Here is a 72,089-nt window from a genome sequence, read left to right on the forward strand (position 1 = left end):
TAAAGGAGTGCTTGCCACCCTTAGGGAACTGTGCATCCCAGTTCTCCTTCATAGCAACTACTCAGCCTGGAAAATTACTCTGTGCAACTTCTCTTGCTTACATGACAAAGAAAGAGGAATACATTTTATCTCTCTTGCAAGCTGAGAGCCATCTGAGACCCCTTGGGTGCCCTGTGTTGTTGCAGTGTGATGCCATTTCTGTTTCACCTATCCCAACCCCCCAGGTGTGTGTGCCAACCTCTCCTTTCCCCTCCTCCTGTCCCGAGGCTTTAAAGGAGCCGGGACCATGCGGTCTGCATTTTCCTGGGAGCTGTTACAAGATTCAGAGGTCTGTCATCCTGGAATAAAACTCTGGATTAAGAGTCTACAGCAGAATCCTCTCCTGTTTCTCTTCACCATCGCCTGAACCTTTTCCACCAGAGGTAAACTGAGTTCCTACCATGGCTGGATTTGTTCTGAGTGCCCAGCTGCAGCACCCAGCCAGCCAAAGGCATCTCTGAGGTGAAACACCACAGCTGCCGCCTTTGGTCCAGCAGCAAGGGTCAGACGAGGCCAGGCACGTTCCACACAGAAATATTGGGATTAATATTCTATACTGTGCAATGTCACATTCTCCATTTTCCAAAATATCAGTTCTTATCCCACTAAATTTCTGAAATTTTGATGAGAATCCCAATGTACAGTAGGGATATTAGTAAAATTCATATTTTCTTCTCTGGAGCCAGGATATTAAAAAAAAAACAAAACAAAACAAAACAAAACCCAAAATCCATAACCCCAAAACATATCTATAAAATCAATGGTTTGTTCACTAGGGAGAAATCAACTTTTCTCAACTGATGATCAGTGGGTAATTTATTCATGAAAAGACTTGGGCTTCAATGTAACTGCACTGAATCAAGAGTCAAGATCAGTAGTAAATTCAAGTATGATAGCAGCCTGAATTAGAATGCTTCTCTCTTTATCCCTTCCAAACTATTTTTTCTCATGTTTGTTAACTTTCCTTATGGTATATTAAATATTTGTCATTGTGATTGGCTTCAGCGCATGTTCCATTAATCATCGCCAACAAGCACCAATCTTGACCACTGCAGAAGGTTTTTTTTGCTCACTCCTGCAATGCATAGAGAGAAAGGGAGGTTTTGTATTTTTCTAATGCAATGTGTGATAATTTATACTTGAATTAACCTTTCGGCATAACATTGACATTTATCTTGCTGACCTTGATCTGTTTTCTATGTGTCTTCAAAGGTTTAACTACTTTCCCAGGATGCTCCACCTGGGGCTGTGGTGCAGGATAGCATGTTTATTTCATGTGGATAAATCAGAATCAGATGGGTGAACTGCTGAGATTCATTCATGCATTTTTCAGCAGGTCTGCAAAGGCTACACAGTCAATGTAAAGGAAAAGGAGTTAGTGAAGATTGGGCAATTATACAATTTGATCAGCTGTTTGGAATGATCAAACTCATTTGAAAAACTGATATGAAAGGAAAGAGGTTTCATGAGCTATTTCAGAGAGACTAGAAGGCCACTGATAACAAGAAAGGCAAATAATGGGAAGGCAAGACAAAACTAAGGAGACTGATCCCATACATCTTGGAAGACCTCTTGACAAAGCCTCATACAATTCTGATAGTGAGGATTATAAAAAAGGGGAAGGTGTATAGTTTTTGTCCTCTGTCTCTTTGTTCTGGCTATAATTGTAAAAACAGTAGTAGAATCGTTGAGACCCTTGGCTTTTGTGGGCTTCAATTACTCTGTATCCTTGGAGAGTTTATTGTAAATCATAGTAATTACATGCCTGGACTTCTGGAAAATGAGTGCCCTCAGGATATATGTCTGGAAGAGAGGCATTAGTCCTAGGACCTTGGCAGTCAGGTTAGACATTCCTAGTCCTCAAGACTGATGTTAAACAGAGCTCCTTCGAGACATCATATTTAAAAGTCCAAAGACAGACTCAGTAATTGGACTTTATTGAGGCTCAAAAATTCACATATCCAGTGGGAGAGGGGGCCAAACAACAGCCTCCTGAATGATCAACAGAGGTTGATCAATGAGGGATGGACAAAAAATGCAGCTGGATATCTTAAAAAAAAACCAAAACCAAAAAACCACAACAAAATAAACATTATTTTAGAATGAAAAGCAGAGGCAAAGCCCAAGAAAAAATAACAAAGCCCTTAAGTTTTGGGCAGACACCAAAGACCCTTGTTTCATTTTTGGGTTGTCTTCATTTTCTTTACAGTAAAATCAGCCTGTTGTTACTCCGTTTCAGCCACAGATATTTTAGAAGTAATTGCATCACATAAATCTCTTCCTGGCATCTGTTTTTGCTGCCCTCTTTCTCTGTCCTCAGAACCATAGAAAACACTTTGATCAATTAAAATGTAAAATAAATAAACAAAAACCCCATATTTGTATTTCTGGTCATCAGTTAGTAAAAACTTATATTTTCATTATCCAATAGTATCTTTTATGACACTACACTTTTTCCTACTATGTAGCTGTCATTTATGAGTGTCAATTTTGGTGACAATATAAAGTGATGGAGAGCAGTCAAGCTGAGAGATCACTGATAAGTGTAAAGGATAAAAAAGAGTGTTTACAATAAGGCACTGGTTTCGTGACCTTTGCAACTGGTTACATTTCTCCTTTGTGCCAGTCTGGCTGTCTCTCAGTTTGTGGTAATGTGCCGGGACTGCAAGGCCTGGGTAGGAGCAATCAGGTCTAGTCATGGCCTCAGGGCTTGGAAGGTAAACCACATCAGAATATAGATTAAGCTAAAATTGAAATTGACCACAGAAAGAAAAAAATATAGTCAAAAAAAAGCAGTACTTTTAAAGTACTGATTATGTTCTCATATCTTTGTCTTTCTGTTTATACGACTTTAAAATTTGTCTTCTGAATAACTGCTGCTGCAACAGATTATACTTATACATTCAGCAAGCAAATACATAGTTGAAACAGATTTCTGAGCACTTAAGAGTCTCCAAGGAACAGGCTTTTGTGTCCTGAATAAAATAAATACAGTAAGCAAAGTTATCATGAAGACATGCTAAATTTCACAAGCTCAATAGTCTATGAAGTACCTAATTTTCTGATTTTTTTTATGCTTAAAAAAGGTAAACAAAAAATAACTTTGTCAAGCAGATTTTCCTGCATGTCTTACAAGAAGACTTTTTCCTGTTTTTTTTTTCCTGAATTAATAAGCTCATCAAATTCAGTGACACAGCCATTTCCTTTGTATGTTTGCTTGTGACTCTTTCCTAAAAGAAAGCTCTGCAAGGTACATAAATGAGAAATTTAAAAAACCCTCAAAACATGAACAAGTTTCCTAACTTCTGGAAAGGTTTGGGACTACTTTAAGTTTGTCACTTTTGCTGGCCCAGATGATAATTCCTTCAAACACTTTTAATGTGAAATAAAGAATCAGTGGACCAATTTCATTTAGCATGAGGAATTTTCAAGGTAAATAACAGAGTTATTTGCACAAGCTAAGCAAATATTAGAATGCATAAGAAGAAACAAACCCAAGGGATGCAAAGTTAATGTCACAAACCATTACAAATCTGGAGGGACTAATGAGGGAGAATCTACAAGATCTATTTAAAGCTAAAAATACTTTGAATGTACTTTTATTGGACCTTAATCTTTCAGAAACATTCAGGAAAGTATCATCAAGCTATTGCAGAGAAGAGCAAAAAGTTACAAATGTCATTGGAGTGATTGAAAAAAAATTGCTAGTTCCAACTCTTAGTTATTAAGAGAGCACCTGTGACCCAGACCACCAAAATCTCCATTTTCACTAAGCCACTAAAAGCTGCACTTCAGAGTTGTGTTCATCTTGAAAGAGTAGGTGACCACGGCAGATACATAAATAAGAAAGACACTGTGAGTATTTAGAGCTTTTATGCCATCATTGTTATTGTCCTTCTGGAATAATTATATGTTACATTCCCCTTGACATTTGCAGTCTGGGTTTTGGATAAGCTCTAAAAGGGCTCTTAACCACAGAACCCTTTTGTGACTTGACCATGCCTATTTTGAGACTTTGGAGGTGGTTTTCAGCATCCCCTTCAAAAGGATGATTTGAGGGACCAAAGGCTGCACTTTAGAGAGCACAGTATTTTATGCTGGAGGTGTAAATTCAGGGTTTTGCAAATTCTGCATGGGTATTTGTATCCACATGAGACAAAAAACAGAACAATGCACAGCAAACACACTCAGTGCAGGCTCTGCATTGGGATAGAGCTCATGGACACAGTAGCCATCCTATTGCTTGCTCTCAACACTGAAACATTTTTTATTTGAGCTGAAAAAATGGATTTGATTCCTTACTCTAGAAGCTCAAGGGGAGAGAGCTTAGGGCTGAGACTGCAGTCAAAGGTATTGGGCTGAGACCTAAAAAAATTAATGTTGCAGCCCTCACAGAATTTATTCTCAGACAGGGGTCTCAGAGCAAGGTTAGATTACCCAGAGGGAAGGTGTCAACACAACCCACCCTGGAGGAGAAGTTTTGCTTTTGTCATATTCTCACAGAGTTTGGATTGAATTGTATTAGAACAGAGTAGAATGAGCATGTACTTCTCTACTTTCCTGGATTCAACTTCCTTTGTAGGAGAACTCAGATTCTGGTCTTATAGGCATCCTCTGTGTTTTGATGAATGAATTTACGCACTTTCTTTATCTTGACCTATGGTCAATAAAGGAAAAGAGATCTTAAGCTGATTTTAGTGGTGGACTTAATTTTAATGTGCAAAGGTGGAGGTTATGGCTGTACAAACTATGCATGGCAAATAGTTGATATTTGGGGTCCTGGAAAACCAAGCTGTTACCACAACTGAGGGAGCAGTTGGTATATGTACCCTGGCAGCAGCTCTGGGAGAAGTGAGAGAAGCCCCTTCCAAGAGCAAAGTCATTACCTTCACTTCATCCCCAAATCTGCAGACTCCAATTGCTGATATGTTTCCTGGGTACAGAGAGCTTGCCATTCCTCAGATGGCATCCCCTACCCTTTTGTGAAGCCTCAGACTACCTCTGAAATACTTTTTTTTTTTTTAATTTTTTTGCTATTTAAATGATTGACCTAGAACATCAACTTGACTCATTTTGAGTAGAACTGAAATAAACTATTCCAGAGCTTCTACGTGGATCCTCAGCTTGAGGGATATTCTATGTGCTGTTCTTTCCAGGGTCAGAGAATCAAATGGTAATTTAGGTTGAGAAGGACCTGCAGAAGTCATCTAGTTGGATTTCCAGCTCGAAATAGCATTGGCATTCAAGTTAGGTCTAGTTGCTATAGGCCTTCTCCAACAAAATGTTGATTCTCTCCAAGATGGAATCTAAGCCAGGTGGAAGGAAAGTGGTTTTTTTTTCTGCCTTGGGTTTAGAGCCTCAGTCTGTATGCTAACTTGCAAATACCTGAAAGGAAACAAGAAAAAAAATCCATTTCAGTCAATTGCTTTCTACCCCTGTTTTAGGTTGAGACAGCCTTGAAGAGCAAAGAATGAAAATGTGAGGTGGGAAAGCTAATCTTAGGATCCCCATCAGCATTTTCCTTTAGTTTAGCCTCCATTGTGAAAGGTGGGATTTCAGCCACAGCTGGCATTTCCCAGTGCTTTACTTTCAGAAGCTTCCCTCTCAGTGTATGAGATTTGTGGACCACCATTTCCCAGAATCAACCTCTCCTGAATGTTAAGGGTCCTGGGTACTTAATTCAGGGATCAGGAGTCTGCTCAGTGGCATTGCCATGCCAGTCTGCAGAGATGCTGATATCTAACCCTTGGCTATGACAGATTATCATCTTCAGTTCTTAGCTATCTCTTTGAAATTATATCCAAGTTTCAACAGGACTTCAAACAGTATTACATTGCTACCATTGTTTTATTATTTCAGAGATGTCAACAAGAACTTTAAATGCTATGAGGATATATTTTACTGCCTATTAGTGGATAGTTTGCATGTCTACCAAAGCTCAAGCAAACTAGCAGGCATTAGAATGATTATTTTATGCTAATCTATTCCTTTAACTTTAAAGTAATTAGCTGACTTGAGCAGCAAAACAACTCTTTCCTACAAGAGCCAGTAAATGGGCTGTCGGTAAGTGCAAAAGCTGATTACTTTGATATAAAGAGGGACATTATTTTTTGCACCTCTGGAAAACTGCCTAACTCAAAAGCCTCATAATCTGATTTTCAGAAATCCTATTTAACACATTATTATTTTCTCTTTAACAGGCAGTGCATAAAGAGATATCACTCTTCTCTGATGTTACCCCTTCATTTTCATATTAGAATCCACCATCCCTACTTATGGTAATTTGTGTCATAGTCACCAAAATGTTGTATTAAATCTAATCTTTTTACATTAATTTTCTTTTAACAATTAAAATAAAATGGCATGCAGTTTACATTTGTACAATTATACTGACTCATACCTGTGTCAGATTTTAAAGTCCTTGATGCATGGAAAAACTGATTCTTCCAACAACTCATACCTCAATAAGATTTCAGTAAGTTTAATCTTTGACCTGAAGGGATGCATGCCAAAAAATAAAAGAGAGAAGGAAACTGATTAACAGTTCATTTTGGCAAATGAACTAGAGAAGTGTGTTGTAACCAAGACATGAAGGACAGACAAGGTGGAAAAAACCACACATTAAAAATAGAGATTGATGTGAAATTCAAAGGAGCAACTTTTTCCAACTGAAGAAATTTTATTTGATTAGAAATCCATCTTGAAAACTAGATTACTCCAATGTATTCAATACATTTGTATACTCTGATATACCCAGTGGATAACCCCCACAACCTCTTTACCCAGCTGTAGTTTTAATGTAATAAGCAAATGCATTTCCCCAACTTAAATTTGGTACTAATATACAGTCTAAAAAAAATTAATTCTATCAAGTCCCCCATTACATTCACTATCAAAGTCCTTTGCTAAAAGTGTTCTGTATAGAACTCACAGTGTCTAATGGACATCATCCTGTCTGGTTTGCCATTGTCAGAGGTTTCATGTAATCCCACACATAAATGTGGCAAGCATCACCTTGAGAAGAGTAGATACTCTGGAGCAGGGAGGCTTGTCTGAAGGTTATTTTGTAATCTTCAGCTTCTTTCCAAATCTGCTTTTGGTATTTGTAATGCCAATATTGTTCTTGGGGCACACTCATTTTCTCTCCTGTGTGTTTAACTTGCTGCAGGATTTTTGTCAAAGTAAGCAAGCATTGCCTTTCCAGGCAGGTAGCTGTGAATCTCTTCCTTTTGCCTGGCTAATTAAGCAGCCACTCACGAGGAACTTTGTCTACACTACCAGGGCCTGACTGACAGCAGGCTATACCAGCTTGGGCACTCTGTTAGACACCATCCACTGCAGAGGGAGAGACAGACAGACACACAGAGGGATAGACTCTACCTGCCAAGCTTGGAGAGTGAGCAGAAGACCTCTGGTTTTTACCTCTACTCACATGACCAAAGGTACATCTTGTACACCTTCCTGCACATTCCATCCAAATTTTTATCCTTATTTCAGAATAAATTTTCAAATTGATACCTGCTTTATTTTTACACCCACTTGTGAAAAAAATGTGAGCCTGTGCCCACAAAAAAGAAAGCAATTTCTCCTCAAAGAAAAGAACCAAACATACACAGTGATGTTCTGAAACAAGTTCTGGGTTTGCACACAAAAATTGAGTCTTAAAAGTAAGAATTTATAGTTGATAATGTTTGTTAGTGTTCCCAGCTTCCTTGTGTTGTTAAAATAATTTCATGACCCTGTAGAACCTTTTGTTCCACAGACTGAAAATTTGGTGAGAATATTACATGTACCAGAAAGGTACATATAGTACATAATATTCTTCTTCTACATGTAATATTCTTCTAAGAGCTGAAAATCAGAATTATCTGAGAACATAATCATTAAAGAGTGGAATTCTAAAGAGGTTCCTGAGAAAACAAAAATAAAATAAAATACTTGCATAGAGGTTCTCCTCTAGGTGTTATGACTTCTGAGATATGCTGACTAATAGTGTGGCTGGCACAGAGGACTTAAACTTTCCTTCAGTCACAATGTCTTTTTATTGCTCTTCTGTCACTCCCTAGCCAGGCAGTTTCTGTTCTATGAGTACTTACTGAGTATCTGTCATCAACCTTTATTGCGGCCTAAATATTGACTAAAAAGAGGAATACAACCGTTATTAAATTATAGTGCTCTTTTTAACTCCACATTTTAAACTTCAATATATTTCTTTGCTTGGTTGTTTTTTTAAATTATTTTTTAATCTTCTTCCCTTCTCATGCTAGGGGCAAAGGTAGAATTTTAATTATCACTAGTACAAAGTGGGCTGGGAAATGACTAATTTCATCATAGCAAATATTTCACAGTTTATCTTCCTTTTGTTGAATGGAAGAGTAGAAGATTAAACTCCTGTGTTGTGAAAGTAAGAAAATGTCCAAAGGGTGAAGAGTCTGAGCAAACATACGCTTACTGATTTGAACAAGTGGAATTCCCATGGCTGTACTCAGTAGAACCATGTCCTTTAATCAGCAGAGTAAAAGGATGGCTACTCCCTTTCACATCCTGCTTCCCATAGCAGCTCTTCACTTAAGGAGCCTCGGCATTCCTTGTTCACATCAATCGCCTGTTAGAAAGAACTCAATTCTCCACAAATTAAAATAATGCATGAAGACAACTTCAAGAGTTGATTGAGAAAAATAAGTGGAAAGCTTATCAAAGTAATATTTAAAATGAAAAAAACCCTACGTCTCCAGCTCTGAAACTTTAATCTTTCAGAAAGAAAGGTGGGTAATCTTTCTTAGTCTTGAAGAGGTATGAAGGTTTGATAGCAGCCAGGCCTGGAGCCAGGTTCTTCAGTGAGCTGATTTCAGAACAAAAAGCAAGCACTTCTCTTCCTCCCACTACTTTTTTGCTACCTACAGGTATTTAGTGCCGCCTCCATTTGCTGTCTATTGAGTGACATTAATCTAGGCATTCCAGTTCTTTAATATTAATATCTTTTTAATTGAATCTGCCCATATGCCAATTATTTATCAATTCTTTATATTTTCTTCTGAGCTTCTTTTAACTTTTAATTTTTTTCAGTTGCAGGGATTTTTTGTGGGAGGCTTAAAGTAATTATACTTCTATTCACCAGATATATTCCTAATTAACAAGAATTCCTTTTCTAAGGTCTGTGAATGACATGTTGCTGAGTACAACAGCTTTCACATTTAATAAGAAAAAGGAGGCACTAAAGTTTAACTTTTTTTAAGTGGTAATTTTTGTGTATTATGTTATCACAGCAGGATTTATTTTCATTTTCCATCCATCTCCTGTAACTATAACATCTGAACTTGCATATCACAAGGTAATAATTTTATTTCTGTGATTTAAGTTCAAATATATGCTATGGGCATATATTTGTACCATGGAAAACTTTATATTTATCAATATATCTATATAGATAGATAGATAGATAGATATGTAAATAAATGTACACTGCCAAATTTTATGCTCAAAATTTAAAAAAAAAAATGCAGTTTTACATACAGTGTTCTGAAGTTGTGTGGGTTTTTTTAGTTCTCAGGGTATTGTTTTACTTTGATGCTTAAATTGGATTTTAAAAGATGAAGTCAGTTACTTAGACTTAAAGTAATTAAAGAGGAAGGATTGTGAAACTCACCTGAAATATTTACCTTTTCTCCTATCTGAACTTGTCTGTCTTCAGCTCTCTGCTACTGAACTCTTTATTTCCTAGATTTTCTTTCTCTTCTGTACACATCTGCAAACTTTGAGATCAGTCTTCTCTAAGCAATTCCAGATGTCTCTACCTTCAGGTAATGCATTTCAATGCAATTGTCATTCTTGTCATTAAGATTTGAACACCCAATGGTTTTTCCACCACTTTTCTTGAATTTGGAATGCAGTGTAGAGCTGAACAGAGACTTCTGGATTACTCCAAAAGCAAAATAGCTTCTTCATGTTTCCATAGTAACTACCTATAAATTCGAGATTTAACTGAGTCCTCTTCCTCCTGCCTTGCATTAGGAGCTTATATTCAGATGTCTGTGAACTGTCCCAAAATGTTTTCTTGGTCAGAGTCTGGGAGGGTCCTTGTGTAGCCTATGCTTGGAAAAATTTATGTTGGCATAGGGAATATCAGTGCTAATGAGGGAATATCAGTGTGTGTGAATGAAATATACAAAACTGGGTGATGGGGCTTTTGCCCCAAACAGGTTACACTGTAGAGCAAGATAATCACAAAACAGAATAAAAAGTAACTAAGAAATTACCAAGTGATTTTGGAAACAAAAAAATCTACTCGAAAAGGAGCTATAAAGAAAAATGTGAGCTTGAAAAGGAGCTATAAAGGAAGGCTGGATTATTTTTTTTTAGCAATGGAGAGATCCCTTGCAGTGGCCACAGCATTGGCAAACCTTGGTGGTGCCAGAAGTGGCTCCACCACCATTTCAAGCTGTCTAGGCCAGGCAGGGCTTCCACCCTGCCAGACACCGGAGCATCATTCCAACCAATTGATCAACAGTGCAGGTGATAAAATGAGGGGCCCACACCCAGGGGGTGTCCATATGAACTACTGGGGTGCTTTAGTGCACAGTAGGTAGTAGCTGGCATTAGTGCATAGTAGGGAGCATCTCCACAAAGAAAAAGAAAGAGCATCCACATGTCCAAGAAGAAATGTTGGTTTTAATTTTTAAAAAGGTCTGGTTGCTTGCCCCTTCTATTATTAATTTTCTTTTCAGTATGTCAGCTGTCAAACATTTGGAGATAAAAGTTTGTTTACATTCCAGGGAAACAAAACCAAACAAAATCTACTGTAGAAAATATGACAATTTAATATTGGTTTTCTTCTACACCATTCTGAAATAGACTACCACTAGTCGAGAAATCTGTGATGTATTAGCTCATCTAAAGTTAATAAGTGTCACTGTAACTGCATACCTAATCACACTACAAGGGCTTCTCCTCTCCACGATGTGAACTCTGTTTCCTCTGCCTTTAATGATTTCTTTTGTTCTTCCTTGGGTGCCTGGACAGCATAGTCACAGTGACTTCTCACCCTTTTCTCACCAAACAGCTGTAAATGCAGATGTTCTGCAAAGCCTGCCATGTGAACCAATCTTGGGGAAGATTCTTGACTCCTGTAAATTGCCTGAGTACCACTTCAGTGTATAAGACTTGGCTGATTCACACCATCTGGCCCCTTGAGCCACTCTGTGTTTATTTGCATAATTGAACATATTGTTTCAGGCTCATGCTGTTTAACTGTAAGATTTCCTGGCCAGAGGCTGTCATAACAGCATACTGTACAGTCCCAAGTAAATTTAAAGAGCTATATAAATAGTGATAAAATAGATCCATTTTCTTTTACCACTTTCCAAGCCTACCTCCAAAGAGCAGAGCTTTCTCTACATGAGTTAGGTAAGACTCCTGGAGTCTGAATTGGACAAATTCCTGTGACAGCTAACAGCACAGGCTTTCTCAGAGTGGACACCTTACTTAGACTCTGTAGACAAGAATTTATACTGTAGGACCAACACTGAGATTATTTTGTTATTTTGTTATACTGCATACTTCGTTGCTATCTTTTTCTATTCAGCTGGGTTAGATCTCTATTGTACTGGATTATGTCACCCTTCACCTTATGTCTTTACTTTTTCTAAAGGGCTTCAGAAGGATTCCACTACTCAACAGAAAATTAAAGAGTGTAGCCCATTACCATTAGGTGATAGAGTGAAGAATTCCTGTTTAAGACCTAGATAAGAATAGCATCCTATTCCTTCTGCGATTTTATACCAGATGAGCAAAAGGAAAAGTACCAAGAATTGAATTTTAGGTTCTTACTTGGTTTATAGTTTCTTAGCTTTCTTAAACAGGGATGAATGAGCACTATTAGTCTGTGCAAAGAGAAAAAATATAAAATGTGGGAGATCACTTATCTTTTTACTGTAGAAAATGTCTGTGTTGTTTATCTCATTTGTTCTAGGAGAACTGAAAGTACTAAATGAATATGCCACTGTCTAACTCTCTCTTACATGGTCACAAAAAATACCCCACTTTCTCCCTTCATCATAGCATCTCATCAGGCTGTGAGAGTGATTGGAGGAGCAAATAGGGCTGGAGGAAACCTCATGCTCCTTATTCTCCCTACATATTGTATGCCCATGTGCATTCCTAGCAGGTTGTCCATGTGCACCATTAAAATCCACAGATCCCTTAGTCCCTTAAACATTGGACCAAAGAAGAAGTATTTTTTTTGTCTTCTAAGTGTGTGCATAGACCTACCAGATGTTGCTGTGCAAACTCTGCTCAGAACAGCGCTTTTCCATTTCAGTGTCTTGATAGACTTCTCATTTGCTCCTTCCTAACAGAAATATTTCATTTTCTGTATATAACTTGTGTTAACACTCTGGGTTCTTTTCGATTTAATTTAATTTTAATTTTTAATGATTATATTTTGTTGGGTTTTTTTTTAATTTTGCTTCTGCTATTGATTTTTTTTTTTTTTTGCCATGGCTTGCTGTGAGGCATTCTGAATCCTGAATTCTCGCATTCTTGTTTCTGTGATGTCTGGGACAACAGAGGTTGTCATTATAAAAGCAATTTCACATTGCACAACGTGACTCAGACTGATCAGATGGAGTCAGGAGAATCAGCAAATATTTCCCCAATCTATATTTCTAGAAGTTTTTAAAGTACCTTTCGTATCGAAGGCATGATAAAAATATAGAGCATCTAGGCATGAATGTGGTGTGATATTAAGATCTATACAAATTAAGAATGCTATTGCTTGCCACTTAAATTTTGCAGAAATCAGTTCTATTCTGTTAATATTTTCTAAGATATTGCAGTAATATTTATTATACTGGGGTATTCTATATCTATAATGTTATGGTATTTAAAACTAAAGTTGTGATTTTCCAGTAATATGTATTCACCTGTACATATCTATTTCAAGTATCTCTCTTCAAGAATGGCAAGATAAGAAAAATAAAAGCAATAAAAAAGTATTTTGGATTGCATTTAAAATAAAACAGAAATAAATCACAAAGTGAAATTGTCCTGATTTTTTTTTAAAATTATGACAATAATTTCCTAGTTTTTTACAAGCCCTACAAATCACCAGAGATTAAAATGGGGATTCAGGGCAGAGGGTAAGTTTAGATTTTTTGTTTAATTTTTTTTTGGTGTGTTTTGGTTTGGTTTGGTTGGAGTCTTTTTTATTTTTGGTGGTGTTACATTTTTTTAGGGTAGCAAATTCTATTAATCCAATACATTTATCAAATATAGGAGATGTTAATTAAATATTTGGGTTGATTTGGTTGCATTTTTTGTAACAGTTGTTTTAACCAGCATTTGATAACTGCCTATATAACTCCTTCTGGATACAGTCTGAGGGCCAAGTTGATGCTCCTTTTGCTGTGGAAAGGAGACATTAAAATGCAGGTCCTGTAGAGCTCAAAAATAGCCATGCAGAGCCACACAATTTGGTGCTCAAAATCCAGCAGCTGTCTTTCCTGTAGCTAGCGGAGAGGAGACAGGGAATTCCTAAAGTCTCTTGCCACTCCAAGGTCAGACTGCTATAAAGCACACTGGATATAGTGCCTAACTGGCACAACAAATAAAAAGGATTTGTCCTCTTCAGCATTTTTGCTAGAATCTGGAGCACAATAAAGCAAATACCCTGGCTGTTCCCATTTGCTGGGCTTTGGTTCTTACTGCATGGATGACTCAGAGCAGACAAACTGAATTTCATTTGGGCAAGACAAGCCAGAAGGTGCATTCCCAAATTACATCTAAAGCACACCAGCTGCTGAGAACACTCAGTGCATGGGACCAGGCTGGATACAGTTCAAAGCAAAGCATCCTGAAAGAAATACAGTATGAACATAAGGCCCCCAACAAAATGTGGTGATTTCTGCAGATATGTTCCTAATTCTTCTAAATGAAGGCAGAAACAATTAGAGATCATCTGGACCTCCCCTGTAGTTTCATAGAAAGACTTTTATCCTCTGATTTACTTTGTTGTTCAGAAATATGCAATACAGCTGAGGAAATATTGCCAGGCAGTCATATATTCTTTCTAGATTTCTCTCTCTCTTTTTTTTTTTTTTTGACACTAGGAAAACCCTGGCTACAAGGCAAGATGTCCAGATTATACTCATAAGTCTGCAAAACTTTTTGGGCGAGTAGTTACCATGTTTGACAGCAGCAAAGCTTTTCATCTATAAACGGATTATAATACTTAGCTTATAAGGATTCTGGGAATATGAATAAATAAATGTTGAAACTACTTTAATGACAGGTATAGTAAGCCCACACAAAATTAAAATTTAATTTTTCTATTTATCTTTCCTCATGTGTATTTAGGCATACTTGAAGAGGCAAATTTCTATTTGCAAAACTGTTAGAAGAAATCAGATACTTCAGGTGACAAGAATGACAAAGAGAAGAATCACTTCTGTCAGATTATTGCATAGAATATCTTGAATATCTTGAAGCCCAAAGAATAAGAGATGCAATGGAATTTGTGAATATAGAATTAAATTTAAAAAAAATAAAACTATGAATACTGCTTGGTATTTCACATAACAGTTGTCTCTACCTTCGAGAACAGATCTTGGGTTCTGATATTGCAGAGCATGGAAGCGCCTACCTCTGTCTTACCAAGTGCTGGAATGGTGCAGGATTTCAGGCATAGCTTCTATTTTGTCTTAACTATCATGAGTGGGACTATTCCAGCACAAGGGGCCAAACACTTCCCAGACCTGCAACATGTGAGAGACCTCATGGACAAGTGGAAAAGCTCCAGTTCTGCCGGGGAGGCAAGAAGCAGGGCTGCTGAAGAAGCAGGTTGGCAGGGTTTGCACAATGCTGTGTCAAAGGTTACAGCACTCAGAGCTTGGCTGAGGGCAGATATGTCCACAAACAATTACTGTGTGGGCTGTTGGTCCTGCTGCAGGCCACGTTCTTGAAAGTGAGGCACAGTGGAGTCGAAAAAATACATGTCAAAAATTTCATGAGATCTAGTCCGTGGATGCTTAAATAAATGTATCATCATGAAAACAAAAAGTAAAGAATTAGCTGAATACCAGTGTTAAAAAGTCAGTGGTTACTTGTTGAAACACAATTGTGTTTCAATTGGTATTTTTTGGTGTTTTTTTAATTTATATTTTAGGGTGTTGAGTATCTGATCTTTTGAAAAGAGTATGTATCAGTTGTGTGATAACACTTCTGAAGGTTTCAACTTTAAGAAGTTCTTCAGAAATTTCTTTTGGTTGTTTTTTTTTCAGTTTCTGAACAAGTTGAACTGGTGTTTTTAATGTGATACCTTTGAACAACACACTTATAAATAAGTTTACTGTCAACCTCTTTTTTCTCCTTTGGTGAGGCTGGGGTTCTTTTGTAAGCAGTGAGTGTTGTAATGTGCTGGAGGCTATGTTATGATATAACATTTGTGTAAATCAGCAGACACATGGAAAGACTCAAGACTAGCTCCAGCTCTGGGGAAACTTGGATATACAATACAGAGTCTTTTGAATTGGAAACTACAATTTTAAAGTCCTGTCATTAAGAAGTCCTCACTAATGCTGGACAGAATCAAAAACCTTCTCTATTTTGGGGGTAAGAGGTTTTTTAACCTCTCATTTTGTAACTCTGAAGACAGAGTATTATCAGTATTTGAGGTGGAAAAAAGGCAGTGGGTCACTGCTATCCCTGCCCTGCTCTGACACACTCTTGAAAAGTGGCAAGAGGAGAACTATCACTGATATCCAAGATTGCCTGGACATGCAATAGGCTGGACATGCAGCATCCTCAAAATTGTTTCCTGAAAAAGCTTCCTGCTTTTTTTTTACTAAAGTTCAAGTAAATCTAACCAGCAATTTTTACCCCAAAAATTCCACTGAGAGGTTATCCAAATCAGCATGTAATGAATTATTATAAAACTGAATCACAGATTTTAACTGATACAAATAACAAACATCAGTCATCATCATAGATAATTTTTAACTTCTGTCACAAAACTTTCTCGTGATTGCAAGTTCTGCTTCACAATAGGTGTAGTGTCCTGACTTGCTGGTATCTGGCACACTGTGGAAATCTACTGCTTTTGCTGAGTTTGACATGCAACATGAGCTGAACACATAGACTGCTGGAAGACTGTAGTATTTTATTCTGATAACTGTACTATTTTTTAAGTAACAGTTTTCACAGAATTACAACTGAAGCATACCTTTGATTTAAAAAGTTGTAAAATTTACTTTCCTTACAACATGAATTAATAAAGTTATGCTGTTCTCTGTTGTGACTTGTTAGACAACTTTACTGCCTTGGAAAAGTGATATATTCCTGCAATAAAATCCATCCATCTTAGAGTGCTAAAAGTCAGTAGGTTGGAAACTACAGCACACCATTCTGGCCTGCGTGTAGATTTTTGCTTCCTCGTTTTCTTTGAACAGCAAAGAGGTAAAAGAACCTGAATTACATTAAAAGTATTTTAGTTGCAACAATTTTTGATGATGTTGGACTAATAACAAAGGAAGTTTGTGTTCATTTAAGCCTTAAAACATTTCTAGACTCATGAAACATTGTATAAAGTCTGTTAAAATGGAGGAAGCACTGCAGTCACTTTTCGGTCAGCCTTACCGAAGAATAATTTCTAAATTACCCAAACTAGGATGGACTGAAATATCCCCTTCATTGTCTTCTATGATAAGAATGTGTTGATTATAGTTTCATGAAAATAAAGATAACCTAAATGCTTAGTAAGACCCAAAGGATATGTTTTTTAATTGTTGAATAAGATGAAAATGATGTGAAAAAGAAAATAATTTTGGTCTTGCACTTTCTTTATATCATAATGTTATTGAAAAGAAATGAAGAGTTTCTATTTTCTCAGACAAACTTTGTAATTTATTAGACCCTTTTACTAAATGCATTATCAAAATTAAAACATTAGACACCCCAGGCACACTTAATATAATTCTTTAATATTTAATCTTGTCATGTAATACTGTTAAACTATTTAAGGCTGAAATTTCATCAGATCTTTAACTGGATTATCTAACTATTGGTTTAGAGATTAATAAGGGTTCCTTCCCCACCATTTTCATCCCAAGAAAAAATGTTGGCAATGTCAATGATTCACTAGGTGTCACTCTTATCTCTATGAAACTCCTGAGAGAAGATGATTCCAGCATGGCAGAAGAAAACATTCACTTCTGGAAATGCTATCTCAGCTGGAATATAAGGCCATAGCCCTGATAACTTGTAGTCATTTAGAAGTCCTCACCCTTTTTCAGATGAGCTGGACCATTGCTAATCACAGCAAATTGCAACTTGCCATAATTGCATTCTTGCTTGTTTAAATATTTTTCTAAATTTAAAATCAAATATGATTCACATTTCTTTCTAAAACCAGTATTGGCATACACACTCAGCTGCATTATTCTTTACCTAAGGGCACCGTTTTTATTGGTTAAAAGCTTATCTCAAGAGACACTGTACCTCACTTAATAAAGCATTAAAATATACAAATGAAAATGAGAGTTGGTAGGTAATAAATACTGCAGAAGAGAACACAAGCACAAGATATATGCCCTGGAATATGGCTGTTGTTAGAACTGAGAAATTATGGTGTGCTACTTTTTACCTCTCCAAATTCCCACAGGGGGAGGTGGTCTTTATAAGAATAGTAGGTCCATTCCAAGGGACATCATTCACCACTGAGGTGACCCAGCTCAGCCTTCCACCTTTCAAAACAAAAAATAAAACAAACAAATAAACAAAAGTTTATTTGGCCTCGCTGTGTTCTGCCAGAGCTCTTCCTCTTTGCATGGATACACTGAGAATATTTCCCTACCTTAGTTTTCAGAACCATTTTAAGGCAGGTGAAGAAATGTATGTTCCAGTCTCTAATATCCCTTTAAATGTTAAGCAAGACTGAGAAAGACCCATCCAGAAATTTATTCATCTGTTGGTTACAAAATACTGGACTTGGGCTCCAGTATCCACATGTGGGGTTAACATTTCACAGCGGTAAATGTCATAAAGGACTGATCAACTCTGCTCCTATTCTGTGAATTCAGCCTCTTGTCTTGTTTATTTGGCCAATATTGGAAGGACTAGAAAATGAAACATTTTTTACCATAATTTTCAAGAAAATAAAAGTCCAAAGCAAACATTATTTATGGTCCATTTATCTCACTGCCCATATTTTTAAAGCAAGATAAAGACAGGTTAGACTTGACACTGAGGTTGTTTAGTCTCTTGTTCATGAGGCTTCAGACAAACTATCCAGATTTATATTTGTCCCTTTTTGAATTGTGACATGCACTGGAAGAGTTTTGGACTGAGAAAAGAGATTTCTATTAGGTTTTTACAGTTTTAACATATTACTTTTTCAAATAATGCATTGTGTTCCATTAATGTGATAGGAAACAGATTTGTAGAAGAAAGTAGTCTACATAATAGTCAAGGTAAGACAGTATTGCCAAAAACCAGACTTTGTTTGTAGAAATCTTCAAATAATGTCTGCATTATTGATTCTTTTGAGATAATATCCACAGAACCATACAAAGATTTATGTTTCTGCTTCCTGTTTGCTGCAAATGTGTAGCAAGACAAAAACACTCTCCTCAAATGCTTTAAATCTAAACCAGCTTAAATAGAGAAAGGAATGGACAGGTAAAGATTTAGAATGGTGAAGGCTACATGTCAATTGAAATCTAGTTACCCTTATTTATTCTTTTAGTATGGGCCTACATGTCAACAAATAAAAATGTAAAGATCAAGTTATTTTGCTGCTCAAATAAATATGAACATTACCATGAATATTCTATTCATCCTTTCTCTTTCACATTGTTTAATGTCACTCCACTGTTTTCTTATAACAAAAAATACTTCCAGATGTCCAAATTTTTCTCTAGAAACAAGTATCTCATCAGTAAGCCAGGAAAAATATTGCAGGTGTTTTTATGTATCCACTTGTTAGAATGGATGTGGAAAAAAGCTTTTACATTTTAGTTTTGTAGTAACTGGTTAATAGGATAGAAAGAGAGGTTAAATCTCACTAGATGTGCAAGAAGGAGGAGTTAGGAAAGCTTTATTACTATGGTACTATATAAACTGAAAACCTTGGATTTGGGAATATGCAAGGTGGTCAGTGATGTATATGCTAAGGAATGAGGTCTTGCTGGAGGATCGTCATTTAAAAATGAGGTGATATGGGACAGCTGGAGATTCTGTATCAGTCTGAGGTGAATCATATCAGTTTTGTCACCTCTAGAGAGCCACTTCCATAATGAAGTTGAGAATGCCATTATGGAAGTTTTGTTCAGCTGCACTATTATTATATCTGTTTATTTATAAAGATCGCCCCTAAGTTCTAAGCTAAATATCTCTGTAAAGTCTTCATTGCAGATTGGCTAGGTATTCATTTCTGGAACATGGTATATGAAGAAATCCAAATTTGTTCAAATAAGCTTTTGACTTTTTGAAAGTCTATTGTAAACCTAGTATAAAAGAACTTCTAAAATAGCTCAGTTAGTGTGATATTTTTCTGTAAGATTCTGGAATCAGGAAAAATGGCAATAATGACATACCCAGTTGCTGCCTTCTTCATACTGAACATTTACAAGGGGATTCTGCTTAATTACTTCAGCTCCTCGATTTGCTTATAGATCATGCTTTCAGTTTAGTAGTATTTAAACCATTTATAAATAAACTTGTACATCTCTTATGCTGCTCATTTATTGTGCTTTATTTACAGCCAAGAGTCTCTTGGGTGTTGGAGAATATCTACAGCATAGTTTTCCTGCAGCACTTGAAAAACTGTGTAATGTCTTAGCTCAATATTCATATATGCTAAATACTTTGGCTCACTTAGGAAAAAACTGTTGGATTTGAACTTCACTTTCATTGTCTGTTTGTGACAGAAATCTTGGTAACAGAAAAAAACACCCCAGTGTAACATAACCAGAGCATTCATTTAAAATATTATCTGAATACTACCAGGAATATCTTCACTATTTGCCTATCTTGACTGAAGATTCAGTAATGTTTATTCTTATGAAAAATATGCAGATTTCTGTGTGCATCTTGACTAATTGAACAGTTTTGTTGTGCAATTTCTGTTCTGACAAAACCCTTGTGCTGTGACTCATCAGTGTCTCAACCAACTCATGCATTGTGCTCTGATACACTGTGGTCTGACATAGTGGTGCTTTTCTTCCATCACAGAGAAAACAGTACACTATGTCACTTTTCATGGCAGTAAACCTTTAATGCTTGAACCTGTATCCTTCTTGCTTTACAATGAAGAGCACAGTTTGAATTTAGTAGAAGAAAGCTGTTGTGTTTTTGTTCTCAGAATCCCTAGCTCTGCCAAGAATAGCTTGATGCCATTTTAAGTCATAGAGTGTTTTCATTCTTTCTGCCTTGCACAGAATGCAGCTCTGCTTTGTCATTAACAATGAGGAAGAAAATATGCCACTGAGATACAGAGTTGCTGTAAATTTAATATATTATTCATGTATATTTTCGTGCAAAAGTTGATTAAAATATAACTACTGATGCAAGTCCTTAACTTCCATTTTGCACATAAAGTAAGTGTTAAGATTAAGAGGAATTTCTTCTGGCATGTCCAGGAACTCACTAGTTTAAATAGGTTGGCAAACAATAAACTACATTCCTGCCACCTTTGCTCTTAGTGCTGGTGTAGCCAACAATTTTTTTCTTTTTCTCAAGCATAACTAGTTAAAAGTTTCTGCTTTATCTTATGCTAAAAAAAAAAACTTACTGTGAAAAAAAAATGTACAAAACCAACATGCAGTTGCTGTAACTGCAATAAGAAAAGTTCATAGTGATCTGTAAAGCAATATAATGTGGGTAAGGAGGCAGAGTTATCTTCTCAAGAAACAAACTAATATTAGTCATGTTTTTTTCATTAGAATAATCTTTTGCAAATAAATTTCACTGGGTACTGAAAGCCCTATTATTGCACAAATGAGTGATTTCAAATTTTCTGTTTTGTTCCTGCTCTGTTGTCTTCTCAGATTAATTAGCTCTCTTCCTAAGAGTCTGGACTGGATGTGACTCTGAAAACTTGGCCTAGGATTATAGAAGAGTAGACCAGATTTATGAGATTGGACTTAGAGTAGAAGGCTGAATTTTCTGCATGAAAATTTGTCTGTATCAGATGTACACAGAAAAAAGGTAAGATTTACTTCAGTCTAGACTGTGATGGATGGTATAACTGTTTTATTTGTTAGCTGATAGGCTACAGCCTGAATAGAGTATACAACCATTTAAAGTACAGAGACTGACAGCAGAGCAGAAGTCAGTCTATTTGCCTTGTCTAAATGAGGAAAAAAACACGAAACAAGCCTGGCAGGAAGAGAAAAGCAGAAAGAGCAGAGACTTAAATCTTGAGATGAAAGAAGGAAATATTGTAAAGGAACCAAAATGAACGGTGTACAATTTGATTTGGAGGAAAACTGCTGGAAAGTCAATGGCTTGGAAAGCAAGGCCAGAGGAAAGTGGGACTGGTGAAAATGGCATTAGTTTCAGTTTTTCTACTTCTGAAGCACTCACTTCAGAAACAAAATTTGAAGTCTCAGCTCTAAACTTTGGCTGACTTGAAGTCCCATAATGAAAACTCCTGACAATACCTATACAGCACTTGAATGATTCAGCACAAAGTTTATTCTGGTTATTGGCCCAGAAAGCATAGAGAAATGTGAGAATAATGGATTCAAGGCTCCATTACATCGGAGTAATAATTTATAAAGTGCCATAAATATTAAATTTGGCAGAAAATAGAGAATAATCAAAAAGTTTATTTACTCTATTATACATTATATCAGATTTCAAGTAAGAAAGACTGAAATCTACTCATTCCTTTTTCACTTTGTAATGCTGTAAGATTATGCATGTGCATTTGAGACAGAATGCTTATACCCTGAAGCGAGAATTTTTGTGCATGAGACAGTTCTTTACTAAGTAACTGCATAGAGAGTGGATACTTTGAACAAGATTGGTACAGGCAGACAGACATGTAGCAGGTTTAGCAGAAAATTGTAACCTGGAGGAGCTTCAGCCTCACACAGGGAGCCGGCACCACAGAGCAGCAGAATGGCAGCATCTTCTCATTGTAGCTCCTGATTCCCCTGTAAACACAAGGGCTTATTATTTCTTCTTTGAAAGAGACAATTACAGCGTGATACCCCACTTTTAAAGGGTTGCAAGGCCCTAAAATGGGTGTCAATGCACAGACAAGCATCCATGGAATGAAATAGAACAGGAGAAACAAAACAGAGGAAAGAAAATGGTACCCTTAAGTTTTAAAAATGAAAAATACAAAGCCTAAGAAAAGCAAACAAACCAACAAACAAAAACCCACAAACCTTAAACTAGGTCTATTTTATCTTTACTTTCTAACTAATTTATTGGGCATAAGTAACAGTTGATTTTTCTTAATTTAATTTAGTTAATAATTTTTAAAAAAATTAGTTAATAATTTTTCTTTAGATCCTACATTTCAATACAATTTTATTTGTTTATTCATTATTTATCGCCTAAACATCCAAAATTCTAATTTTTCTTTTCCAAATAAATAAATAAATAAATTGTAATAATTGCAGTGGTGAATTATTCTTAGTTCTCAAGGATGTTCTGCTTTTAAACAACTCATAGCTTGTGAATAGGTCACTGAAGGCTGAACAAAGGAGGCAGGATTCTTATTCAATACTTTGATTTCATATTCCAAATGAGTGTTTTCATTGAGCTGTACTGCCTTTTATCTGTTCAGCTATCTTATCGTGTACTGCCATCACATCAGAGTCTGTTACAATTTTTAGTAGTTTTTGGCAAAATTTATTATTCCTGCCATTGATGAAATCTTATTGTTTTTATTCCAAGTTTAAAAAAGAATTCCAAAAGAGTAATTTTTTCAGAACTTTTAGAAACCGTTGAAAAATCATGATGGCATTTGCATTGGTATTCTTAACAAAAAATACTTTTATTTCTACATTGTTGTATTTGAGTTTGTTGAGAAGATAGGAAAAATATTTTGCTTAGTACAACCTAACACTAATTTTCCTTTTTTGTACTCTGACTTATTGCCTGAGAGCAACTTTATACATTTGGGAAACATTATAATGCTGAGCTGACCCCAGATGATGTGTAAATATCTATTTGCTTTTGCAATTTTATGTCATTGTCTACTTCAATGTCTGTTTAAGTTAATTAACTGTTCTCCCTGCATTTAATAGTAAATGTTCAGGCAATTTTCAGTGCTGAGTGTTCCAAGAAACCAGTGCTTTTGGATTTTTTTAACTGAAGAGGGAAAAACAACCCCCACAACAAAAAAAACTTTGGAAAAAAACATGACTCTGACTAGTATATGTAATATCTTTTATCAAAACAAAGTTATTTAAAGGTAAATATAAACATTTTGGGGAGTCAGGTGTATTTATCAATATAATGACTGCCTGTAATGATTTTAGGTGTTACTGCTTCTTAATACCTTTTCTGAGAGTGTGCCTTATAGAGGAGTCCCTTCTTGAAAAGATGTGGTGTAGAAAATTCAGCAAGTGAATTCTTTTTAATATATTTTTGGAAGTCTGACATTACCTATTGCTGCATTTCTATAGGATTGCTATGTTTATGCTAAGAATCTCTGCAAAAAACACTTTTATTTTTCTCTTTCTTTCTTTCTTTCTTTCTTTCTTTCTTTCTTTCTTTCTTTCTTTCTTTCTTTCTTTCTTTCTTTCCTTTCTTTCTTTTCTTTCTTTTCTTTCTTTATTTCTCTTTTCTTTCTTTTCTTTCTTTCTTTCCTTTTCTCTTGGTTATAGTGATTCTGACCAGATAGAAATAGAGGTTCATATATTATTTCATTCACACCAAATTTTTTATTTACCTTTTTTAAATTTTCCTCCACATATTCCCTCATTATAGGGGCATACATATGCTCACAACCTTGTGTGGTAATTTCACTGAAGTCAGTAGGACTACTTATATGTTTAGATTAAATGAAAGCATAGGATCCTGTATTAGAGATAACTTTCACTGATGTCATTCGCAGGCAGAAGTTTTGGTAATCAATGATAACTCTTCAGCTTCCTGAAGGGTGACTGTGGTGAGCTGGGGGTCGGTCTCTATCTCCAGGCAACAACAGACAGAACAAGAGGACACAGTCTCAAGCTGTGCCAAGGGAGATACAGGCTGGAATTAAGGAGGAAGTTCTTCACAGAAAGAGTGGTCAAATACTGGAATCATCTACCCAGGTAGGTGATGGAGTCACCATCCCTCGATGTGTTTAAAAAAAGACTGGATGTGGCACTTGGTGCCATGATCTAGCTGAGGTGTTAGAACATGGGTTGGACTCGATGATCTTAAAGGTCTCTTCCAACCTAGAAATTCTGTGATTCTGTGATTCTGTGATAACTGAAGACTAAGGAAATAATGATCCCTCTGGGTATCTACACAGCCAGTTGAAGTAAAGAGCTACTCTTATTCCGACCAAGAAAATCTTGATGGTTCCAGTAAAGCTTTTACTGGATGCACATGATGTGAGCAGAGGGGACAAAGTTCTTAGTGATTCAAAGCCAGAGGCAACACCTCAGTGCCTGCTTTTACTGAGACGCTTTTCTGGAAGTTTCCCTTCAGAATTATTATTTCAATATTTTGCCATAACCAAACAAGATCTTTAAGTAAATAGATTTGGTTTCTTTTCCTGTAGCTCCAGATCAATTTTCATTCTCCAAAAATGCTTTCACAGTCTTAGAATTACCTTTCAGCATACAGTCACTAACAACATATTTATAAATGGCAAGAGGCAATTTTTGTTATCTTAAATTTAGTTCTAAGAATCTGCTGTCATTGCACAGGATGCTTGACTTAAGTAGTCACAGTGCACTCCAGTATAAAGCCATGCACAAGTATTCAAACTATGCAGCCATGCACTCTCCTATGCAGCATGAAATGACAAGGGCAAGTATTAAAACTTCTAGAAAGCAGAAAAAGTAATAATCTAATGTAATCTTAGAAGTACAGGAATTTCTGATTCCCCATGAGGATATGTAGTATGTTTTCCTTCTTTTTATAGTTGATGTGTTTTATTTTCGTTTCATTTTTCCTTTCTCTTCTGGTTCTGATTTCTCTCACCATGCTTGGTATGCACATCTGTGCCTCTAGACTTGGACAGCAGTCAGTGATCAGCGGGTGACAGCCTGTCCCACACACTGGTGTGCTTTACAGCCTTGATCTGTTATTACTTACTTTTCCCATTTTGGGCCTCACTTGAGCGATTCTGAGTGTGAGGTCCTGAGATCTACATAATAGTGGGATTTATGGGGTTGAATTAGGATGACATTGTAATTAAAAACAAAACAAACAAACAAACAAACAAAAAAACTAAAACAAAACCAAAACCAAAAAAAGAGCACAAAACCCCAGCACAGCTGACAATGAGCCCTTGAGAAGCAACCCCAAAAAATAATATTTTTGAATCTCTGCCAAACAAAATGTTTCAAAGGAAGGAAGAAAAATTGGTGCTTTTCTCCCCTTTTCTCTCCCTTATTTTTTTTTTTTTTTTTATGAGGAGTTCATAGATGCCTGTGAGCATTTACTCCTATTTTCTCCCTTAAACAACTGAGATGTCCAGTATTCTCCTGAGCCTTGATGCATTAGAATTAGGACTGGCAGGGGATGGTTTCATCACAAAATTTCATGCATCTTATTTTGCTGTTTGTTCTGTCTCTCTGATCTGCCTGTATAACTGGTGTGGGGAAAAGAGCTCTTTGAGAGAATTCTTCAGTGCAGAAACCCAGCAGAATGCCCTGAATTTCTCTTTGGAGAAGTCTGTCTATCCATTGGCTATTTTTGGAGCACAAGAAAACTAGATTATTTCTCATACTGCCTTGTCTTAAAGATGGTGGTGTCTTCATGTGGTATGAATAATATAGTCTATATACACAATATATATTATTATAGATTTCAATTATTCTATAATACAATCATCCTCCAGGTCATGAGATCCCTCATTTGAAGACACAGAACAAATGCCTCAGAGCCTCATTCTCACCTGGGATAAGTAAGCCAAACTCCATAACAGTTGAAGGCCTGAAGTCCAGTACTGCTATAAGGACTGCTTCTTTCTAGCCACAAACCAACCTGTTCATTCAACAAATAGCAGTGGATGTTTTTCACATTGCTGCTTTTTCCAATAAATATTTCAGGGTTCTGAAGTGATTGGCAAGCTTTAGACCATTCTGTGCTTACATTTGATACATACCAGGTGGTGTTAGTAACATCTGTCTTCTCTTTGGGTGGCTACTAAGAGATCTGGTACTTGATGCCACTTGACAACAGGTAAAAAGAGCTACATACAGTAGGAGATAACAAAAAAGCACAAAATATTTGCATTTTGAAACCATTCTACCAGATGGCATTAAAAGATTTGACATGAAAATAACATAAATTTTGTAATAAACCTCCCCATATCTGTTCAACTGACTTTAAGGTTTGGCAATGAATTTCTGTATAAAGAACACAGAAATATTTAAAAAAATGCTTTAGAAACTATTAAGGTCCATGATGTATGAAGCACAGGTGATCTAGAGGCCAACGTCTCCCAGTGCTGACAGGTCAAATGTGGCCTTTATTTCATTTCCATACGTCAGTATGGACAGGGAGCAATTCCATTAAACTTCTTTTTTTTTTTTTTTTTGGCTTCTTTGGCTATTTTATAAATTCTGCCATGACTAAAAGCTGGCAAAGCCAGTGGAAGCTGTGTTCCGCAGATTACTGAATCTTTTCACCTTGCTGGGTCTGTATTTTTTTACTTGCCAGAGAAGTGTAGTGGGAGTTTGCAACAGCAACAAAATTACGAAGAATTTCCTGGGGTCACACAAAACTGGTTTGTTAGCTGAGGAGAGTAAATAAGAAGCCAGGAAAATTATAGATGATGACAAAAATAAAAAGGGGTTCTTGGAAAGCGGCCTGTGGCTGTTCAGCATGAAATGTGCACATCTTTGTAATTGTGTTTAATTACTGTATTCTTATGAGTGTTCATTCTAGCTCAGAGAGCAGAACTGAATTTGAAAGGCATTTGGATATGGAAGCAAATGCAACTGAAAGCCAGAGCACAGGCTACAAACCTACAGGATTGGGGCCTATTATATAAATAGTTTATATATGAAGGCATTTGTTCCTTCACCCAGCAAAACAGTGATGTACATGCTTAATTATGAATATTTTTTACCACATTTGTACCTACCTTAGTGTCTCAGAACAGAAGAAATAAAAGCTAAAGATCATGCATATGTTTAAATGTTTTTACAGGTCAGAGTCAAAGATGATGAGTGTTCTAGACTGAATCTGGGATGCTCCGAATCTAATGTTTGATTTAGCTATGTGCAGTGCCACTGAAGGCAGTTCCAAACACAGAAATACTGAATTACTGCTTTGGCTGCTGCCAATGTGGTACTCCTTCCATGGAAGAGGTAAGAGTGTAAGAAAGAAAGGAAAAAGAAAATAAGAAAAAAATTAAGAAATGTATGGTTTTTGTGGTAGTTGGCAATATGTGATTTTGGGCACTCTAATTATAAGTTGTAAAAAGGAAAGGAGTCCAGATCCCAAGTATAACAATTTGACAACCCCTTTATATGCAGCACTCACATGAAACCATGATAGGTTGATTCTTTGTGAGAATGAGGACCAGCAAAGTTGAACAAGATGCTTCCAGATTGTATTTTCAGTTCAGAGGAGAAATTTTGGATCCTCTCTAAGGTCCTTTGGCAGATTCTTCAGGATGCCTGGAAACTGTTTCAATCTCCAGAGAAAATTATGCACAGATTTCCTGTGCCATTCTTACCAGAGCACCCTACCCATTTATTCCTCATTCTGCCTAGGGACAATCATTCTGGTCATTCTTCACAGAAGTGGAAATCTTGGAGTGAGACACAAGGAAAATAGGCAAATGGCACTTAAAGGAATATGCTTGTACAGAATAGCATCTCTGAGCTGTCCAGGTTCTTAAATATTGAGAAGTCCTTATGGAAATATAGTGGCTGTCCTTCCTATTGGCCTTCTTACACCTGACAGCAACACAACAAGCACAAGCCCCTTCTCAGAAGATTTTCTCTGTGTCCAGTTGGAGCATTCTCTTCAAAAGTTGCTGGGTTAAGTGACGTTTCCTGTGGCAAAGACAGACAAAAAAATATTTTGATAAGCACCCTTGTGCTTCCTCACCATTGCACCTCACAGGTATTAATCCCCTCCATTTTGTTCTTTCTAAACACAATAAAAAGAAGACATTTCAAGCATGTAAGGGAAGGCAAAAACTTTTTATGAAGATATTTTGGGTATCTAATGGCCTCTGTTGATGTGATCTAGACCACTAGATCATACCACTAGGCTAGGGACACCGTGGAGAACATATCTCTATCAGAAGAGAAGGGAATGGAGGTGATGTTTCTTAATTGAAATGGTATTTTTCTTGTTCTCTTTTAGTCACCTAAGAACAGGTGAACATATTTTCTTAAGATTAGTTGTTCTACAAATATGTCCAGCATGAATGGGATACATTTTTTTTCTCTTTGCCTGTCACTAATGGAAAACTGTCTTCAAGAAAAAGTTCATTAAGTTGTAAAAGTACAAGTATTCTATTATAGTTGTGGGCACAGGGTTTGTTTTCTTTAAATCTCTTTGTGATTCTCAGTTTAAAGAGACTTTATTAGGTACATGCTACATCATTTCTGTTTCTCATCTGTGAAAGCATTCAGACACAGCATTTAAAATTAAAGCAGTAAATCTTTTCCTTTGCCCAGTGAATAGTAGCTTCACTGGAACAGAGAGTTTTTTTTTTACATCAGTAATGCTTTGGAGGAAAAGGGGAGGAGAGAATGGAAAAAGTGAAGGAATGGTGGTAGAAGAATATGTGGGTTCACATCAATGTCAACATCCTGAATAAGGAAAGGGTGCATTGGTGCTATGCCACAGACACCATCCCTCAAAACAACTATAAAGAAGCTTTCACACCCATGTTAGAATAAAATTAAAGCAAAAACTGGTATTAGAAGCAGCTCTGTTCCTACAATCAATTCTGTCAGCAAATATATGGCATCATCAGAAACAGGTGGTCCTGAATACTCTGGAGTTCCTTCAGCAAAAGCCTTAGTCATGTGCTTTATTTTTATGCATCTCTTGACAAAAAATCAATTACCCAAACTGTAAATACGTGCTTCAGTGCTTTACTGGGCGAGAGCCAGGCTACTCAGTATCCTTCAGGTCTGAGCCCTGAGTACCTCCATCTTTGAGCTTCTCCTGTGCTATGGATTATCAAGCCACTGAATGAACCACAGGTACTAATGAGCAATAAATACATGCTGTGTTCATGGTAAGCAGTTAAACTGTCAAAGAATCAAGACACAGAGTTTATCACTCGACACCAAAGGTTATTATTAGAATTATATGAAAAAATATAGATTAAATTAGATTATAGATTAAATTGTAGATTAGGATTAAAAAATAATCCTAAATATAAAATATGTCATACTGGGATTGACCAGTTGGTTGTAGGTAGATGTTTCTTTGTTATATGATATATAGAGTTACAGCTGAGAACACTGTAGGCATTAATGGAAGAATTAGGTATTAAACTAGGAGATCAACAGACAGAAGGTTTTGCTTAAAATCTTGGGGACAGAGTCATTTTTTTCTCTGGCATATTTACTACATTTTTTTCTCTGGCATATTCCCATGTCACCTTGATTGTCATAATTTTTAAAAACTACACTGCCAGGCATTTGAATGAGTTTATTTTCCATTTCCCTTAAGGCACAGATTGTTTGGAATGACTAATTTGTTTCTGTTCCCTTTTTTTAAGTAATCCCTTGGCTGCTCTTTGTCAATACTTACTTTGGCAAAGCCTTCCTGATGCTTGTTAGGTTCAGACCTCAAACAGCAATATTTCACCAGTTTTTTTAACTCTCTATATATAAAATTATTCAGTAGTAGATTTAGCATTTCTTTAAGATATCCAGTGTCTCCAACTGGAAGTAATTCACACAAGAATCACATTATTTCCCACTGCTCTCACTAGATTGTTAGTTTTTTAATCTTTGTAACTGTAGCACATTCTTTCTTAGTATGAATTTTATGCAAATTGCAAGTAGGTTTATTCTATTTTTGGTTGCTCTTCTGTGTGTCACTGAACATTGAGAAGTAATTTGCTACTTGAAGTTACATCTGAAGTTATATTTAAAAACATGCAGGGCTTAAATGATGGAATTCTCATTATTATTTCAAATCAGCATACTGCTCATACATATGCGTGACTTTAAACTCCTGTTGATTCTAATTGAAAGACAGCAGAGAAGAGTTTTGTCCTCGAATAGCAGATGCTCTCACCCTAGAAGAGTGACCTTATTTATCTGTTTTGTTTATGAATTGCTTTGCAAGTAAAGATAAGGGAAACAGCACAATTAAACACTTAGTAAACACTTGGAACAGTTCATTCAGGGTCTGTTTCTAAACTGCTACTAACTTAAATATGGTTCCCTCTGACTAGTACCATGTCTCACTCAACTACAAATTAAATGTACTTTTGTTTCAATAATTAAAATCATTAGGAATAGACACTGAAAAGTCTTTAGTGCTCTTGTCCTCATTGGTGGGTTATGTTCACCTACCAAATTTTGTTTAAAGTCCTGACTCTCTGACACTGTTCTGGATAACTCAAGACCGAAGACTGCATTAAATGCAGTAGCATGGGTTACTGCTCTAGTGCTCTAGGCCCAAGCCTGAGATTATAATTTGTGTTTCATTATTCAGCTGCTGCTCTCAGAACACCAGTCTCATGCTTAGCTCTCAACATGCAGCACCATGTGGCTTCTGGAGATATTTCATCAGAGGGATGAAGCTTTCTTTCCTTCTAGTGTTCAAACACCCACAGGCACCACTGATGCTGGGACAGGTGTCACTGCCTTGGAGGAGCAGCCTGGGGAAGGAGAAAGCTCTTTGCAGCCCTTTTCCCTACTGCTGAAAAGTGCCTATGTACAAGTGTGCCTAAGATAAGTGACCCATTTCAGGTTTATCACCATTCTGGAAGTACATACATGAATTTCAGAGACCTAAACAATTAAGGAAAAAAATTTGCTACCCTGTTGTCATCACTGTGATATCTGTACATGCTGGGACATGCACTGTATGTATGAAATTTCCATTATTTTTCTGATATTTTTCCTATGTCACTGATGATAATAATAAAGTTCTACTTTTAAATCTATGTGAATCAGCTCACACAGTGTTAAAAGAATAACCTCAGAAGATAACCCATGACTGAAAATCTAGTTTTCTACTTTGCCAAAAGTTACAGACTTCTTGTTTTGTGGGGCTTTTTCCTAAATATTTATAAACTGAACTTTGCACAGTGCATACTATGGTGGTACCAGTTCATGGAAAATTCCACAGTGTTTGACTCTTGCAAATTTGCCAGGTTGTGGCAAGCTTCTACCAGAAACATGACTCAGACATAGGGGATTTTTCCAACCTCAGAAAGTCAAGCATTTATCCTCACATCAAGCAGTTGTCCTTTATATTTATTTATTAGAAAAAGAACCTTTTAGGCATTTCACTTAAAACAGAATATATAACAATTTTATCAGTTATTTGTATCTGATGAGAAATTTCAGGCAACATATTAGAAGCAATAGAGAGTAGGAATCTGATTATCCAGTCTCTGATTTTTGCACTCATTTAGGTACTTTCACAAGGTGGTTTCTGTGCTGTGTTGCTTAGCATTACAATGCCTAATTTAGAAGCATACCCACTGAGACTGGAATCTGCAGTCGGTGGTGGTAAATCTCAACTCTCCTCCTAAGCTGAGGAAGCACATGGGACTTGTCAGAGGATCACAGCAGTCAGTCTGTCAGGTTGAGAGCTACCAAACTTGGCCAAGAGGAGATGCTGAACATAAGGGTGACTTTTAAATCCTACCATTACTGGATGCCTAAATACTTTAGATGGCAATAAGACAAATATGCCATTGAATTTCACAGAACAAACACCTTTTAGTTCATCAAGACCACTAATTGCTTCTGTCCAGTACAGTTTAGTGTAAAATGTATTTCAAATCCTTGGAAGGTGGAAGCCCTTCCTACAGACAAGTGCTTGAGTCACCAGGCTGCAGGGCTTTGACTCCCCGCTTGCTCAATAGCAAAATTCTGAACTGCCTTCATCAAGATAAGCAGTGAATTACACACTCAGGTCCCCCCCAATACCTTTTTATGAAGGTAATTAGGATGATGGTAGAGAAATTGGGAGCTGGGATTTAAGTCTTTTCAGGCTACTTAATGCTTCTGACTTCCTTGGAGAGCACCTGTACAGCTGCTGAACCCATCTTCAGGGCACCATACCAAAAAATTGCCATCCCATCCTGCTCCTGATCTCTTTTTCCACATCTTCCTCTCCTCCTTAGCCTGTTAGTTCAGTAGTTCATCTGAAAGTTCTCTTCAATGGTCCATTTTAAATATAAGCATCAGATTTTGAGGATTAGCTTTATTCTGAAATGGACAATTTCCCTGGTCCGTTCCACTGTATGATCATGCAAGGAGTGGCATTGGCACAGGTGAAGATCCTGGGCTGCATCAAATGAGAGTGTGGCCAGCAGGTTCTGGGGGATGATCCCACCCCTCCACTCCACTTCAGTGAGACCCACTGAAATTTTGCACCCAACTCTGGGCACCCAGCACAAGAAAGACATGAACTTGTTGGACTGGATCCAAAGGAAGGCTACAAAAATGGTCACAGGGATGGAGCACCAGCCCTGTGAGAAAAGGCTGAAAGAGCTGGAGCTGTGCAGCCTGAAGGAAAAAAGGCTCAAGGGGGGGCCTTATTGTGGCTTTTCAATACTTAAAATAAGCTTAAAAGAAAGATGGGGACAGGCTTTTTAGCAGGGCCTGATAGAACTAGAAGTGTTAAGGTTTAAGCAAAAAAGCATAAGTTCAGACTAGATATAAGGAAGAAATTTTTTATAGTGGGGATGATGAAACACTGACATAGATTGCCGTGAGAAGTGGTTGATGCCTCATCCCTGGAAACATTCAAGGTCAGGTTAGATTGGGCTCTGAGCAACCTGATGCAGTTGAAGATGTTCCTCCTCCTTGCAGGGTCATCATAGATGACCTTTAAAGTTCCCTTAAAGCCCAAACCATCCTATGATTCTATGACTCTCTGAATAATAAATGAGAGGATGTAGTTGATAAATGGTTCTAGGCAGGAGAAAGTAGAAGTTTCTTTAAAACTTCTCTTCAGGTAAAGGATTTGGAAGTAGAAATACATCTGAGAAAGTAATGCAGATTCCTCAACAAAAGTACATACACAATGATATCTGTGATTATCTTGCTGATGAGAGATCTGACTGTACAAAAATTCTACCTACTTCAGCCAAAGTAGGTGTTGGAGAGAGAGCATACTGTTGAAAACAAGCCCAAAATGTAGTCTACTGAATATTCTTTTTTAAGTCAAAATAGCAAATGTCCAATTAGAAACACAATGTCTGAAACTGAAATATATGTATTCACTCTTTCTTCTTTGATTTTTCTATGGACTAAGATGAGACATTGCCTTATACTCCTTCTCTATACTGTAGAAGTCATACAACAATTCTTCAGTGCAACTTCAGCAGGAAATCTAGTGGCAGTTTTACAGATACTGCTGCTTACTTACTGTCTGGCTTATTTTGTCATCAGTTCTCTGTGGTCATTTCACATCAGCTTGAAGATTTTCTCCTTTCAGCTTTTTGCCAGATTTTCTTATTACTTCATATCAATTACCCCTAGCCAGTGCATTACAGAACTGAGTTCATTACCTTAGATAATAATTTCTCTTTCCTCTTCAGGGTAGGTTATAAAGCTCTCCTTTGCAGCTTATATCTTGACACTTTAAAATGCAAGTTGTTAATTTTAAAGAAAACCATTGCTAATGCTTTTATGCTCTTACTTCTAGTGTATTAAAAAAAAAAAAAAAAAAAATTCTATATCTAATTTTATACCTTAGCACAGTGTATATGAAGAAAACTTAGTAATTTTAGACTATGCAGCACATAAATAATGGATAAAGAGTGGATAACTTTTCTAATTTACTCTGGACTCAGAGGCCTGTCAGAAAAGATTTCATATGTAAATGAGAAGGGAAGTGGAATAAGTACCTGCATATAGCAATCTTTTGACAGAACTGCTCTGAATTTTAAAAGCCTTGTTCTTCTTTTAATGTTTAGTACACAGAGACAAATTAGAGGCTGCCTTTACATCCCTGTCTATTTGATATCAATGCAAGTGATAAAAAATAAAAAAGAGAAAAGTCAGCTTGCTTCTTGTGCATATGAAATCATTTTTTATCTAGATGCCACAAAACCTTGAAGCTTACAGTGCTCTCAAACATCAATTATACATTAAAACAAGGGTGTGATTCTTTAAACTGAAAACTGTAAATTGGAGTATAGACTATGGAGGTACAGATACAACTAGGAGTGAATGTTTAAAAATTATCACACACTTTACAACAGGCATAGGGAAATTTTGCACCTGTGGAACAATTTAGATAGAATTTAATAGGAGATTCAAAGAAATAAATTGGTCAAAAAATTACTGTAAGCTAGGGGCCCAGAAGAAGGATCATCTGGAAAATATGTGCCATGGGATTTTAGGAGATTCAGATTAATTTGGACTGTATGTGCAACTATATTCTATAATCAATAAGGATTTAATGGAGAATCTTTTTTCTACTTGCTTAGTGCTTGAGTCCTCTTCTGGATGAAGACCAGTGACCTGTGGTATGAGACCAATGCTCAAAGCCAGCCTGTTCTTCCTTTGATACGCAGTGCTCGTTCTCCAGCAGGGCAGAAATGGCCAGGGAGTCTGATCTCCCAGCTCAACCCAGACTTCCCCATTTACAGCCCCACACAGCAAATTGCACAGTCTGAAAGCAGTGGAAAAGACAACCAAGTAAAACCAGCCCTGACTGGGATCCCAGTTTGCAAGCTCAGCTGCTTCTAAAATGTTTCTAGGATGTACACTACAATGAGTGCCCTCTCCAAACCTATTTGTATAAGAGTTTAGAACAGAATATTTGTGTTCCACCTACTTAAAGGAAGAGGATGTGTAGGTCCTGAATTCAAAGTTCAGATCTAAGGTTAATTTTCAGGCCTACTTATTGGAGATTTGTAAAAGAATATATCTACAGAGGTGTTCGGATGATAGTTCTTTAGTCAATTGATAGCTATTTGTCTAAATTATAAGGGCTTATTCTTCTCTTAAAATTTTCCTGTGAAAATGATGATTAAGAGAGGAAAAAGTTCATGGCTGTAAGAAAAATTAGTGGTATGTAATATAAAGTAATTTTATGTAAGATTAGTTTGTAATGTCAAGAATGTTATATCAAATCTGGCAAATAGATAGCCTTTCTTTGTCAATTAAATAACCTAGACATTTAAAACAAAGTCTAGAATATAATTTTTCTTTAAAATTCCTTTTATTCTTCATTCAGAACTTTTCTTTTTGCAAACCTTGCAATTAAATACTGCAGCAATATTCAGAACAGATTATGCTGCATGTATAAAACTCTTCCTAGCAACATGACTAATTCTTAATTTTGCTACCCATCCTACTGCTTCCTCAGGAGGAAAAAGTCAAAGTATTAATGAAGTTGTCCATGTGGGAGCTTAATGTACACTTGAATGCTTTTATTAAGGCATTTGAAAATTATCTAATTACCAAAATTGGCCCCAGGTTATCATTGCTAGCAGGAAACAGCCCCATGTTTTAGGAAGTGCTACAAAAGTGAAGTCAGCACATGACTTTTATAAACTCTGTGATGTTGCATACATCTCTCCTTGCCTCGCTACGGGGGCAGCAATAGCAAGCACAAGGCACTGGACGTGCAGATTTTTGCCGCGTCCCCATTCCTTGTGAGTTCATAAACAAACAGATAAGGCTTTGCAGCTAGATAATAAGCCATGGAAACTCCTCTGCACACCTCCCAGCATGATGCCTTTTGCAGTGGGTAAGTTTTCAGGGGTGGCAGAAGAGAACAAGATGAGCTTCAAATTGCCAGCTGCTTTCTTCTGGTATCAGCTATGGTGGCTATGCCTTTTTAGTCAATAAGTACACAGGCTCCAGTATAAAGTTTTTTGCCAACATGGGATTCAAAAAAGTCAAGTAATTCTTGTAAATGTTTTTTACTCACTTCATAAACTAAGCTGCACACAGGTGAAAAATCCTTCTGAAATATAAGACTTTCTTGTTGCTGGGAGAAACAATTAGAATTTCTTTTCTATGCCTATTAAATGTATATATTTCACAACTTTGGTGCACCAGAAGCCTAATATTATACAATCCATTTCATGAAACTTAAAATTATTTAATAGCTTTTTTGCTCATTTTTTTCATCTACAATGCAGAAAAGAAGCTAATGAATTATGGAGGGGTTCCCTCTTCAGGAGAAAAATTTCAGCCTTCCACTGAGAGCCAATTTTGGGATACTGATATTATGATCTAAATACGGTTTAAATGCACTTTTTGCAGCAGCCCATTTCGGATGGAAGCCTAAGGGTCTGAAATATTGGCAGCACTATACCCCCTGTGCTTAATGGTATAAAATCCCCATATAAATTTGGTTAAATATAGGTAGTAAAAGACTGGGGGATTTTTTAATTTCCCTTGAGACACAACTGCCTGTTCCTCAGGGCTGTTTCTAGTTTTGTCTGGGATTTGGAAGGAGTTCCACTGTGTAATGGCAGTAACTCTAGTCAAGACATGGCTTGAAAAATATATATTCAGCAGTGTACACGACAGGAGATGAATAAAGAGGTGAAGAAAATTGGCTGTAGATCAAAAATGCATGGTAAATTCATAGCTGAAAATGCTTACCAGCCAGATTGAAAGGTTGCCATGAACATGTTTCCAAGTCAGTCTCCATACCTGCACATTTTCTAAGGTATCATTTACCACTGTTAGGCTTCTTTGACCATCAGCATGGGATTTAGAGAGTCCAGGCAGCTTAGTATGTAAAATGGCAGTGGTCCTAATAGGCCCATCAGGGGCTAGGGATACCTGGGAATCACAGACCATACCAACCCCACTGTGTGGAGTGATGGAGTGCTTGTTTTGCAAACAAGTGATGGACATGCTTGTTTTGCAAACTTGGTGGATGTACTTGGGTGCCATGTCTAATTTAGTCAGAGGTGAGACCAGTTCAACACCAGGAGCACTAGGGCAGAGATTCAGACATGGCAGACCCCATGTACATTGGACTCACTAGTCCAAAGTGGTCACATATTTGTTGGTTTCATGCATTGCACACAAACATCTTGTGCACCAGTCAGAAATATGGGAACTCTGTCTTTTTACGCATCAAATGCTAACGTTCAACCTCTGAGGTGCACAGCCTAAGCCCAGGTTTATAGCAAGAAAGACTGAAGAAGCTTTGGATTTCACAGGCTGAAATCTCCACCTCACTGGCATTTTAAACACAAAAAGGGGCTGGCAGGATGATAAAGCTGCAACAGGGAGAAGAAAAAGAATAGAAACAAATATAAAGCCATTTTAAAAATGGTTCGTCTCATTTACAAACAGAACAGGCTGAAGATGTAGCTGTGACCCAGGATTGTGCTCCAGGTAACCTGAATTTAATTTAGTCAGGAAAGACAGTTTATGTATAGGGAAAATAGCAAAAAAACCCAAACTAACCCAAAAGCTATTAATTTTTAATAACTTAACTTTCATTCACACCGTTGGCTTCAGAGTGCCAGGGGAGGAAGGGGCATTGTTTTATTCTTTCTTTGAAGAGCCCAGGGGTTTTTTTCTGATTTAATGTTATCTCCTGATGAAGACTTAGAAAAATTTCTGCTGGTGTGAGAACTTGCTGTATAGCAGGATCTCCACAAATAAGGGGCAATTTTTTTTTTCCTCTTCTCAACCTTAAATTATTTCCTACAATTTAAATGTTGATATTTAAATTTTACAATTTTACTTTCCCTGATATCTGCACAGGACCTAAGTTCCAATGCTTCCCTGAAACTTCTGAAGGTCTGCAGTGGCATCGTCCCTACTGTATTTTCTTCCATAGTTTGAAAGCAGAGTTCTGTTTTTCAGACAGCCAGACTGAACTTGTACCTGTGTGAATGGGAGATTCCACTAGTCATGTGCTCCTACCAGCACATACAATTTTACACAAGCACTAATCAACCAAATCTTTGGGGAAAACGAAAACAGAACAAAACCCAACACTGCAATTTTTCTAGACATATATCTAAAAACTTGAAGTTCACAAGAAAGCTGCAGATAAATAGATACTATTAAATTGTCAAATCTTGTGGCTGAAGTGAACTGCATTTAAAAATAAAGCATTGAATTTAGGTGTCTTTATGCCACTATTCCATAAAATCTGCAACTGAAAAGATGGACAATTTGGTCTTAAGTCCTTTGAGTGTTGGTGGTCAGGACAGCAGCTCTATCTCCTCAACGTGTTCTGCTTGGCATACTGGCAACCATCTCTATCTACATTATTGTATTCTTTTATATATTCCATTGCAAAAAGGTGTTACTTCCCTCCCACAAGGACAGTGGTACATCAGTGTCATAAAACAAACAAACAAACAACAACAAAACCCCAAAAAACAAAAAAAAAAAAACCAAACAAACAAAAAAAAACAAAAAAAAAAAAAACACCCCACCAAAAGTAAACAACAAAACAACAGAAAAAAACAACCAAAATCAGAGCCAAAGCAAAAAACAAAACATGAAGAAACAGAAAAAATATGCATTCCATTTTGGGAAAAAAAAATACAGAACATTTTTAATCTTCCTTAACATTACAGAAAAAGTAAACAGAGTATAAGAAAATATTGGTTTTTTCTTACAGTGACATCTGGTTTAAAACCACCTTTAAATATCATCTCTGGCACCTGTTCTGTTTCTTTACATGAAAGGCAATAATTTGCCTTACTGTGCATCCAGTAATGGCACTGTTAGCTAGGAAGCACAGATTAGTAATGTGGAATATTCAGATAATTGCTCTGTAAGACATCTGTGATGAGAGAGGCTCAATGGTCCAGGCATTACATCTTGATTCAGGTTGAACTGTCATTTTTATGCTCTGTCTTCACAATTCAGTTTCAAAGTTTTTGGCTTCCAGATGACTATATGTCATAAGTAGCTAAAATAAACTACTGAATGATACAGTCTTCTGGGCATAGAGAGAAAGGAAAAAAAATATTATGTATTTATTTACATAATAAATGAAAATGTGAAGGGTTTCCTGAGGGGCTCAAGTTGTCTGAAATTACACACCTGGGAAAAGTCACAGGGAATCATTTTAAATGTTTCTGAATGCTAAAAAGAAGTTTATTTTTTTAATAGTTTTCTGGTGTGTCTTATTAAATTCTCTGCTAATTTTAAATAAACCTTAATGACCATCTGCAACATGTATTTATTTTTAATAACCTTGAGTAAAATGTTTCCTTTTTGACCCTACTTTCAAAATGCTCCAGACTGTTGAGCTACATTTTTAACTTTCTTTTTATTGGTCATCTTAAAATGAGACTTTGCGGCAGATCTCTCTAATTGTGTGGCCTCAAGTCAGATCATGGAGGCTTTTCTTATGACTTTGTACAATAATTTGTTTATCAGCCTTGTCATAAAGTGATAATTGCCATAATTGCCAGTGACAGTCTGTAAATGTCTGATCAGATTTCACAGGAAGAAGATTGCTTTGAAATATTTTTCTCAGATAATGTACTAAATCCAGCTAGATTAATCTTCCATACTGCAGTAAAAGCATAATTCAGAACAAAGAAAATGTCACTCTGCTTGTGCCCTGTGATTTGTCTGTTAGTTCATGATAGGACAGTAAAATAACATAGGCTTGTATCAAAATTGTTAAGACATGTCAGCATCTCATTGAAAAAGATTATTTAATCGTCATAGAAGAGTTTGCTTGTGCATCCTTTCCTTGAAGTGAAAAAATGTTAACAAAAACGTTGCTAACTTCCTTCTACTTTTGCTATGTTGTCTTCTCTTTGGAAGGAGAGATTCTAAATTGGTATAGATTTAGGCAAACCCTGAAAATTACAATTCTCTTTGGTTATAGCAAAATTAAATATGAAATTTCATATGTTTTATGTTTAACACATAAATATGAAACACATAAAGATATATTTCATTTAAAAAGGAAGTTCATCAAGTATAAGTTTTGAAGTTTTTCTGAATCCTACTGAAACAAGGATGGAGCAAGTGATTTGTTCTCAGACACCATGATGCAAGAAGTGCTACAGGACCTACTGGTCAGGTCAGGTTATGGTGAAGGCATCACAAGAAAGCCTCTCTTAGCAGGTTACATTATCAGTATTCACATACAAAATAATCGCAATTAACTGATGACTCCTTCCTCAAATCAGAATTCAGGAATCTGTTCCTTGTTCAGACTTCAAAGTTTGTTTCAGTGTCTCTCACAGGGCTCTGAAATCTGACGAGAAACTAGAAGTGCATTCAGTGAAGCCCTGTAAGTGTGTTTCCATAGTGGGCTGTGGAATGATAAATTCTAGAAACTGGTCATGGCTATCCCTGGCTTCTTAGCATAAGCTGCTTTAAAACATATTTTACAGCCTTTCTAAGCAGAAAGGAATCACTGAACTCTAGTGGGAAAAGCAAGAGAAGTCATATCTAGTAATATTTAAGCTGTATGTAGCTACAATTTAAATTTAGTAGAAGTTCTTTTCCCCTTAGGGATATCACTTCCTCATTTGGGTTATAAAGAGGCCTGAGGGGATATCCCATTTCAGCAAACAGAATATCAAACAGAAAGCTATAACTCTTAGCTTTTCTTTCCAGCATACTACTTAGTACATTCTTAAGATGGAGCAAAAAGGGAACCTTGCAATTTGTTTTGTGGAAAGAATAAGGTTTTTTCAAGGTGAACTTTATGCTCAAAGTAAAGTTCATTCAATAATTACATCGATTGGTGTTCATCCAGAAAGTATTGATGGAATGACTGAGTCAATCATCCTTTCAGTAAAGTGACGAATAATTGGACTAAAAGATGTTAGTCACTTACTTAAATGTTCTTTTCTGGCTCATAGCATCACATCAGAAAACACAAACTCTCTTGTCAGTTCCTGATTTTGGCTGGAATGGACCAGGAAGATCGTGACTGAAAGAGGGAAGGTTTCCATTTGTGTTTCTGGTATTATCTGTTAGCTAGAGCAGGAACACCACCTTCAAAAGGTTTTTTGTTGCTAGCTTTATTAAATGACTTGGGTTAAAATTTCTGAGATGTTTCTCTGTGACAGGGAGTTTTCAACATCTCATGCACTTCAGAGTGTTTGCTTACTCAGTTTGTTTTACCTTGGCCTATTTTAGTCTTTTTTCAGTTTATTTTTTAGCATGAGTCACTAAATGTTGAAAAATTATTAATGACCTTGGTAAATATTAATTAAAGACAGTTTAATGGCTCTAAGGAAAAGAAGACCTTGGCCAATTTCTTTGAGTCCAGATGAAATTGCAAATGAAGAAGACTGGTGTGTATTGGTGAGGACTGGGAGAATCACATGAGAAATGTGAGTCACAGATAAGGTTGACTGAAATATGATAGAAAACATACAGAACCATTTCAGTAAATCCATTCTATCATTATTTTGTTTCACTAGTGATTCTCAAAGGAAACATTTAAATTATTAACCAGAAGGATCTATCCTAATTTTACTAAAACATTTATTCCAGGTTCGAGTAGGTAAACATGAAAACATGATTCTGAACATGAGATGAGGAGGGGAATAAGGCATTTCTGGGTCCAGAGAAAGGACAGCTGTACCATCAGAGACTTAGAGCAAAAGGAATCTGGCTAGAGAGGAGTGAGAAGTTTTACAGAAGATGAAATGAAACATAATCCAGTCATGAAAATCCAGAAAGCTCTCTGAGACAGAAAGAGTTTTAAATGCCAGCAGAAGGATGACATAACAGTTGAGAAAGTTAGCAAGGAAAGATTCATGTGGGAGAGATTAAGAGAGATTTTAGCCAAGTAGAGCTTCAGCTGACAGCAAATTTATGCAAAATACTTCCAGAAGGCAGACAAGATGGTTTTGGACACAATTCAGCTACTAGTTGATCTCATAGATAGTTCTCATTTGGAGATATTAACATGAAACAATGTCAGACAAGAATTGGTTCAAGGACAGTGGCCCATGACACAGCTGCAGAAAATACAATTGAAGTAAAAAAGACCTTAAAAATCCCCTAAAATAAAAAGGAGAAAAACTGAAAGAAAAGGCAAGACCAGAGTTCAGAAAACTCGCTGTGTTGGTAGCAAACAAGAGATATGACACACAAAGGTATAATGTCAAATGGCAGAGGTCTCCAGACAGTGCATGCTGAAAAGGAAGGACAAAAAAGATGGTACTGTAAAATGCAAACCTGGTAAAACTTAACTAAGACTCCAAAATATTTTAAATCACATCCCTTCCTATGTAGCATAATTGTAAATTCACAAAATGTTTTACAACTTGAATTCAATGAACTAAATGCACACACAATATGAGGTTGTACAATCTCCAGTAGATATTCCAGATTTTCATCTCTTTTTTGAAATATCATGACTACATAACTGTAGGCCAGTCATGCTGAAATAAGTACTCTAGGGAAATACACAAACCCATTTAGTCACATTTGAATCCTTATGCTGATAATCTCATTTTTCTGAACTAGGGTAAAAGGATAAAACTACCACAGATTTAACACGTCCATTCACTGCATTGTCAAAGCAGTTTGGAAATAAACTTTTGACAATGGTGAGAGAGTTTATAAAAATAGGTTTAATGCAAGTTATGTGATGTCATAATGAAGTCATAAAGAGCAAAAGCTACTTGCTGTTGATGATGTTGGAGGATGAATATAGGAATTCTGTGTGTTAGTCCTAAATGTGTATAGGAATAAGATTTTATGTTATGACTCAGTTTGGGTTTGCTTCTTTAGCCAAACACTTGGAGTCAAGCTACATGATGATAAATGGGAAATAAATGAATGCTGTTTGACTGCCAAAATGGTACCTTTGTTTCTCTTTTTAGACTGCTATTTTGTTCTTTCAGTTGTGCTTTCTGTTGCATATATAATGGATTTGTAGAAACAGTTGACAAATAACTGCAGGATTTGATGGGAGCAGCAGGTGCCTATTTTTCTGGTCTGCATAAACCTTTTTCTCAGGAAAACTCCACACTTCGAGAAATAATTAGCACTGCATGTCACAGTAGACCGCAAAACCTGAGCAGAAATTATCTCAGAATTAACAATGGCCTTTTCCTGAGCATGTCTGAAAGCTCAATCAATTTACAATTCTCTTTGTTATAGCAAAAACAGGCAACTGAACCACTGTCTTCCCTTGTGGCCAGGTTACTTCTGCACAAGCAGTTTTCCATTTTCTGTTTCTCCTACCAGGCTTGTTTTCATGTAAAATCTGTTCAAATCTCTAGCAAGAATTTTTTTTCCAAATCTTTCCTCCCTTGGCTGTTGCTGAGTGCCAATCTGTCTTACTCCTTTCATTATTCAGAATAGCTGAATTTCTGTAACCAATACAGAAATGGCCACAGGAACTCATGAAACATTGCCATTATGTCTGAATAAAGACTTGTTTAGGATCTCTTGTAGATGGATGCACTTTGAAACACTCCTTGGTGGTAAACAAAATAGTTGACATAAGAACTGAAGCTACATTTTCAAATTCACTCTTTAGGCTTTCCAAATAAATAAAAATAATATTTTAAAGACACATGCTGTCAACTCAGAAATGTATATATGTACGTGCATGTGTACAGGGAAATGTGTTTTTGTACACATGGGGTAGATATATATGCACTTGGAGGTGAGGAATGAAAGTAATCCCTTGTTACATGCTTTTTCAATTGACTTAATGCAGAAGAAAATATATACATTACTGTTAACAGGGACCAAGATTCACCTCATACAAAGATGAAAAATTCGAAAGAAAATGAAGATTGATGATTAGAACATAACTCATGTTAATCTTTAGAGGCCAACATGATTCTCTTCTTTGGGACATTCACTCTTGGAAGGCTTCCTCTGACATATCAATGCATCAGTTTAATTGTACATTACATGTCTGCTTCTCTTTAGGCTACTGCAATTAATGTGAGTAAAAATTCTTAAACTACAGTTGTACTCAAATACATACAGTTGTCATGAGCTCTGATATTCTTTACTACACACTGTACTTCTCTTACTACTAAATAGAGCAAAGCTTGTTGATGATCCCCTTCTGTGCCACAATGCAAGGGTAAAGTAAACAAAATTTACTTGCTTGTCATGTTGGCTAAGAAGCTGTTAGCCAAATGAACATAACAAAAAATTATGGCACAGATCAGGATAAACTTAAAAGTCTAAAGTATTCCCCTTATGAGACTGTAAAATTTTCTTATACTGACTTACCTGTGATTTCCTAAGTTCTCAGGGGACTTCCTCAATCAGTTTCCTTGTCCTGTATTATTCATCCCATTGTCTCATCATGGGATATTTGTACGTGCATGAACAGCAAACGTGTCATATTTGTCTGTGGTTATCAAACAATCACAAGGCAAAATTCCCATACCCAAACTCCATCTCCTCCTCTTTAAAAAAATAAAGTTGAGCACAAAGTATTAAGGTTGGCAGGCTGATTGTGTGATGTGCTCTATCTCACACTATGAATCATCCATCATCTGTCATCCATCTTGGGGAATTTAATGCTATGCCCTTTACTTTTATATACATCCATAGGTCACCAAATAGAAACTAGACCTAACCTTATAGCAATAAGTGCCCTTCTAAAGGGCACTGGTGATTGGCCAGCACTGAAACCACCACAATGTGTTTATTAAAACAAAAACACAAAGAAAAATCTCCACCAAAACCAGCAAAAAATTCCAGAATTACAGAAGCAGGTGATGCTATGCCAATACAGAATAAGTCTTATACCCTAACATTAAATTCAAATTTATAATATAATTATATATTTTAATATAATTAAAAGATATGTGGATTATCACATATAGTTTCAAAGAGAAAGCCTGTGATGTGAGAAAACATTATAGATGTTTGTTGAACGAAAGGTATGTTTTCACTAGTATGAACCTGACAGGGAGGCACAAAGGACATCATAAACTTCCATTGCTAGGACTCAAAAGCCTGGAAACACTATCTAATCTCACATATCAGGACAATTCAGGGCAGCCTGACTAGAGAAAAATAGGAAATTTTGCATGTCCATATGTGTGTGTGAGAGAGATGACAACTATCTTAACTTTTATAAAGTTCCTTGGAGTACAGACTTCTGGCACCCAGTTACCAACCAAAGGTTTCTCACAAATAAAGCAGCCTAAAAAATCTCTTTTAGTTCCCTACTCTAATTGCTTGGATTCTAGAGTAGAACATCCAGAATAAGGACAAAATAAATAAAAACAACAATTAAGAAATAAGGAGAAGAAAACCTGATGTGTCCTTTAAATATTTTGTTGGAAAAAATCAAATTGGAGTACTAATGAGTAATATATAGAAAGAAATAAACCTCGTACTGGGAGATTGTGATATTGCTCCTTTCAATTTGGGAAAATAATATTCAGCAAAAATTATTTTTAAAACTTGCAGAAATGTAAAGCACAGAATAACTACCTTTTTCTGATACGTGAATTTACCAGCAGCCACAAGCAAGGTAGGCTGGCCTTGTGATAGGTTTTATTGAGGTTTTATTGAGGTTAGTCTTCCAAGAGAGAGCAGGCTGAAATGGTAAATGAAGTAATGGTCATAGAAAGAACATAGCAGAACAGAGGCAAGACATGTCCTGGGAATGAGAGCCAATCAATGCAAAGCTCTTATGAGCTATATTTACAAGCACAGTCATGGTCTAAGCACAGCTGAAGGAAGTGACTGAAGAAAATGTCAAATTTACTCTTTCCATTCATTAAAGACCTGCATCAGTAACAATTCAACACAGTGAACAAAAAGCTGGTACATGAGGGTGGCTACTGGCCACATGGCTGACTATGAACAGAGATTTTTTTGTTTTGAGTAACTCGTATATTTGGATACATTTCATCCCATTAACTAAGTGTATCTGTAACTCTAAGGGTGTCTCATTTCTATCTTTCAAAGCATGTAGATACCTTAGTGTATAATGACATTTTTTATTAGAGGGGAATATATTATCTGATAATAGTTTCCTGTTTCCTATTTTGTTTCTAATGTTTTCTGGTTTAGATGAAAATTTATAACAAAATTGAGCTTGTTTCCAATTGCCATCTTGGAAAATTTCAGCCTGGAAACTTAAGCTTTAAAACTTGTTGGAAAATAATTATATTGCAGATAAAATTTATAAATTATTAATAATTAATATATATTAATGTATCTAAATTTTTAAGGAACTAGAAATAGAATTGTATGCTGTGAGACATCACATTTTAACTGTTAGCAAGAGCTTAATTTTACATGCACTGTCAGTCCATACACAGTTAAAAATGTATGTATAGATAAGACCATTCTTAATTATTAAGATTATGAGAACAAACATTAGAAAGTTGAAGAAAGTGACACTAATTTAAACTGCTTCACAGTAGGTGCCTTAGATCACTGTTTCTGTTAACAGTTAACAGAAATTTGCTCTTTATCACAATTTGTTATTATATGGACCCTTGCTTGTATGTGAGCAGTGGCTCACATTTCAAGCCAAGCTAAAAGAATAAGAAAAAAAAAAAGCTTCCATATTGGGATTCTTTGTCATACCAACATCATGTTGTTGTAGGCTTAAGGGTTTTAATTCAGAAATAATTTTGAGATTAATTCCACTGATTTCTAACATTAAAAAACAATTTTTTTTTCTTATATTTAGTCAGAATATATTACTCACATGATAAAATTGCTGCATTTTTTTTCTTTTGTTGTTACAAATTAATTGGTCCTCCTCCCTCTGTCTTCATTAAAGCCCTGTAGTGCAAGGTTACTTCCACACTAATTTGGAGAATTTTTTTAAAATAAAAAAATAATTTTGAAATTCGTTAAACAAAGAAACTGCCTGATATACCAATTTCCTACATTTCTTACGTAGGAGGTTAAGATATTATAGTTACCTAATGACCTGAAAATCAATAAAAGAGAACCACAGGAAATTAATTAATACAGAAAACAGGGTAGGTGTAAAAAAATCCTAAAGCCTAACATGTGGAAAGCATTTCAGCTGGCAACATAAAAGTTTTTTTAAACTACTTAATAAATATATCATTTTTTTAAAGAAATATTTATTTGACTAAGCCTGAAAATATAATGAGTGGCACAAAGCATTTCATCAATGTTTTTTCCTGCTTTAACACTTCAGATAGGAAGGTTCAGTTTTGGCCTGACGCTGCTATTATCACATCAGGTACATCTGTACATCTCTGATGTAAAGATAAGACATATGCTCAGCTTAAATAAAACTTACTGTGATGGAGAAAACAAGATTGATAGATTTACAGAACAGTTCACTTAACTTAGTTCCTGAAACTATTCAGAAACATGGTTATTCACCTAAGAGGTAATTACTACCCACCAATATGAATTTGTCAAGAGCAGCTAATGTTGGAGCAGTGTAATCCTTTGATGAGATTACTGGCCTGTGAATTCCAGAGGGATGATTGCAGCATCTTGGTCCCAACAGCCCTCTGGACATAGTTCTATCCTGTGTTGCAGTGGGAAAGTCAGGAAGAACAGAAAAGAACAAACTGCTAATAATTCCATGCACAAACCAACATTCTCAGCATAGTTATCAATGGGTTGTTGTCAAATCAGAAGGACAGATCTGGTGGGATATTTGGATGATAAAATAGGGCCCATACTTCTAAAATCTCTGCATAATATTTAGCTGTAAAAGGCTTAAAAGTCTCTGAAGGATCAGATTTTAATTCAAATGACGTGGGTAAACTGGAGAAATGATGATACCAGTAAGGTGATTTTTCTTAGTATCAAATAGAAATATCACATCCAGGAAGAAAATCAAATCCATAAACTCAAATTGAGAACTAACTAGCTGAACAGAATGTTACAGAATCCTAAAGTGGAGAACTACAAAGTCTGGAAATATCTTCCCAACTTAGTTGCTTTTTCCATTAAAGCCAGATGTCACTAGGTTGCTGTTAAGACAGTAATTCTATTCCAAGTTCTTTCTCATATATAAGAACAGTTTCAAACATTTTTCTATTACTTAATGCAAACTCAGGGAAAATCAGTAAGGAAGGAAATTCTTCAATTATCTGAATCAAGGAATGAGATTGTTAAGGTAGGATAAAAGCATTAGGAAGGTAGGATAAAAGCATTAGGAAGGAAATCAGAGCAAGGACCATAAAAAAGTTCAAATATGTGAAATATTAACCAAGAAAACAGTAATTGGTAACATTCCACAGTTTTAGAACACAGTACTAGGGGAAAAAAAAAAAGCAAAAGCAGTTTAAATTTGCTTCAATAGTTAATGTGATAAAATATTAGAAAAGATTTCTAACTGTAAGGATTGTCAAAAGGGATCAAGCTAGTTTGGGAAGATGTTGAATCTCTGTGCTGAATGTTTTTATGATTAACACAGGAGAAAAACATCTGTCAGGGGCTGCTCAGTTATACTTGACCTTGACTCAAAGCAGGGAGGTAGACTAGTTTAATCTATAATCCTGAAATATTAACATCCTTGGGACAGGAGACATGCAGATTTCCAAAAACTGGGGGAAAAAAGCCTATTTTAGTTTTATCTGTGCAGTTCACAGAGAAACCATTTACCAGTCATAATGAAAAAGAACCTCTTTAAAAATACATGAAGGGCAAATGTGTTTTCTTTATCAGCTCCAACAATTTGGTGCACATTATAATTTCTTTCTGCTGCAGCTTCCAGGGTCCCATTGATCTTGTGACGTGGGAGGACTCCTAGGTGGGAGTCTGTTACCCTGAGCAACATGAGAGCCTTAAATCAGTTGTGCTCTGGGAAATTGAAAGTAGGCTACGTGCATTTTTGCATCTCTGCCAATAAACACATTAGTGCTGCAAGTGCAGGAATTTTTACCACATTAATCTGTTAGTTTCCCCTATTAGTAATTCCTTAGTGCTACCTGTCTTCCATCTGCTTGATAAGAAGGGCAAGGGTTCTGTTTGTCATCGACCTCATACTGAACCCTGCTCTGTTGGTCTGCTTTATTGCATACATTCATTTTAAAGCTCATAAATGAGAAATCCAATAATGTGAAACTAGAGAAACCAGCTGGTTTTCATTCCATTTTAGCTGAATAATTATTTTTGAATTCCTAAAACACAAAAAGCTTTCTTATTCTTAAGAATAATTTTAGGATTTATGGAGCACACCTTTATTCATACCTACTGCTAAAATATTTTGTTCCCTCACTCTCTGTGCTAGCACATCCAGCATTAGATCTAGGAGAAATTTCTAGATATGCCTCAGTGTAGTCAATTTGGGATTCTTCTTTCCTAAGTTTGCTATGTAAGCCTGAGGCTTTTAGATTGAACTTGCTCATCTAGATCCTTGCTACGGTCAATGGGTGGAGAAGCACTTTGAACTGGTGAGTCCATCTCAACTGCAGAACTTTAAAGCAGCCTGAAACCCAGGAGTATGTGGTTCTTGGGTAGTATTACACATGCCCATCCTGGATGAATGAAGAGCTAAGTCTTTGGAGAGGTGATAACACAAACCAACTCAACCTAGGTGCTGTGGTAGTCTTTTTCAGGGCAGCTATTACATACTTTCCTAGAGGCAATTTGAAAAATAACTATCCTGCTAGAAAATTTCCTCCTTGAAGACAAAGTTTAGGATTGGGATTTTTTTTCCCTTGCTTTCAGGTTTTTGTGCTGAAGTGATCCCACATAAAGTCAGCCAGGTTTGAAATTGCACCTTGGATTACAAATTCTTAATGAAGTATGTTTTCTTCCCACACAAAAGCTAGAAGATATTGAATTGCCACTCAGCAGCTGGACACGGTATGGCTCCAGGCTGGCTTGCAGGAAATATCAAATGGCATCTAAATAGAAAGCTTCAGCTCAGAAATCACAGTGAGCCTTTCCACCCACTTGTTCAGAACTCTAAATCCTTTCCTGAGGGCAGGCACTGACACACTGAAGCAGGAGGCAGATTTTTCTATACTAGGTCCACATGGTGAGACTTGCCTAGAAATAAAGATTTCACAGCTGAACCCAATATGAGCCTCAGGAATCTTGAGTGCACTGTACCTATCCTTTAAGAAAACAGACTAACCTCCAACTCTCTGTTTAAATGGGATCAACTTCTAGTGTCATTTATATCTTTTTAACAGTAATATTTTTAGCAGGTGCTAAAAAAAGAATTTACTGTGTTATTTTACAATATATTTGATAAATTGCTTTTCAATTTCTTTAACTAATGTTCTAATTTGGAAAGCATACACAGTATGAATTCTAGATAAAATGGACTATAGATCAAAATAAGCAACTTACACTTCTGACTTTCTCCTGCAGGAACCAGGACAATTGCTCAAGTGAGAGTGATGTACAATGGGCAGTAACATAATGTTGAGACAGGAAATTTAAGGCATCATTATCTTAATTTATGAATTACAAATCTCACTTTCCATATCTTCAGTCCTATGAACCTGTTCTTCAGCTGTGAAATTTAAAACAACAAATGAGTATAATCAGGATCCCTGTAAACATGCTGGCTATGTTTCCTACTAAGATAATTAAACATGCTTATTTTCATATCTGATGTTGATAATTTTTCAAACTAATAGAAGTTTCATAATGATGAAATTTCTCTTTCCTAGTGATATCTAGTCCTATTCCTCATGCTATTATGTTCATGCAGAGTTTTGCAGTTAAGTAGACCCCTCCATGAGCCCTAGGACTTGTGGATCCAAGCCAGCTCTGCGCTGAAGGTGATTTCCCAGTGGTTAGGGTAACACTCAGCTAACCAGCCTTGATGGGAGGTGAGGTATATTAGGTTATGCTCACGGCCTGATAATGTCTGTGCACTAGTTTAGAGTGCAGATGGTTTAAGAATGCTTCTGCCTGAATAAGTAATGGTGACATACATTTCAGTCTGCCCAAATGAATTTTGAATGCTTATGAGAAGTTCAAAATATATGTGGCATTTATTGTCCTCTTTCTTTACTCTTTCTCTTCCATAAGACAAAAGAAACAGGGGGAGGGGAAGCAGGCATGTAAATAAGAAATAGATTTTTAGTCCAAATTTTTCCTTGGGACTCCCAAATGGAAAATAATTTTTTCCTCGATTCATCTGAAGTACTATTGTCTTTTCTATCAGCTGTTAAACATACTTTTCCTAATCTCATTTCAACAAATCCAGAACTGTTTTTTCTGCAGTTTTATAGCTCTTTAAGCATCCTACTATCTTCAAATTCATTTTGCACTGTCCATTTAATTCAGATGAAAGAGTCAAGTATGAGAAGACCTATTTCTGCAAAGAGAAGAGATAACCTATACAAAGAGCTCATAGAAGTGGCTCTAGGGTTGGTACCTAGACAGAAACTGATTACAACAGACCCTGCTACATGGAGATATTACACATTTTAATAATACCAGACAGTCTCAGGAGTAAGATTGGTAATGGATTCCATCTGGTTTGGTTGTCTCTGCTCTGTCTCAGAATGACTTTATAATTAGCTTTGAATACATTAAGCCTTGTAATTTCAACCCTGAAATAAGCTAGGTGGCATCATAAAAGTTTAAAGGCTTAGATTTTCATTTTGGGAGATTCATATAGGAGGTCAAGGATTGACTTCAGTTAATCATGCATTCTGATACTTGATTTAAAAGATCAAGTGGATGAACTGGAAATAGCTGAGGAGAGTGGATTAAATTAAAATATGCATAATCATCATTTAGATAAAGTAAACCTTAATGGACTTTATATTACTGAAAAAATCCTGAATTTTACTTACTTTAAATTGCTAATACAGAAAATTTACTAGCAATTCAAAAAGGAGATGTGAGAAGCTGAATTTCTTTATGTCTCTAAAAAGTAAAATAAAGATTGTGAAACTCACTATATCTTTACTAATGGTGTTATTAATAAATTTGACTCATTATGCAGTTCCTCTACATCTTTACACAGACACTTCTGGAATTATTTACTCTACAAATAAATCCTTTCCAGAAATCAAATCCCTATGAATAGTGAAAAGACACTAAATTTTATTATCTGCATCAGGAAAAATAATCTAAATTAATTTGAATTTGTATATTGTTCCTCAGTTGCACAGTTTATATGCATTGTTCCCCTTGTTACCAGTAAAATGTAACAGGATGATTATTTTTAAGCAAAGTCTTTTCTAATTATGGACAAAAGATCAGTCAGCTGAGCACTGACTAAATGCTAGTTGGAAGGCCACAAAAGGTTTAGGAGATAAAATCTCATGGTATAAAACCAAGAAAAACCATTCATGCTTAAGTAAGCCTCAGCAAGAACAGACATTCAAAAACGAATAATGGCAAAGTCTCAACCTCACTTGGTGCCGAAATGGACCAATATGTTAAATTCTAGTTTAAAAAGGTAGTAAGTAATGAAATGGTTGTTAATTTGAACCCCTGGAACATTTTTGAAATGACTTAAATGACTTTCTGATAATAAATCTTAATATAGCTTTAGTGGGCTAAAGTTTTAAAGTTTTTATCCTGCACAGAACATTGAAAATAACGGTCCCTTGTCATCTGGGAATGGAGGCTATCAAGTTTTCATGGTGGTCATGAAGACAAGAGCAATATTAATGTCTTCTCCTGCTATTATCCTTTAACTATTACAAGTTGCGTCTCTGATTTATTCCTGAAGAATTCTATTGGGGTGTAAAGATTACCACTACCCCAGTACCCTGAATATATAATTCTTGAGGTACTATTCTTGTCTCCTAATGCTTTCAGTATACATCTAGATCCTTTCCCTCCTCAGTCCTCCACAGTGCTATACCCCACAGCTGAATTAGCCCAGATCTTTCCAGCAGAGTAGCCTGGGATGGATTTTATTGTTCTTTAGATGGGCCCTTCACACACTCCAAAAATGGGATGGAAAGAAGAAAACTAAAGTTATGAAGCTGCAAGAAAAAAAAAAGACCAAAACCAAAACCAAAACAAACAGACAAAACCACCAAAAAAACCCCAAACTGACCAACCAACCAGACAAACAAACAAAAAAAAAAAGATGGAGGACACACAGTCCTTGATACTCACTTTTCTTAGTTTTCTTGCAATCAAAATAAAGGCTGACTCTCATCAGGAGTTTATTTCACTCTTTAAATTGGTCCTGCTTTATCAGTAGTGTTTATTCATCATTTGTACAATATCAACACAGGGAAGCTAAGAAGTGAGTGTAGGACTATTTTGCTATGTTTAATAGCTGTGCCTAGAGCCAAATCTGACCTTTAATTCTACCCATATACTCTGCAATAATCCTGCTTCAATTAATTGTCATCAATCCTGTCAACTGGATAAAAGGAAATGAACATAATTACTAGCTGTGGGTTAGGGCTGAGCTATTTGACTAGTCAAAGGACACATTTTGAAGACTAGGCATGTTTTGCCAGATAGAATAAGTAGATACTGAACAAAATACAAGGAAAATTTATATAATTTCATTAAATTAATTATAAAAAATTAATAAATCCTACCATACACAAAAAATAAATCACTAGAAAATTATTTTAAAATTCAGTATACAATAATGATATCACAATGTTAGAAATTTCTAATGAATTAATAATAATAACAAATAAAAATGCTGCTAAAGATACCTACATGATTCATGTCTTGTGAATATTATATTGTTAACAGGAAAACATCATCTGTAAATTGTAATGATAGCCTTCAAGTATACAGGACTTACACAGTAGCTTACTTTTAATAATACAGAGGCATACCTGGCTCACACTTTCATAAATTACCTGTTTAGAATGCATGGTTTGACTGCCTTTGACCACTGCACTTCACTTATTAATACTTGAGGTTTTGACTCTACTAAGTATATTCAACTCATCTCTATTGTATTGTTTATGAGTGCAGTAACAGGGAAATCATGCCCACAAAAAATAAAAAGGTCAATTTAAATGATTTAGTCTCAGCATTATTAAGTCTTAAGCTTCTGCTTAATCACAAATACTTGAAGCATACACTAATCATTTCCATGGTTTAAATATGTTACAAAATATTTCCTAGCAGAGTTCACCTCTACTGCATATGGTAAGATGATGGTTTGCCTAATTCTCATTAGTATCTGTGGCTGTAATAAACCAGATTAATTACTCTAGTCTGATGGTTTTTTAAAAAATACTTTTAAAAGTTAGAAATAATTTTTTAAATCTTTTTTATGGAGAACTTAATTTCTTCTTTGCAAACTAAAATGTTACCCTTTTTTTGGGCAATATAAAAAGATACTTGTATTAAAACTCCTGGCTATAAACCTGTTTTGTCATTGGTCTTACTCAACTCGCAGAAGAAAATATTTTCTGTGAAGCTTCGTTGCAGCTCACTCAATCTCAGATCAGCTCTCTGAAGGAGGGAAACTTTAATTCAACTTAACAGAGAAAGCACAGATTCAAAGAATCTGCAGTAAATACTAAAAATATTTTATGCAATGAAAGAATCCACTGTGATCCTGAAAAGCCTTTTATAAGGCTGTCAGATACTCGAGACCTTTGTGCACTGCTGGAATCAACATTTTGGATCATATTTTCTACATACAAAAATATAGAAGTCTAAATCTAAAGAAACAATCCATTTTGAGACATTGTTGACCCAATTCTGACCTAAATTCTATTGCAAATCAATTGTACACAGAATTGCAACGAAACAATTCTTATATTAGCAGCAACCCCTGATTTAGTAGTTGGTTTAAAATATGTCTCACCCACTTCATTTCTGCACAGAAATGGACAATCTCAGTCTTTTTAATTCAAAGACCTGGCTTCAAGGAGGAGGTGGATAGTAGCATATATTAACACTACAATATTTTTATATCAAAGTGCTAAACCTGAATCCATACACTTCACTAAATGTAGAAATTTAAGTCTAGAACTCACCCATTTGGGAAGTGTGTGCTAGCTACATAGGCACAGGATCAAAAGGGAGGGTCAGTTCGGAGGAGACTGTGTAGTTTGGGATATTCTTCAATACTTTTACTGAAATATTCATTTCTGCTTATTAACCCAGCAAAATTCAGTATTTTTGGGAAAAAATATTGAATTGGATGAATTTTGTCTCTATAGCCCAGTGGTAAGAGCACTTGACTGGGTCTAGGACACTACTGTACTTTGATTACTGTACTGTTCCTACACTTGTCAGGAAACTTCACTAGTGAGGTTAAAAATTTTATTTAGTTTGCTAATCCATGAAGTATTAATGTAACCTTTTACTTCAGTTTATGTAATTACATTAATTAAGGCTACATTTATACTGGCCTAGCCACCTAAGTTTTCAACTGAATTATGAAATCAGTAAGTACAGATATTCTTCAGTGTAATGATGGATGTGGTTAATTTTCCTGTGGCAGTCAGACTTAATTTTTTGCTCAGAAATCTGAAGTTTCAGTTCTCTAAATCAGTTAACATATGCCCAATCTTCAACTTTTACTCAATTCATTTTCATTAATGGCTTTGGCCTGTAGATGTTGGAAAGGTGTTGATAACACCTGGGTGTTCTGGGTAGTGATGAGTGGTGCTGCTGGCGCAGCACCAAGGCTGTGTCTCCAACATTCTCCCCTCACCAGCAGGCTGAGGGTGGGCCAGATCTTGTGAGGGGACACAGCCAGGACAGCTGACCCAAGCTGAAGAAAGGGATTTCCACACTTTATGGCATCTGCTCAGCAATAAAAGCTAAGGGAAATGGGAGAGGGAGTGGCATGGGGGATAGTTATTAGGACATTTGTTTTCTGGAGTGACTGCTACACATGCTGAAGCTCTGCTTCTCAGGAAATGGCTTGACACCACCAGTTGATGGGAAGTAGATAATAAATATGTTGTTTTCCTTTGTTTCTCTGTCTGGCCTTTGCTTTTGTTTTATTAAACTGCCCTTTTCCTTGACCCCCAAGGGCTTTTTTCCATCTTCTCCCTCTCCCCATCCTGACAGGGAAGGGAGTGATAGAGCAGCTCGATGGGCACCTGGCATGCAGCCTAGGTCAACTCACTACAATCATTAAAGCAAGTATCTGCTTCCCAGTTCCATACTAATGTTAATCTACTGTAGGAAAAATCTTGTGCTATATTGAGAGAAATAATTTTGCTTTTATTTTTATACTTTTGTTTCTTTGGCATGATAAATCAGACATCATTCATAAGCACTAAAATCAGTTCAAGCCTACAAGCTCACAAATAAAGATGTTTGTGTTTGGGATAAACTTATTTCATTTTGATAAGACAAAATTTGCTATATCCAAATCTTTATTAATTGTAAATCTTAATGATTAAGATAAATTAGAAAATCTGTGAACCAGTCTTAGTATTTTATTGAAATATTTATCTAAATACTTTTTTGTCCAAATTATTAATTTAATTTCTATGAAGTTAATAAATATTCAGTTTGACTGAAGTCACATGAGACAATAATGTACTTGGGAGTGTGAGATCAAGTATATTTTACCTCAACATGTGCTTCTCAAGAGAACTTTTTGTGTACTATAGAGAATATTCTACTCACCAAGAGCTTTGCAAAAGATCTGCAATTCAGAGAAGTTGCATAACCTTGCATAAAATACAAGCAACATATCCTCTAGCTGGAGTGAAAATAGTATCTAGACCTAATCAGACATTTCTAATAGAACTTAGGAATGTTTAGTACTTGAACAATGAACACCACAGAAGTCTCTATTTAAATAAATAATGTAGTGGAAAATTGAGATAAAATCAGGTTCCAGGCTGAAGATCATACTGCATCTGCTAGATAATACCGCATAATATTGAAATAATTGAAGGCATGACATTTGGAGGATCTTTGTTTCTCACAGATTATCCGTTTTGCAGGAGTGCCAACCAATGCTCAAGACTGCAGGAGACAGGAGACAAAATCCAGTTATTTATGCCTTTTGAAGAGCAATGAGCAATACAGAGAGTGAGCTAGTTCAGGAAGTGTAAACATTCTTAGTATGCTAAAATGAAGTGCAATGTGTCTTTCATTATTCTATCTAGAAAAAGACTGGTAGCTGGGAATTCCATTTGACTGACAGGGCAATGAAAACAAGACAAGACAGGAGATGAACTCAAATTACAGAATGAGAAAGTGAAGTGGCTAAGTTTATCTATCTAGATGAAATCATAATGCAATATAAGACCAATGTCTCCATTTGATTTCCCAAAACTTATCCTGTCTCCTTGTTTTTGGAAGGAGATATGAAGTGGCAGGCTATGTTATAAACTTTTGGAAAGATTTTGTAGAGTTTTCTTTTTCCTTTGGAAATTTTTTTCTCTAACCATGTCCTTTACCTTAAAATATTGAGAATGATAGAAGAAAACCTATGTTGTTTATGGAGACATGGGTATCAAAAATACACACATATCCAGAAGCACATAACCAGAGGCTTTAAGTAAGTTTTCATCAAGGGTTTTAATTAAGGATCCATAATGTCATATTGTAAGTAAATTTAGCTAATGGGGAAAATTGAGTTGTCTTCATGAAGGTCTTGAAGGCTGTGATATTCAGATGGGCAGGAGAATGATAGACAAGTACTTATCTTCTTCTCACAAGCTGAAAGTAAATGTCAAGGCAATTTTATTGTGACCTAGAGTAGAAATTACGCAGCCATAAAGATCTCTAATTCTCTGGAAAGTCTAATACATTTTTATGCACTATCTATAAATCTACTTTAGTGAAAGGAGTCCTGAAAGACTTCATGTAAGCTCTTATTGCACTAAGGCTGGCTGAGCAGGTGCCTTGAAAATTCATTGTCCTTCTTGTAATACAAGTTTGAACTATCATAACTAACCTTAGTTACGTGTGTATTGGTTCAGAACCAAAATATTCACCATGCTGCAGGATGAAACAGTGGTTAAGCAAACAAAAAGAGGTAATTTTATTACTAAATATTCACCCAGAAAAAAAAAAAAGACTTATTATAGTCTTAGTCAAAACAAACATCTTGGCTTTCCTATCCATTAATTAGGAACTTATGGCCAGTTCCAAACAGCATATATATACAAGCATTAGTACTGATGGTGAAAGTTTATTGTGTTCTAATGGAATGGTTGATATGTTTGACACCACCAAAATAATGTTATATTAGAAGCCCCACTAATATGGACCTTATTCATCAGAAACCTATACACTTAGAGCATTTTCTTTATAAAACAAATCAGGCTTATTATATTAGAAACAGATGTGACAAAACATTTTAGAAAGTAATTTTCTTCAGTGAGAGCTGTCCTTTAAATCAACCAATCTTAGCAATGTTGAGGATATTTGGATTATTAAATGAGTAAATATTTGCAGGTCTTTTCTGTGTCTCTCACTTCAGCACTTGTGGGGTGCTAACTGGAATTCTTTCATGTGCAGTTTCTTCATGGTTAGATATCTGTGTACCATTAGAATGAGGGATTCTTTATTTTGTGTTTTATTTAATGTATCAGTAATAGAAACCCTGCAGTTCCTCCTGAATTCTAAAACAATGATTCTCAAAAAGCAATCACTGCAGTGGCTAATCTTTTGTCTTATGAGTAAGGTTTCATGGGTGTTTGCAAGAGGGATTCAGTTGTTCTGATTTCTCTTTTTACTAGTGAGTTGAATTTGGTGCTTGTGCAATTACTGGCTGTATCTTCCCAGAGAAACTCACTGAGCTCAGGCACAAGCATTACTTTATTATGAACTTCATCTTTTAAATACTTGCAGGTTGCCTGGCTTGAGTCAAATACCATATTCTCATTTTAGGGGCACGATCAGAGAGACAATGTGGGGGCCACCAAAGGGTGTGGATGAAGACAATCTATTTGCTGGAAGAAGGAAGTCTAACCAGCCTGAATTGAGCTACGTTCCACCATTCAGTTTCAGGGTTAGGGAACATTATTTTGCTATTAGAGATGTGCCACTTGGGTACAAAGGTCAGGAGTGAGCAGCAGTAAGTCTAGGGTAAAATGATAGTATCTACTCTGACAGAAGTTAAAAGGAGAACAAGGGATCCAATCTGCTCTAAGCTGCCTCTGGCCAATGAAAGGACTTCTGCAGAGCAGGGTCAATGGAAAAAGCCAGAGGAATCACTGATCACCAAGAATACTGCACCAAAATCTGCTGTCTCTGCTGAGCTGTGCTGTGCAGAAGAAGAGTTGACATTGCCTGTTTTATGGATATTTCCATGAGAATGGGATCTGGAAAGTCTGTAAACTTTTTATAACCATACTTCAAACTTGCAAGTTCTACATCAATGTGTCTAGCCCTGCAGGTGTTTTGAGGCAGGAAATCACCTTAAGGAGCTGAAAGGCCACCCAGGGATACTTCAGTTCTCATTCTGAACTTGAGGCTCTTGTAGTACCCTTGAAGTCTGCTGCATCTTCCTCAATTTATTTATATTGTCCGTTTTGGAAGGAACTAGAGTAGATTAAAGGCAGCACAAAAGCAGATTTGACTGTTTTAAACTACTGTATTTGCAGTTCCAAGGAGGAACCTGCAGGGCTGTGGTATGCATTAAACAAGTTCTGAGGTGACAGCCTTATCCATTACTGGTAAGTCTGTACTTCTGGAATAAAAAAGGCAGACCTTAGACTGCTTAGACTATATCCAACGTGGTTAAAGGGGGAAAAATCCCCAAACAAAAATATAGAGAATATCATAGGCAGTTAAGACACCCTGGAAAATAGGATGAATGAAATGGAGCTTACAACATAAAGCCTGATTCAAAACCAAGCATTTAATTAACTGAGAAAGTGCATTGAGATCATTAATAACCCACAGCAGTCAGAAAGTACTGCAGCTCTAAATTGCATTAACATTTTCATTAGTTTTGTGACATCCAACATGTATTGAGGAAAGTGTAGAGACTTGGTGCAGGCAACTTATGTGTTGTTTTTTGGACATTCAGATGCTAATTTTTGTATAGTAATTGACTGCAGAATGTTTTGTATTCTTTTCTAAATTAAGGTGCATCACTGTTCATAATAATCTTTTAATGTTACTCTTCATTAGGAGAGTACTAAATAAGTTACTTTTGCCTTCTGAAAGAAAAAATTACTTTTAAAATGTAAATTCTCATCTATAATTTAGTTGTGTCAGGTACTTTCTCTACAAGTATGCATTTAAAGTGTTTTGTATATTTCAGACATGCATAAAGCATGTAATTTTAAGCACAGTAAAATTGGTAAATGTCATATTCAGAATAGCCTAATGTTTTTAGATGCCTTTTTCGTTATTTAGGGCTTTTTTCTGTGAAAGCCTAAAACTGACAGAATTCTTCTGTCTTCACTGTAAAGGATAAACACTTTCATTATTCACTTTGCATTAATAGAAGATTAATTATTAATGATTAAAGATTATATGCAGCTTCATTTCTGTCACTTATTTAATATTCGGTCAAACAGGGTGAATTCAGCTCCACTCAAGAGAAAAGAATAAGTTTTAGATTGAAAAGGAAGAATGAGAATGATTTTTGTCAGACAGTCAGTCTTAGTCAGTCATGTTGGTAATGGTAGCAATTAATCTCCTGTCAATTAATTCTATAAATATACTAATACTCCCAAGATTTTGAGACTCCAGTTAGAATGGGAGATGCATTACTTCTGTCATGTGTACAGTAAACTGTTTCAGAGAGATGGATAATTTCTTGGTTCGAAGTTCAACACTGGAAAATTAGAAATGTCCTGCTACTTTTGCTTTCACTGGCAGATGTGATATTTTTTGTTTCTATCAACAAGTCATTTCATGGTTATTAAAATAGGAATTAATCAGTGTCAAACATCATTTGTCTGTATTTTGAGATTTGGTGACAAAAAGAACATATTGATTTAGTGCAATACTGAAAGTCTTTTATAATAATGACAACTAAATTTAACAAGATATATTATTATTGGGGAAGAAAAGAAATTCCTATGGCATTTTCTCATGTGACTGGTTTAGAGTTTAGTGGACATTCATGTTATAAACTGTGCACTTATGGATCACACCATTTTAACTTCCAATGAGCAAATCCTGAGATGGCAGATCACCTGTATTTGCATGTACCCACACTGGGGCAAGCCCAATAAAAAAAGTGCTGGAACCTCTGAAGGTCAGGAATCAGTGTGAAATGCATTTAGCAGCTCTCCTGCAATGCCAGTTATAGATTCCATATTGCTTCAGCTCCAAGCCTATGTGTAAAAGCTGATCAATGGTGAATCCAGCTTGAGTGATCCTCTTTAATGTCAACAGTGAAAAGCATGAATCATCAAGTCATCCATCACCAGTGGCTATCCATCATCCCAGCCTCAGAATTACTGTGGGAAGATAACAGAGGTGTAATGCCAAAGGGTCTCTCAGTCAAGAATGACAGGACATTTAAGTGTCATCATTTATATTACAGTCATGAAGGAACTCTACAGAAGAGGGTAAAGTGTGTGTGTAGGGGGGGTGAGGGGGGAAGAGCTTTGTTCCAGGTGTATTTGTGTAACAGAAGTATGCCAACAGTTTTCTAGATTGCTCCCCTCTCTATCACTACTCTTCTCTTGCTCTGTACTCAAAGACCTGAGGTTTTAAACAGAAGGTGCTTGAAATTCACATGCTTGTCATTTAGATTCACAATTCATGAGCTGGTTTTTAGCCCAGGACATGGTGTTCCTACAGGTAAAGAATCTCAACTTTTGCCCACAGGAAAGAAAAAGCTTTCTTGATAAAACAACCAAAAGATTTTTTAAGAAAATTACCAATTTTTGTCAGTCTTAAATACTAAAAAAAAAAAAAATACTTGAGGAAAGTTCAGAGTAGCGTATCTTGATCTCTCAAAACTGAGAGTTCATTTTTTTCTCATAAGAAGTAACATTTTAAAGAAATATATATATATTTGTGCTGAGAGTTAAAAGTTTGAATCAAAACACAATGCTTTGAAATTACTAAGCAGTTGTTTAACTTTGACCTGAAATTCATGGTTTACATTTTTGATTTGAGGAATCTTTTTTCCTCTTTTACCATGATATTTTCTCCTCAGATTTGCTCTTTGATCATGAGTTGGAAGCTTGAGCCGCAGTTTTGGAAAACCTTCACTCAACGTTCATGTGATGACAGTTTCTTGAACATGAGTGGTGCTGCTGAGGAAGAGTAAATGAAAGATCTGTATAAATTACTTTTCAGCAACCATGAATCATGTTAGTGTTGGTGCAACTATCCATGGTTTTGGCAATGAAATGCAAGCCTGTGTGTAATAAATCCAGTGAAGACTTTAATCTTTCCTGATGAAATGCCAGTCAGTCGTATCAAATGGGATAGTGGACAGTCATCAAATGAAAACAAATGTGCAGTATGATCTGGAATAAGGTGATCAACTTCATTTTAATCTGTGACATCCATGAGTTAAACACCTCTATGACCTCTCCTGAGTGTAGAAAGGGTACTTCTGCAAACATAGATATCAAACAACAGTACTTACAAAATACAGATTAGGCAGTAAAGTAATTGTCTAGCTGAGTTCTCCTCTACTTATTTGGCTTGATTTCTAATATAATAAAGCATGATTTGCTCCTGTAACCCTCAGAAAGCTATTTGGTTTAATTTTTAATATTAGCAGGAGTTGATACGAAAGCAGATCAGAGCTTCAAGGAAGCTTTTACCTGATTCTGATGGGACGCTGATCAAGGATCTGATAGACCTTTTAACTTCTGTCTTTTTGCATTAACTATATGCTGAAATTTGAAAGGCAAACACTCTGTTGAAGAAAGTACTAGTACACAAATGTTTCTTCTCTCCTACAGAAGGCCAAATTTCTACACAATATGTACATGCATTGAGGTCTCAGAAAACAGGAAAAATAAGCAAGTGAGTAGATAATGAGAAACCTCTGTACTGTTTGAGGACAAATGTGGTGGCCACCTTTAAAAAAGCAAACCTTTGAGCAAAAAGTGCTAATTATTTCCTTTGGAAAACTTACCTGTATAAGTCATATCCATTAAGTTGATCATGTGAAGTGTAAAAGCAGAGTGCTATCAAGGTTTGACACTTTCACAAATTCTTCTTTTTCACTTTTAGAGGGCTTTGCTATTCCACTTAGGACAATAAAATAACTTGATCCATTACAGAATGCTTTATTCTGATCTATTTTGCAAATAGTACCATGAAAGAAATGTGTACAAATTCTAGAGACAAGGGGAAGTTTTTAGTGTTAAACTCAGCTGTGAATGAACCATGGCAGTTTGGGTTTAAATCTGAGTTTTACATTATCTGCAGGAAAACGTCAACAGATCAGTTAAAATAAGTAGAGATGAAAGTTCTGTAGAGTGGTGGCACTTCAAATTATCTTGACTTTCAAGTTTTAAAGAAATTCTTTGCTGAAAAAAATGCTCAAGTTAGGATGTTAGGGACAGATGCGCCCGATCTCACAGGAAGCCTGACAGAACATTAGCATTTTTTATTGCATTTGGACTGTCACAGTGAGATGACAGATCAATATTTCAACTCAGATTTTTTTATCTGGTGCAAGGCGTTCTCAAGTCAGATTTAACACATCACCAAACTATCACTTCAAGGTGACATTTGTGGCCCTGTGACATTTGTGGCCCTGTGAAAGGCCAGTAAATGGTCTGCAAAACATTTAAGTCTTACTCACCATCTCTAAATAGATCTTAAATGAGACCTCTATCTTTGCTAGGTCTCAAATTAGTCCTTGGTTATTGAGAGAAATTTGCTTCCCTGTGTGTGCAGATCACATGCTAGGAGGAAGGACAGCAGTATGAACTGATCTGGCAATCCTTGCCAGACACGTGCTGGACACAGGCTTCTCTTCAGGCAGGACTGTGCTTCAAGGCAGAACACCTATCCTTTCATCATAATACACAGCTTTTGTTCACAACCATGAATACTGTATTTCCAGCTGACCGTGCCACTGGCACACAGGAAAAGGTCAAAGAAGGAAAATTAAATGTTTCCGTTACTTTTGTGGTGATGTTTGTTGTAGGTGCCTGATGCTTTGTTCCCACAGCCTGTGAAGGAACACTTTAAAATCAGGAGGAATTAGTCCAACAATCTGCCCATGCCTGAAATTTCACCTCTTGAAAAGACTTGAGTCAAGCAGCTGGGGCCATGGGAAGCCCAAGCTTAGAACCCAAATCTCAGCAGACACAGCAGCACTGCAGAATGCTCAGTTTATCCTGAGTGTGAAAAAGAAAACAGATGGCAAATGAGGTAAACATAAGGAGGTACCAGAATTAAGAAAAACAGATCATATAAAAGACAACAGAAGAAAAAGGCACACGGGCAAAATAACACTGCCGTCTTAAAGGATAACATATTAAGAGAATTCAGTAAAAGATTCCCCAGGGACAGAGAAATGTCACACCTGAGATGCAATAATCATTCCAGACATGTGGAGACTCAAAAGTGGTCAGAAGTGGTGCAGGAGATCTTAGATGATTTGAAGAAACCCATCATATCCTGGGGCTGCAGGAGGTGCTAGTAGATTATTGTCTTCTAATACTATTTGTCTGCACTAAAAATAAAATGTAATAAGGAAGCAATTTTAAGGTGTGCTTAAAATAATATTTTCAACTCTTACATCCATGTGAAAAAGTAATTACTATTACCAATAATACCTACAAGTACTGGAAGCCAAGTTTACTACAAGAGTAGTTCCTGTAATATTTAGGGTTTGACATGTTATGCATTATTAGTTTCACTATGTTCCCTTTTCCTGTTAAAAAGTTTATTTCCCTTGTTTGCAGTAGATTTTTTTAAAAAGTACACTTATTAATAGTCTTATTTTAGTTTTTTTTTTCACTTTTAGATAATATTGCTAGAAGGATTTATAAAACCCTGAACCTATTTTAGGAACTGCATAATACCTTGTTTCAATTGATTACGTCCATGGACATTAGTGTGAAATCCCCAAAAAAGGACGTCTTATTTCATTCCTGTGGTGAACTACATGTATTTCTGTAATAAGGGAAAACAATGATTGTGTTAACTTTTTTATTACTTTTAATGAATAATTTAATTTTTCTGATAAGCTTTTCTATTGGTATCTACATACATAATTTCATCTCATATGTGACTTTCTATCTTTGTTCAACAACAATTCACATTAAATAAAAAGGATTTTTTATTCTAATGTAAAATATATGCCTACTTTTCTGTGTGCACACTAAAGACTTCTGTTATAAGATAAGGAAAAAAGTAAATTTTAAATGTCATGATCAAAATATTATTGGACTAACATCTTTAGATGAAGTCTCAAGATACACATTAATTTACACAGGAATGAGGAAAATAAATAACCAATTAATTTCAATGAGCAAAAATTTCAACAATGACAAATAAGTCAATCACAAAAGATAAAAATCTATTATAAAAATATTAAAAACTATTTCATATTGGGGAATGAATGGTAAAATATTTACTTTAGATTTCAGATAAACTGGAGCCTGGGACAATTCTACCTGAAGTTTACCAGAACAGGATCTGGAGCAGAATCCTCCAAGCTGTTTAATGCCAGGTAATGACATTAGAAACATCCAACAGTTAGAGGAAAAAATGACAGTCAAAGCAAACCATGAACACTTTGCCAGGTGACTGGAACCACTTTTCTTCTCAAAGGGTGGGAGATGAACTGGAGTTTTACTATTCATTTGCATTGTGACCCCTTTCATTAGCCTAATGAATTAGACTGCTGCAGCCTCATTGCCTTTATTAGGGACATGACCATTATGAACATTATGAAAAGATAGGTCACTTAGTGGTTAAGCAAACATTGAAATTTTCCCCTCTCACTTTAGGGTGTCTTTGCCATTGTTTTCTCGAATTTTCCACAACAGCCAAAAGTAGGACAGAAGTTTGACAAAGCTGTTCTAGCCACTGTACTGTGAAATCTGTGAGGACATTTGTTTGTACATGCCAAACCCCAGATAAGCATGTGCAAGTATGTAATTACATCTTAACCTGGCTGGTTAAATGTCTGCTTTTCCACATAAAAATTTCCAATCTTAAGTTCTGTGAAATTCAGCCAGCAAATAAAATCTTTGATAACTAAAAAGTCTGCATTTGATCATGGTCAACATAGCTTGAAACATATTGTCATATGAGGCTGAGATGTCTTTGAATTTGGTTTTCTCATCTATGTTCATTACCTTTTAGGGCATCACTGTTCAAAATACATTATCTTCCTATGTAGGGAGCTGAATTCACACTTTCTCCAGCATATTATTTGCTATTAAAGTGAAAAGAGAAAAGAAGACAAATGAAAATTTCTCCTCAATTGCATGAAGCTGAATTTTGTATCTACTTGACAGCTAAACATTTTTTATCCTGCCAAGTTCTGTACAGGAGTTTTGGGAAGCTCTCTTCCCATCTTTTCTGAGATAAATGCAGATTTCAGTCAGTTATTCTTGACTCCTTTTCAAGCCACCTGATCTACAGACTCTGAGCAGCCCCTGTTACAGTCACAAAAATCTCTTCCCTAGAAGCAGCACTGACTGAATTGAGGATGGTAACTAAAATAATGTGTTCTTCTCTGTGAGCAATGAAGAAAGAGCACACAAATGTGGGCCATAGACAGGACATTGTACTACACCAAAGTCCTCTTTAGAAAAAGCTCTGTGGTAGTAGGCCAGCCTGGTAAGTCTTCCTCTGAGAGGAATCTCTTAATCTGATCTATATTCACCATATATGCACCCCCCACCTTTTTTATCTTCAGAGGTATTAAATGATGTGGTGATCTCCAGATCCACAGAACAGTAAATGACCTCTTAAAATTGTTTTATCTGGTTAAAGATAGGATATTTTATTTAGAGTTCTTGGTTACTGATAGAGAGTATTTCAGTGGAAGGTCTAATAAAACAGTGGAAGAAGAAGCTGTTCCAAGAAAAATTAATATATTAATTTACCTTTGTTTTCGTCACCTCTATTGATTGATGAATGAGGTTTCTCAGCATGTCTAGTTCAGTTTTCTTACTGCAGTTACTGTGACTTACTGCCTTCCCTGTTTTTCTGCCGAAGTGACTGAGATGTGCATCACATCTTATGGACTGGTAACCTTCAACTCTGGCTCCAAGCTGGACTAGGTGTGCTTTGCTTTACTTTCCCCCACAGTCCAAATGTCTCTTCAGTTCAGATAGCATTACTGCTTTCTTTCCTTCACCCTCTGCCTTTTTTTTTTTTTTCAGAGGAAAACAGTGTGTGCCAGTGGAGAGTACACACTCTGATTTTAGCTTCACAGTGCTGGCTGGAGTGTGTGCCAGGTCAGGGCAGTGGGGACCAGAGTACAGCACACCTACACCACAGTGTTACTGCCAGAGGCACCTATTCTGGTTCCCATAATTATAAACACATTAGTTGCCTTTGTCAAGAGGCCAATTAATGGCTGAATCATCTGTTATTCTGAGAGCAACATGTCATTTTTCACATTCTGCTTGGATAAGTTTCCTATAGAAGCATTAGTGGTAAGTATTGCTAATAAACCCACCTCTTTAATTTGTGTCCCAATGGTCTCCAAGTAAAACAGAAGACAGTGTTGCAAATATAGGAAGAAGAGCTCGCTTAAGCTGACTAAAATCACTGGAGATATGAACCCTCACAGGCAAACTCAGTGCTTGTCAGTTTGCATTACCTTCTGATCTCAGAACACCAGAAATAACACTGATATGCTCTTTCTACAGTCTCAGCCAGCTGAGTTTTCAGCAGCCCATGTATGCCTTGCCATGAGTTTGGACACAGATGAGCAAACTTGTTTGTCCTTCCCCTTGCTGTTGTCACACACAATCAGGTCCTTTGAAAATTCACTTGTCGAAAGCAATCAGCTTCTGCTGCACATATCAAGGTCTGCTACTCAGGGTTATGTGCTGTCTTTAGTTTCCTCATTTGTCTAGAGCAAACTCCAGGTACATTCACCAGTTTTTGTGTTGCCTTTTACACCCCTACACTAGCAAGGAAGGATTGATCCAGGTTTAATGCTAGCACAGTGCTGGCAGGAGTCCCTGCCCACTGATGTTCTACCAGAGGAAAGCACCTGCAGCTGCGCAGAGCCGCCAAATCTGCCTGTGCAGACAGATGCACACACTGGCGACCAGTGCAAACTCAGAAAAAAAAATCCCCCAAGCCTTCAAAAGCTACAGGAGCAAAAGCAGAGAGGTGAAATGCATATTCAAAGTCTCCCAGAATTTTTTTAATTGGCTAAGACCCTTAAAGTCTTCAAGTCCAGCCATTAACCAAGTACTGCCAAGCCCACCACTAAAGCACATTCCATGCATCAAATGCACACATCTCCTGAATACCTCTGGGGATGGTGACTCCACCACTTCTCTGGGCAGCCTGTTCCTGTGCTTAACAACCTTTTTGGTGAAGATTTTTTTTCTTTATATATATATATATATATATACCTAAACTTTCCCTGGATCCTGTTGAGGTTGTTTCCCTTCATCCTGTCATTTCTTACCTGGGGAGGAGACTGACCCCCACCTGGTTACTGTCTCCTTTCAGGAACTTGTGGAGGGTGATAACGTCCCCCTTGAGCTTTCTTTTCCCCAGGTTAAATAACCCAGCTCCATCAGCCACTCCTCATACAACTGTTCTGTAGACCCTTCACTAACTTCTTCTAGGTATCATTTTCAGCAGATTTCCAGTGGTGCTCTGGTAGGGGCTAAACCTGGCTTTGGGCTGAAAGCAGCTCAATCAGCAAAGTAGTCACTTCTCATGCAGTGGAGAAGTGTAGTTTAAAGCAGTTTATGTCAGGCTTCTTGCCCTTTGCCTGACTTTTAGTTGGTCTGTTATCTCTCAGACTTGTAATTAGATATAAATTAAAACCTCTGGAGTAGCATCTTCTCCTCTCTACTCTTCATCTACACAAAAATGGTTGATGCTGAGTTCAGTTTTTGATATATTTTGGCAAGCAAGGCTAAGGTATTTTCCTGGGCATGTAAACATTGATATACCTGGGCCATCAGCAGCTATGCCAGGGCACTGCCTTGCCTGGCACCTGTGTCTGCACTGTGCATCCCCTCAAATTCCCTGGTTTTCTCCCCAGCACCTCTTTACTGGCACAGAGTACTTTCTCTCAGCTTCTCCTGATAATTCTCACAGGAAAACAGTCACTAATATAAATTTTACTGCGAAATATGTGTTCTATAAATAGCCTGGAGTTTGCCTTCTGTGATATTTTTATTTTATAAACTGAAATATGAGGCTCTCTTGACATGTATATCTCAATGGTTACTAGCTAGCTAAGGATTTGGTGGCTAGTGGATCAGAATTGCTAAATGTCATTGATTATCATTAATCATGTCATTTGTTATTAAGACAGAACAAAAACCAAATGTATACAAATATTTTTCCTTGTCATATACTCAAGGAATTGCAAGAGGATTGAGGCCTTTGAAAGCAACCTAGGAAATTTTGTGGTCTATTGTGCATTTTAAAGCTCCAAAGAAATGCAAAACAAAATGAAATGTCTGGCAGCCTGAATTAACAATAGCTGCAAGTTCTGAATAAGCAGAATTAGAAGAAAACAAATAGAAATTCTTCATAGTAGCAAACCTTTTCAGTTTATCCTCTGTAATGTGTTTTTCATTATCTGATATTCATTCTTCTTACTCCTTTGATCAGGCTGTCCCTTCTATCACCACAATTTTGTGAATAATGTCAAATCCCATATTTAATCCATCTTCTCAAATTGTTAGGGGAGTGTGACTGAACTTTTCCACCATGGAAAAAGAATAAAACTAAATTGTTCACTGTTGGTCTTTCAGTCCTGTTAATGGACTAGAGTGAAGGTATTCCTATGGCACTAAGAAATGCTCTAAGGATTCTTTTCAAAAAGAAAACTAAATGCATCTGTCAGGTAATTAATTCATGTACTGTAGGCTATGCTGTCATGCAGACTTTTCAGTCCCTATCTTGACTTTCTGATTTTGCTCATCAGCTCAGCTCCATCTGCTCTAAACAGTTCCCTGGCCCTGTTGATTTGCTCCCAAAAGTGAAGAAGCAATGAGTTACTGGCACCTGAGAAAACAAGGATTGATTGCCGCAAAGGATTCAAACTTGAGAAAATAAGAAGCACCTTTCAATCTATATCAGAGATCCAAGTAGCCCAGTACACTGTCATCAACCCACATTTCCACTTCTGGGTTGGCACCTAAAAAGGGATAGAAGTGGAGCTTGTGTGTATCTCCTCTCCAAAGAATAACGAATGATGAGAAAAAAGAGAAATAGAAGGTTTTTCTTTCTTGTACTAATGTCTTTTGCAGAATCAATATGTGGTATTCCTAAGGTATTTCTGACAGCTTCCATTCCAGAACCTGAGCTACAGTATTTGAGAAGCAGAGGTTGAAAAACATGCTTTTAGGCAAGACAAAGGAATGAAAGTGTATTCCTTGCAGCTTGGTTATCTGCATGCAGATATTAGTTTGTTATAAATTTGATGAGTTCTAAAACTGAAATACTAGCAATGATCTGGGTTTTCCTCGTACACTTAAATAGACAGACAGACAGACAGACGGGCTTCTGATCTTTCCCACACCTCAGTCCAGGAGTCACAACTGACAATAGCTTCACAATGCAAATGATATCTCCTTTGAATTACCACTGTATTATATATTAAAAAAGAAAAAAAAAACAAAAAAAGTATGATTGTACTATTTCTTTACACTGCAGGAATGTTGTGAGTATATGCTGCTTACTTTTTCCTGAGGAATCTCTTAGAAAAAGTGGTGTTTGTGGTGCCCCAGGAGGCAAAATCTGTGCAGGCACAATGGTGCAGGCCCAAGCAGAAGCCAGTGCTCCAGTGCAGTGCACAGAGTCAATGACATCCTGAGTCTGGGCAGGCATTTTCAGCATGGACAGTCGTCATGGAAGGCATGAGCCCTGGACATGCCTCCCACTGCGCAGCAGAGATGTGACATCACTGGCATTGAGTTGCTGGGGGAGAACAAGTCCATTCTTTCACCATTTTTAAGGTCTATAAACTAAAGAGTCCTGAAAATTTGCCTCCCTGTTTCAGTTTAACAGAAAAAAAATCATTCTGTGTAGACATGCATTTCAATTTCAGATACACAGAATTTTTTTTCATCTCACAAATACTATATGCATAATACATGACTATTCAAGGCACTTCTACTAGGAGAGCATAATTTAGAAAAGGTGTCTTATCAGGTGGAGGTACAGTAGTGCATATTTGATGACACTTCTGATTGCTAAAATGGTTTCATCTTCATTTGATGTCAATTTTTGGTGTAGTTTTCATTGTCTTAACTCAATTTTTCATTTACTTGGAAGAAAGATTCTGGATGCAGATTAATTTCTAGGTATGTCCTTTTTACAAGAAAAATATCTAAATTCTTTTGTACTTTTTGGGAAAAAAATAAAAAAGAAAAAATCATACCCAGTCTTCCTTCTTGGTTTCTAAATGCAAAATCATCCATGAGGACATTAGAAAAAGCAGCTGCACCTAATGTGATGTGTTGCAAGCCATCCTTGTATCCTGAGGCCAGGAGCTGCCTTGCTGAATATGCTTGTAACCATATAAACTCCTGGTGCCTTTTTCAATCATACACAGGAGTACTTGGGAGTAGTCATAATGTCCTCAGGATTCATTTAGAAACACCACATAGCAAACCACTCAAGATCTAGCATGACTCAGTGTCTGGGAGGTGTCATTCTAACCTTTTGTTCTCCAGACTGAACCTGAGCAGTGTGTTGCAACAGCTGATTCATTTCATTTAAACATACAGTCATGTTAAGGAAATCTGTTCAAATATGCAGTGTGTAAAGTTTGATTAATTCAAGATGTTTGAATTTAGACACTCTGGTAGCTGTAGTAGCCCTGTAATTAGGATCATACAGGGTCTAATTTGTCTTTGATTAAGTAGGTACTCAATTAAAAAGTCCCAT

The 72,089-nt window shown here is 36.4% G+C and overlaps 1 long non-coding RNA gene across 1 annotated transcript; it reads right to left on the reverse strand.

Annotated features, from left to right (window-relative positions):
• Positions 1-1,994: 1,994 nt before the first annotated feature.
• Positions 1,995-10,033, reverse strand: LOC143694133 (uncharacterized). Its single transcript, XR_013182371.1, has 3 exons — positions 9,686-10,033; positions 6,440-6,532; positions 1,995-5,424 (listed from the first exon to the last, which is right to left on the reverse strand). It is a non-coding gene; the product is annotated as an uncharacterized LOC143694133 (long non-coding RNA).
• Between the last annotated feature and the right edge of the window lie 62,056 nt (positions 10,034-72,089).

This window comes from Agelaius phoeniceus, chromosome 5 (genome assembly GCF_051311805.1).
Source record: "Agelaius phoeniceus isolate bAgePho1 chromosome 5, bAgePho1.hap1, whole genome shotgun sequence".
NCBI lineage: Eukaryota > Metazoa > Chordata > Aves > Passeriformes > Icteridae > Agelaius > Agelaius phoeniceus.